General features: G+C 40.4%; 3 pseudogenes; 1 reads left to right on the plus strand and 2 right to left on the minus strand.

The window, feature by feature from the left end:
* Positions 1 to 33,532: 33,532 nt before the first annotated feature.
* On the minus strand, positions 33,533 to 39,182 carry LOC104417473 (annotated as a pseudogene).
* A 3,138-nt stretch (positions 39,183 to 42,320) lies between these two features.
* LOC120287349 lies at positions 42,321 to 43,152 on the plus strand (annotated as a pseudogene).
* A 13,468-nt stretch (positions 43,153 to 56,620) lies between these two features.
* Positions 56,621 to 59,191, minus strand: LOC120287350 (annotated as a pseudogene).
* Between the last annotated feature and the right edge of the window lie 12,898 nt (positions 59,192 to 72,089).

Raw genomic sequence — 72,089 nt, forward strand, 5'->3', positions numbered from 1 at the left:
ACGTGTAAGCAACTTGTAGTCTACTAGCAAAATTACTCACCCACTTATAAAAGCAAACGATTGTTGTAAGTTATGAGAGTATTTTCAATCTGGTAAAAATATATTATTTCGTTCGTATGATACAAATGAACTTCGCTATTCATAAATTCGAAACAATGTTAACAACATATCTGGATTCAGAGGGGTAAAATAGTTATTTTGTTTGTAAGTTAAAACCATCAATCAAGACTATATTATGTAAGTATTCATAATCTATGAGCGAAAGTACAAACCCATTTGTAAAATCCAAAAGAAAAAAAAAGGGTAATCCATTATTTGGTTTAAGGATGAAACAATTGTTATTTTATTGATAACTTACTAACAATTGACTAGACTCACAAGTTATCGGTTAATTTTTATTTACCAGTAATACTTCAAGTTTATTATTGATTCTTCAAATTTAGCATGCATGAAACAAAACACCATCTTCGGCAAACGGGGTTTTAAAAAACGTGTAAGATTTCAAACTACAACCATTTGCATCAGAGGAATAGCTCTCGTTAATTTTTTCATCCTTTCTAGACAGAGTGGCAGTCATATCCGCAAAAGTGACATTAAGAAGAATCAATTTATGTTGTCAAGATCCGAGAAGAGTCGAACTTCTCTTTTAAAAGGAATGCTCTGCACTGTGAATAAGAACACATTCACGTTCTCTTCTTGAGATTTAGAACTCCTAGGGAATAATTTACGTTTTCAAGATCGGAGAAGAGTCGAGCTTTTCTCTTTTTTCTTTTTTTTAAATGAAAACTCTGCACCGTGCTATGTTCACGTTCTCTCCTTGACATTTTAAACTCCTAATTTGTTAAAACTCCCTTTGAAATTTAATACTCCTATGTTCACGTGCATTGTCAACTTAGACAGGCTGTAATGATGCTTTTTATTAAACAATTGTAGCACACTGGCCCACGATTCTCTGCATATTTAGCTAATTCTGGCTACTAAGTTTAATTACCTACAGAGATCTCCATTTGTTAATTTTGGCTTCCAAATTTGTCCATCTCTGGCTGTCTCTGATTTGTTGCTGTGACGTTCAGTTTTTTCTTGAAGAGAAGAAGATCAAGTGAGATCAATGGAGAGGAATGCCAAAAAACAATGCATCCGTCAAAATGATGGAATAGCAATAGGTGCTTCCAGTACTCACACATCAATAGACATTCACAAAATGGCTACTTCATCAGGATATGACTATGAAGTATTCTTAAGCTTTAGAGGAAAAGATACTCGCGCGAGTTTTACCAGCTTCCTTTACACTATTATGATGGATGCAGGAATCCGCGTATATAAGGACGACAAAGAGCTCCGTAAGGGGGAAAAGTTTGGCCCAGAACTTCTCCGAGCAATTAATCAATTGAAGATCTCAATACCTTTATTTTCGAAAGGTTATGCCTCTAGTGTATGGTGTCTCAAGGAGTTAGTCCAGATGGTTGAGTGCCAGAAAACTAGGGGACAAAAGATTTTGCCCATTTTTTGTGATGTGACACCTTCAGAGGTTTAACACCAAACTGGGGATTATAGAGAGGCCTTTCTTTCACATGAAAAGAAGAAGCGATGTGATGAAAAGACTATACGTGAGTGGAAGGCTGCTCTCACTGCAATTCGGGATCTAGACGGATGGGACTTGCAAAGCATGCCCAACAGGTGGCTGCTTTTAGCATTTCATTTGATATGCCTTGTGCCATTAAAACTTGATGCATTTCAATTGGCTTCTTTTCTAGATTTTTGTTAGCCTTGTTGAAATTGAATTTTGTATTAAAATTATACTGCAAAAATCACACTAAGTAATGGCACATTCTCAATTTTGTCCTTTTTCATTCCAAACAGCATTTTTTTAGTTCCGGTCATTTATTAACAATAAATACCGATGCTAATTCATCAACAATGGAATAAATCCTTGAAGAACGTATTTCGAATAGGTCTGTCATTTTCAATTTGGTCTTGTTAGAACAAAGTTTGGTTCAACAGGGTTTTCTAACTCATTCCCTTTTGACCTCCAACAAACACTAGGGACGAAGGTGCAATCGCAAAAACAATTACTGAGAAGGTTTTTAATGAGTTAAGAAAGACTTATTTGGTGGTATCAGACAACTTGGTTAGTGTTGACGACCAAGTAGATAAAGTCATGGAAATGATAGATGCTCAGACAAGCAAAACATGGATTGTCGGAATCACTGGGATGGGTGGTATCAGAAAGACGACTATTGCCAAAATCATCTACAATCAGCTATCAAAAGATTTTAATCACTGTTGCTTTCTTTCTAACGTCCGTGAAACGTCAAAACTCAAGGGCATTCAGTGCTTGCAGCATCAGCTCGTTTCTGACATCCTCAACATGAAATGGTTAGATATAAGAAATATTGATGATGGGATTCAGACCATTAAAGACAGGTTGTCTAATAAAAGAGTCTTCCTCCTTCTCGATGATGTGGAAGAAAAAGGATCATATGAATGCAATTGTAGGAAACCATGATTGGTTTGGTAAAGGGAGCAAAATTATCATTACTACAAGAAGGAAAGATGTTCTCATTCCCCAAGTTGACTGCACTTATGAGGTTAATGGCATGAATGACTATCAATCTCTTCAACTTTTTAGCAAATATGCCTTCAGAAGAGAGTCCCCTTTAGATGAGGATATCTACCAATCCAAGAGGGCGATATGCATTGCTGGAGGTCTTCCGCTAGCTCTTGAAGTCATGGGTTCACTTTTATTTGGCAAAAATAAGAAAATGCAGAATGCCATATTGAAGATGCTAGAAAGTGTTCCTCCTAATGATGTTAAAAAGAAATTGAAAATAAGCTATGATGCATTAGATGAGCGACATAAGGATATATTCCTCGATATAGCTTGTTTTTCATTGGATATGACAAAGACCTTATGGTTCTTTTCTGGGATGAATCTAAATTTCCAGAAGTAACCTTGGAAGTTTTGCAGAACATGTCTTTGATAAAGATTAAAAAGAATAATGAAGTGTGGATGCATGATCAAGTTAGAGATCTCGGAAGAGAAATCGTTCGTCTAGAAAGTAAGATGAAAATAGAGAAGCAGAGGAGGGTGTGAAATCCTATGGTAGCATTGGATTTGCTAAATTCGCTAAGGAGACATGAGGTAAAATCCCCCGTTCAATAAGTCTCCAAGTTATTTATGGACATTTTCTTTTAAAAAACCTGTTAATTTTTGTGTTCTCTAGCACCATTGTGACCTACTCCATCAATATTTTTGTTCTTTCATGATTATAGGAACGATAGTACTCAACCCCTTAAAATAGTGAACTTTGAATAAATGTGTTTCGCATCAACTCTTTTGATTTAAAATTTTTCCATTTGGCAGGGAAAAACAAAAGTTGAAGCTCTTCGTCTCCACTTTGACCATGAGCGGCGGTATTGTTTCACCTATAAGGACTTTGAGAGAATATCAAAACTAAGGTTTCTTCAAGTTGACTGTTCGAGGAGAGACTTTCATGCAGAAGAGAGGCTTCTTTGGCATGAATCGCCATCAAATCTTCTTCCAATCAATGATTTCCAAGAGAATTCAGATCTCCTTCCACACTTACGATGGCTTTCTCGGCCTAATATTCCCCCAACTTTTAAAATTACAAATTTCTCCATGGAGAACGTGGTTATTCTTGATCTGTCTCATAGTAACATTACACATGATTGGCAAGGATGGAGCCACATGAAGGTATGCTTTATGCTAGACAACACTTATTATTTCGTCTTATTAATTTCTAAGTAATCTTTGCATGATTTTTCTATTCACAGGTGATGAACAATTTGAAGGTTATGAATTTGACCAATTGCCTTTCCTTGGATAGAACCCCGACCTTCCTACACATTCAAAATTAGAACGTTTGATCCTACGAAACTGTTACGAATTAGTTGAAATTACCAAGTCAATTTGTCAATTAAAAAGCTTGGTTTTCTTAGATGTAAGCCATTGTGAGAATCTTCGGAGGTTGTCAGACGAGATGGGTAGAGATCTTAAAAGTCTCAAATACCTATATATGATCAACTGCAATTCATTGGAGAGGCTTCCGGATACAATCGGAAATTTGGAATCGCTCATAGAATTGGATATATTTTATACGGGGATCAAAGAACTACCTAATTCCATCAAAATTTGAAATTGCTAAAGAAGTTGAATATACCTAAAGTAGGGATCAATGAACTACCTAATTCCATTGGAAATTTAAAATCGCTGATTGAGTTGGATATATTTGAAAGTGAGATCAAAGAACTCCCTAATTCCATCGGAAGTTTGAAATCGTTGATTAAGTTGGATATATCTAGTACAGTGATCAAAGAACTACCTTCCATCGGAAATTTAGAATCGTTGATTGAGTTGAATATATCTAGAAGTGAGATCAAAGAACTCCCTGATTCCATCGGAAGTTTGGAATCGCTGATCAAGTTGGATATATCTAGTACGGTGATCAAAGAACTACCTGTTTCCATCGGAAATTTAAAATTGCTGATTAAGTTGGATATATCTGAAACAGGGATCAAAGAACTACCTCAATCCATTGGACAGTTGAAAAATTTGAAAGTAGTGAAGATGAATTATTGTCCCATAAGCTCTTTACCAAAAAAAAAAAAAATTATTGTCCCATAAGCAAAATACCCGATGCCTTTTGGATGATTGAGAAGCTCGAAGTATTTGAAGCCAAAGGTATGTTTCATTTCCATGGGGAAATTGGCAATCACATCTACAAAAATCGATCCTTGAGGATCTTGAGATTGACGAATGGTAGAATATACGGAGTACCGAGGCTTCCTGAAAGTCTTATCATTCTAGATTTGTCTAAATTGTACATGGATACGTTTCCAAATCTCTCAAACCTGACTAATTTAAAAGAATTAGAGCTGTGGTTTGTGTGTGACATCCCAAATTTTCAACCCTGTCTTCTACTGAATTAATCGGGCATTTCATTGACGCGTCTATAGGGTTATTCTCAGAGCCGATCACTCTCGAGATAACTAGACTAGCCGGGGAAATTATTAAGGAATTTTAAGGCAATAGACTTGAGAACTCGATCGGAATCGGCTTCTTGACCGTGTCTATCTTTAGAGGCCATTGCGGCGCGGATAAAATCGATTAGAGATCGTAGATAGGTCGGTTCGACCGAGATGTGTGGCTAATCGTGGGTGACACCACTAAATTAGAAAATTCTCGTTGACCTAAGCACTAGACCGATTTCTTATTGTTTTGGTACCTCGTGTCCGTAATTGAATCCTCGAGATTTTCACGACAATCAAGAGTCGCCATTGAGTCGAGTGGGTTTATAGTGGCTCGAAGAAAATCGACCACGGGTCATTTGCCTTAAAAGTTAAGAAAACTACCCAATAGTCTAGGTCACGCTAAAAACGCACCGAATGAAAATTAACCGCCAATTCGAGTCCGATTTCAAAATTGAAGTTTTGGCCATGTCACAATAAATTTTAGAGCATCGACTTAGTCTCGGAAGATTTTTCGACAACCGATACTTTTTGGGAAAAAGTCGTCAGCTTGTTTTAGTGCGTAAAATGCCGAAGGTGGTTTTCGATTGTGAAATTGAGAAGCGTGAATGATTATTGGATGAGGAGAATTGTCAATTGAGGCATTGAAGTGCCAATTGATTTTTTTGTAGAGGTCAAATGAATTTAAATCGAGCAAGTTCAATGTCCAATTGAGGAGGGCTTGTGCCAAATTTCGTGTACCCCACTAAGCCCACAACCTTTGACCACTTGGCCTTCTGTAAGAGGGTGTTTTGATGGCATCAAGTAAGATTCTTACATGGCAAGATTGATTTTGGAAGATATTTTGTGAAATATCCAACCAAGTGGAGCCCAACTCTCACTCATCTCTATCCATCTCTTTCCCCTCACCCCCTCAACCGATCGGACTCTCCCTCCCCTTTTCATTTTCGTGCGACATTTCCAACAGCCGCTGAAGAAGACCGAGCAAACCCCTGCAGCTCATACAAGATTTTCCTCCATCCGTATCTTCTGTCCAGCCAGCTGAGTCAAAGACCCGAGCAGTCTTCTCCGCAAGCATCGACACCAGCTGCATCTCCATTTGCCGCGCGTCCTTCACCCCTCAGCTCCACGATCGTCTGCTCCACTATCCATCTTCACGCTGCCTCTCACGCCAGCTCACGGTCAACACCAGCAACAAGCGGAGACCGCGTGCAGCTTCCACCGAATGAGATCTCCCCGCCAGCAGCTGCTCGAAAATTCCCCAGCTCGTTCCAGCGAGATCCCCATGCCTGGTCAACGGGAGAGTCCAGCAAAATCGACTTGTTGACCGCTTGAAGACCACCTCCACGCGTCCAGTAGCTGCGGAAGTTCATTCCACCGAAGCCCTGTTGATTTAAACCACCTCACGTGCACACGATCCAGTCAAAGGTGCCCTCTCCTCCACCGTTTGTTGACCGAAGTCTCCACGACCAGCAGTCCCACGAAGAATTCTCTACTTCGGCTTGTCTTCAACGGAGCAACTGAAGACCAAAGCCAGCAGACGCCGCGCAACCCCCTTGCTTCTCTCGGCCAGCACATCTCTCACGTCTGCTCAGTCTTCAGCCGTGCGGACTCCTTCAGCTTGCCCATCTCCACGAATCAGGACGCCGAAGCTGCTTCTTCTGCCTGTTCGTTGGCCCAGCGAAGCCTACGGAGTCTTGATTTGAAGCCAAGAAGACCGAAGATAGGCCCACGTCTTTCTCTCGCCAGGCCCAGCTCAGCAGCACATGTGATCTTCAGTCCAACAAACTAGCTGAAGACAAGCCCTGCAGCAAGCCCAGCCCGTGAGCTTCAGTCCTTTGGGCCACCGAATTCAGCACAAGACCAGCAAGCCCAGTTCAGCTAGCGCAGTTAGTTCAGTCCAGAAATTCAGCAGGTCCAGCCCATTCCAGTGCAAGAACAAATCTCAATTGGACTGAGATTTGTTGGGCCTAAGCTTAAGGCCCGGTCCAAGTCCGCCGGTGTCGTCGAAAGTCCGATTTCGGCCGCCGTCGCGTCGCCATTGCGGTGATTCGATCCCCGCTTTTGATCAAGTGAGTTTTACTCACTAATGCTTTATTAGTTTGCTAATTATGCCTTAGGGTTGGTTAGATTTAATTATATGCACTTAGGTGGTTAGATTAGGTTAGAACAATTAATTGAGTGACTTAATGATGCATGTTAGGTGGTTAGACCTAGCTATTAGCAAGTAGAAGTGTTTGGTTATTTATTGAATGCATCTCGGGATTTTTCCCGACCCGTTTCGGGCTCCAATAAGGCAATATGGGCCTAAATTGGATTTTCAATGTTTATTTATTTATTTTCGAAATTTATTTATTTAATTAATTATTTTTCCGGAAATTCAACCGGGATGGCCGGTGACCAGAATTTCGTGCCGATTGTCGTGGTGCAATCCGTTTATTTAATTGAGCTTCAATTTTTATGGAATTGATTTAAATTGTGAAATTTGAGGAATTGTCCCAATTGTTTGTTATTGAGTATTTGATTGGTAATGGCCGAGCATGAGTATATAGCGCCAAGACGTTGATGGGCTATATAGTAGGGAGAATGGTGAGACCAATCAGGTACGATATTATTGGACATACGTGGTTCGGTGATTGGAAGTATTACTAGCGAAAACGGCACCTTAAAGAACGCACGTAAATGACTTATAGACAAACGTGGTTCGGTGGTTATGGGAATATCATTTGGTGAAAAACGGCGCCTTAAAGAACGCACGATGTTGTCTATAGCCGATGTCACCTTGGCGAAAACGGCGCCCTTGAAAGGACACGTGGTTCGGTGATCAAGGTTATCACTGGTGAAAACGACGCCTTAAAGAACGCATGGTGTCGGTGATCGGTATGTCATTGGCGAAAACGACGCCCGAGAAACACATGTAATTTGGTGAATGAGTACACCACCGGGAAATCGTGGTATGAGTGGGAATGACCTAGAAAGGGTCTGACTGACATGTAATCGACTAAGTCGATTGATCAATGCTTGATCGGATGTCGTGAATTGTTTGAATATCTGTGTTTAACCTTGAATTGCAGGTTGGAACTGAGGCTAAGGTAAGTCCTCTGACTCGTGTTGTGCTTAGGCAACCGTATGGTGTATTAGTTTACTAATCGAGTCGTAGGGGGTAGGACTCGCTGAGACGTGGTCTCATTGGTTATTGAATAACCATTTCAGGACCCTGAGGGGAAGCTAAGGAAGAGGAACCTGAAGGGGAGAAAGACTTTTGAAAAAGAAGAAGATCCAGAGAGATTATAACCCGGATGTGGACTGAGATCCCATCCCTTTTGTAAACCTTGTCTTAGCATAGATAGGTCTGAGACAAGTATGTTGTGAATAGTATTGTAAATATACTATAAGTTGTGCTATTAATGAAAGTGTGGTTATGAATTTCAATATGAAAAATATGGCCTACTTTCCTATCCCATTGTTTTATTGTCTGGGGATTTATAACTACTTCCGCATGTGCTTAAATAAAAGAAAGGGTCGGCGATACATAGTCCTGGGATATCGCATTCTAAAATCGACCAAGTAGAAGGATGTGCGCGCGTCCGAGGATCGGGGCGTGACATTGTGCGACCTGATTCTGATGGAGATTCTAAGGGAGAACCTGATGGGCCTATGGAGGAAGATTCGGTGCCACCGTGGATTGGGAGTTTGCATGGAGAATCTGATGGAGAATCTGATGGGCTTGTGGAAAAAGATCTGCCACGGTGGATTGGGAATTTAAGCAAACTAGGGTCTCTAGACCTGTGGTCTCCATACGTGACCACCTTACCAGTAGATATTAGAAGTCTCCTTCCCCAACTCAAGTGACTTAGACTCTGGTGCCCTAATTTGCGTTACCTCCTAAGCCTTCCCTCCACTTTATCAGAATTGGATTTGCAATCTGAATGCATGACCACCTTACCCACGGATATGAGTAGTTTCCTTCCTCGACTCCGGTTACTTTTGCTCGCGTGCCCTAATCTGCATTGCCTCTCGAGCCTTCCCTCCAGTTTATGTAGCTTATATTTGTACAAGTGCAAGTCAGGTTTTTCCATGGAGGATCTATCAAATTTGAAGACACTATGAACTCTTTACATCGATGGATGTGCAATCTCAGAGATTCGAGGCCTTGATCATTTGGAGAACCTACAACAATTGCGCCTTACAATATCTGATTGTGGTAATCTGGTCGAGATTCAAGGTGAACTTCCGCCATCTTTATATATATTGGAGATTTAGGAATGTGGATCTTTAGAGAAGTTGCTTGCTCTGTTGAGCTTAAAGGGACTACGGAAGGTTGAAATACAGCATTGCGGGAAATTTAATGTGGAGGAAATTTCTTCACTTTGCTCGAAGAAGGGGGTCGAATTTGTTGGAGATGAGACGAATTAGAGGGATAAGATGACGAATCTGGATGCGAATTCGGATATGGATCTGAGGGAGAAGACCGACAGATAAGTGCATGTCGCTCTTGAAATCTTCTTAATCCTTGACCTCAAATCATTCTCTTGTGCGCGAACTTCAAACGAATTGAGGTAAGTCCTTTCTTCTGGCAACCAATATTTTCCTTTTTCCGCAATCGATCTCTTTCACGGATATGAACAGAGAAGCCTCACATGCATTTTGTAATGACCTTTTCGCGAGCTAACATCTGTAAATCTGGTGAAGGCGTTGAAATTATGGTACCTCCATTTTGGTTTGGTTTCTCCTTGGTTTTATGTTTCCTAGCTGGAGTTATGCATCTCAATTGCATTGTTTTTATTTGATACGTAACAAATTATTAGAGATCCTTGTCAATTTGTTGTTTCGTATATATCGAAGTTGATAACCTCACTTTGCATTTGAGATGACTTCGTTATGTTGTAAGCGATTAGATGGAATGTGTGCTGGCAGGTCATATATTGTAAACAATTAGATGGAATGTGTGCTGGAATGTCATATAAGTATGATTCTCATCCTGTAAATTTACAGTATAAACAACTCGTTGTTGCGACTGTGAATTAGACAAACCCTCTGTACTGATATGCTTATGTTTAGTTTATTTTCCTGGAAAGGTATGCTTCTTACTGGGATTTGCAAATGCTAGGGAGAAGTTATAAAATAAAGAAAGATGAATTTCACTTGGGTAGCGGCATCAATAGTTGGTGTAGCAGAACTTCCATCTGTGACAGGAGAGGAGAACTATTTAGTTTCTCTAAGGTATCATAGATCATCTTGTAGTTAAGGCTAAATTTCAGTAATTTCAATGCTTACTGCCTAGGACATATGATAAGTCTCACTAGGGTCTGAAATCATGTAAATGGACTTTCGTGTGATCTCCATTATTGGCTATATTTTCTAGAAATGGTTATGCTTTGGTGATCATCTATAATAGAAGCCCTTCCGTTCACCTCAAGTTATACTAGAGGATATTTTCAGGTTTCAAGATTGACAAGAGGTGCTGAGGGAGACATCCCAGACGACTGCCTTTTTGCCAGTTTACATTGGGCAAATGTACAAATGAAGAACGAATGAAGTAAAATGAAGAAGACATTCAAAGTGAAGTTTTACATCCACTTTCTAATTACTTTTTTGTGGGTTGAGCCTGGAAATCTGAAGAAGGTATCAAAGTTATGGTACCTCCGTACAACCAGAAAGTTCTTACTTATGTACAGATGTATGTTTTCTTTTCCTAGTTTAGTTTGGCTTTTTTAGCTAAATTCTCTTTGGATAGTTTCTTAGATATTCTCGTTGATTTGCTGCTTCACAAACTTTGAAGTTGATACCTTCTGCTTTGCATTGGAGTTAACTTTGCTATACTGTAAACAATTAGATGGAATGTGTGTTGGAAGGTCATAGCACTATGGTTCTCATCCTAGAATTTTACAGCATAATCAACCCATTGTTGCAATTGTGAAGATGACAGACTTTGTATTGATATGCTTATGTTCAATTTATTTTCCACGAAAGGGTGTGGTTCTTAGTGGGATTTGCAAATGTTATGGAGAAGTTATAAAATGAAGAAAGAGGAATTTCACTTGACTAGTGGCATCAATAGTTGGAGCAGCAAAGCTTCCATTTGTGATGGGAGAGGAGAACTGTCTGGCTTCTCTAAGGTATTATAAATCATCTTATAGTTGACGCTAAATTTCGGTACTATCAATGCATAGGACATGTGATAAGTCTCGCTTGGGATCTGAAATCTTGTAAATCGACTTGTGTGATCTCCATAATTGCCTCCATTTTCTTGAAATCGTTATGCCTAGTTGGTTATATGTAATAGAAGCCCTTCCATTCAACTCAAGTTATACTAGATGACTCTTTCGGGATTAAGATTGACAAAAGTGCTAAGGGAGACATCTCAAATAACCAGCTTTTTGCTGGTTTCTAAGGTTGCTGAGGGACCTAAAAGTTTAAGAAACTTACAAAAATCTTTCTGTGCAGGCAGTGGCTAATTGGGCAGCTGTATAGATGGAGACCGAAGAAGGTTAGATGATGGATGAAATTTGATGTTGACTGTGTTCCCTCTCACAATCTTGGGGTGGTAAACCCTGTATTCATTTTTTTTGTGGGGGGGGTGGTAAAAGGACTATATAGGCAAATTTGATTGTGTTTTTTTCCCCTTTATTGTGTGCCCACTTAAAATGCTTATTATATTTCATCTGAATGTGTGTCCTCTTGATTGTTATGCAATAGAACTTGCTTATCAGTACCAAATCTTCTTTTACGAGGAAACACTGGAAGGGCTTGTTTGGACTTGGAGAAACATTGTGTGTGCTTAGTGTGGTGTTTGAGGTAGTCTTAGTTGCTCCTACCAAAACCATTTCATGGACATCTCGATTTGAAAATGGTGTTCAGTGCAGTCTTAGTCATGAGTATGATAGGCACTCACAACACAAAAAACATGAATTGCTGGTACTCATGTAATGAGCTGTGTTGGAGAGATGACTCTCGCCGAACTTATCCACAATCAGCTTTCACATGGTTTTGAGCATTCTTGCTTTTTTTTTTAACATCCGTGAAACCTCAGAGCTAAAGGGTATTCAATTCTTGTAGAATAACTCATCTCCAATGTCCTCAACAGGAAATTGACAAAAATAAGTAATGTTGATGAAGGGATCAAGACAATTAAAGATAGGCTTTTTAGTAAAAGAGTTCTCATCCTTTTTATGATGTTGACCAGAAGAATTAATTGAATGCACTCATGGGACATCAGTGATATTCGAGCATTACTGATTCTTCAATGCTGAATATCAAGCACTAAAGGATCTCGAAATTCTCAGTGCTTTTTGTTTGTCATTGAATATCAGTGCTTTTTGTTGATCGAAGGCACTGCCATCCTTAATGTGAGTTGATCGGGTTGAAATACTTTGCAGAAAGGGACATGTGCGATCCCTCTTATCTGGTCCAAATGATGCAATGTCTGGCATCACTTAGAAGATTCAACCATTTCTTGAAAAATTTAGAAGGCATACTCAGCAGAGGAGTTCATTTTCCAATAAGAAGTGCATGTTGTATTTGAAAGGTCTTGCATCCACAACCAAGTCTATTGTCAAGGAAGATTTGAAACTTAAACAAATTTCTTATTGCCCTTTGTCATCTCACCAGATATTGATTGTTGTCTTTCTTGGGATCGTTATCTGTTATACATAAATTACAATCACACTTCGGCAAGTTGACTTGAAAGCTATTGTGCTTGTACATATAGTTATCACTAGCTGTTTTTGCAACCGCTTCCTATCTTTAAGATGGATTGCTGTAAACTGCTCATGAAAAGGGACCATGGTTTCTTTTGATCTATTTCATAAGTTTGATTTGGTTTAAATATATTACTTTGTGACGGTTTTGGTTGGCTAATTGAGTTACCAGTAAAAGACAAGTCAAATTGATGCTAGTGTTACTCCATTCGAGTGCATTGTAGTGTTACTACATTCAAGTGCATTACTTTTGTCAATTTACACTTTAGTCTTTTATGTGAGATCCTTGGAGCTTGCTGGTTTGTATTTTAAATTTGAACCTTATAACCCTGCCTTGTAAAACTTTGTTATTCCTTAAACAATGAAGGATCTAATCAAACGTGTAGGTTTTAATCCGTGACAAAAGCTCTCCATTCACTTTCTAGTTACCTAGGAATGGAGTAAATGACAAGAGAGTCCTATATGACGGCCTGAGCTCTTCCCTCTCGGTAATAAGTAAGAAAAACTTAACTGGGTCTTTCTATAAAGGAAAGCTACCCCTAGCACTATAACAAGTAGATTTGACGACCATATATCTTTCCTAACATTTTGGTTTAAACTTCGGCTTCTATTGTAATGTACAAACTCCAACTTATCAGAGTGTCAAGGACTTGACTGGTCTCTTGCACGATGTGCTTTGAATGGCCACAATTGGCAATTTATGCTTTGAAATGATGAAAAAATTTCATTTTGCCAGTTTCCATTAATGTGAATTCCGGCATATTAGAAACAGAAGGTAAGAGCTTATAGCTTGCATTCTAAAGGCTGATCAGATCATTCTTACATGGCTAAGCCAAGATGATATAAATTGTTTACCTCCTAAAAGTTGAAATTTAGTATAGGTTGCCAATTAAAATGACGCAAACTTCAGACGAGAGCATCATTTGTTTCCAAGATGGCTTGGTTTAACTGTTAATCTGCATAATTTCCTGCCAGGGAAATAGTTGAAGTACTTGGTTACGCCAAGAAATCTTTATGGGCCGATGAGCCAGTAGTAGAAGGTAAGGTCACCGATTGAAAAGTGTTCTCCCTAAAAATCTTTGTTTCACCTTATTAAACCGGTTGATCACCAAACCATGCAAGTCTTACAGTTCCAAAAGTCACACATTTGACTATTTTGCGAAGTTCAACACAAGTTCAACCCCCAAAAAAGGATTGCTCAGCTCAGCATCCTGATTAGGTTTTATCGAGTATGGCAAATTAGATTAACAGGTAAACTTGCAAGCGCATTCATTTAATAGGTATCATAGAGTTGTATTTACAAGGATGATACTATCAGCTATATGCTATTTACATTCCAAGTGAATTTCAGTAGAGATCTGTGCATCTTGTGATGGACATGAAAACAGATTGATGGAATGCATTACATGTACAAACTTCATCTAGAGCTACCTAGTGATCTTCAAGAAATTGGGTACTGACTTAGGAGCAATTTACTTTAATTGACTCTAGGCATCGGAGTCTTAACGCAACCTCAATGCGGAAGCAGAAGCAATCCTGGAAAGCGTAAGGTTTCCTTTGTCTTCGCTTCCATATTCCTTCAATCGTGGGTCCATGATGATTTTGCACAATCCCCATGTCTCCGCCATTAATTCCACACCATAGTAGACTAAATGGTCGGCAAGGATGTTACCAGTTACCAATATGAAGAAACACACTTTGATAAGTCGTCTGTAAATATTTCCGGTAATAAAGGATTGGCATTCTCTTGAACAAGCTGGTCTGTCACGACTTATTGCACCTAGCATGATAAGTCCACAAAATAATTGCTTGTAACAGGTAGCTACAACTGAGACCACCTCCTTACCTGCCGCACAATGGATCTTCTCTAGAGCCATCACAAACTTTCTCGACCTGCTAAAACAGACTCCCAAATCCAATATCAGACAGCCATACCTACAAAAAAAAAAAAGGATTCCAATTACATGTGAACACTGGCATAGAAAAGAGCAAGATTATCTCACATCAATATGTTTATCTGTGGCTGTCATTGACCTAGCTGCCAATAATATAGACATTAGTAGACATACATAATTTAAATAAGTAATACCTTATAATTGCAGAGAGCTTAAGGCTAGGTCATCAGCCATCATATAGAGAGAGAGAGAGAGAGAGAGAGAGAGAGAGAGAGTAATACATATTATCACACATTGTTGGAAAAGAAGACTTCTCTTGTTAAATAGGTTGAAATAAATGCAAAGCAAACATCAAATGCAGTCGGCGACAATTCCCCAAAATTTATCTGATATTCAATGGGAACCGAGAATAGTACAGAGGCAAATGAGGCACAATATCCTGTCCAACGGTTATATGTTATTGTATTTGGCATGCTGTAGTAAGACACAAACATTGCATTGCCAATACGAGATCATCCAAATGTCAAGTAAATCAAGTGAGTGTTGGTCTGGAAAAAACAGCTTCAGCACACACAATTAGACAGCCAAATAACTTGAATGTTAATACTTTCGTGAGGGGAAAAACTACTATGCATCAATAACCGTATATTGCATTTCACATATGGAGGTGAACGATAGAACAGCCCTTATCTCCATGAGGGTTGGGAGTCTAGCATTACTTTGTCTAGACCCCATCCATAATTTTCCCAAAACCAAATCCCACAGCCACAACAAAACCAACCCCACCCTCACCCCCCAAGAAAAGGCGTTCATAATATGGAATAGCGGGATTGAGGGTAAATTTACAGCCAAGGCGCATTTAAATGCTCCTACAAGAAGCACTTGGATGCTGGTGGGGTCAGTCACATCTCGCTAATGACATAAACAAAACATTCCAGGTTCATGGTGAAATTGCCCCTTGAACCCCAAAAGTTACGGTCATTAATAGCAAAGGAGAAATTAAATCTTAAAAAGGGCCACAACGCACGGAAAGGGCCACGATGTAAACAAAAAACTCCAGGTTCAAGGTGAAGTTGCCCCCTGAACCCCAAACTTACTGTGATTAATAGCGAAGGAGAAAATAAATCTTAAAAAGGGCCACGACATATGCAAAGGGCCACAACGCATGGGCATGATGGCTCAGAACAATGTTCAGCAAGAAATTAGCAAACAAAAATGACATTTTAAATCATCCAAGTGTTCAAACAACATGTTACAATTGCTACTAATACTTTGAGAAAAGGTTTAGTCTAAAGTTCATGCAACCTATGATCCTATCGTAGGTCATGTGAATGTTTGTATAATCTGAAGACAAAGTTTGATCCTAAAAAATCACAACTTGTCATGGAGAAGAGAATTAATGGGACATGACTTGGGGTTAAAACCATTTATGGTACCAGTTCTGCAACGGGTGCCTAGAAAACTCAGGACCACTCTGTCCAATAAAGCTGAGACAAAAAGCATGTTGAGAAATATTGTGAGTAATAAGGGTAAAATAGTAACTTAGTTATGAGTAGGGTTAAGCACATATGAGCATATATATATTTGTAACCCTTTTTATTTTTGATAATTAGAAAAATAATTATCTCTTCACAAAGCATAATTTAGACATTTTAGAATTGGCTCTGGCCTATAACATATCTGGTCCCGTAGTCCGACTGAAAAGGAGCTGCTTCTTTTGGTTAGAGACAGACAGACAAAAACAGCGCACAAAACACAGATTTAGGATCAACATATTCTAGTTTAAAATGCATTGGCACTTCTAGATTACATGACATAGAATTTGAGTTTCAAGTGCTTACAAAAGTTATATGTCGAAATTATCAATAGTCCCATTAAGTTTCCAGCATATAAACTTTGTAGTGATTAGTTGGAAGTCTTTATCCACTATATTTAGGTATTCCACTAACTTGAAGCCCCATGGCTTAACATATAAAACTTAATTCACACAACTAAATATATCGACCATAGGTGGTTCAGGTAAAGGGTTATTTGCAACCCATTCTGCTTGTGTTGTGTCTATTGGTTGATTTGCCAAAAAAGAAGAAAAAGAGAAAAAAACAAGATGCATACCAATTGTAAATATAAATATTAAGCCATAGGAAGTTCAAGATATCCAGAGTCTAGACTCTTCAAGGTAGAGTTGGCAGAAATTGCCAGGTAATTCTTAATAGACCAAAACTGAATAAATGGTAGAACATAATAGAGGAGAAGCAATATCCGAACCATAACAATTTTTTAACTGTCTTAACACAAGATCAAGTCCCCAAAAGGATGCCATAGCCCCTCCCATAGAATGCCCTGTCACCATGACGTTGATGTCTCCATATAGATCCTTGTCTCTTTTAATAGCATCCATAACACCAGCTTGCATTGTCATATTGTGATAAGCATAATAAATTCATGATGAACCTAAGCAAAGACAATAGTATAATAATAAAGAACAAGTTGCAAAAGGCTTATCATCTCTAGAACTCAGCATGGCACCAGACATGCTGGGGTAGTTTATGTCGAGCTGTTTCTAGCAGAGATCTTCAACCCAATGCTATATGCTATATAAATGAATAGAAGAAATCACTAACTAAAAAGCTCAAACAACTTTTCTGAGAACAAAATGAGTGAAGTATGTGATCCCCTCAAGACTCCGTCTAAAATTACAAGCACATAACTTTTGTGCTTTAGTGGAAATGATTCATTGTTTTCCCTTCTTATGGATAGCAGACCCATGTGTTATGTGTATGTGTTCAATGTAGGCTACTCTTCTCAGCTTAAATTTTCAGCAAATGCTTCGCATGTCAAATGTGAGAGGAAGAATTGCTAAAGTTAAGATGCACACCTTTATTCTTGAGTACCTTTGAAAGCTATAACTGCAGCTGTCACGCCCTGATCCTCAGGCACGCGCACATCCCTTACTTTTGGTTGATTTTAAAATGCGATATCCCAGGATTATGTATCGCCGACCCTTTCATTTATATATGCACATACGGAAGCAGTTATAAATCTCCAAACAATAAAACAATAGGATATAAAAACAGGCCATATTTTTCATACTGAAAATTTATAACCACACATTTTTACACGCATCTCATAGTATTCTACAATACTATATATACGTAAGTCTGATCTAACATCTATTCATGTGCAGACCAGGTTTGACAAGACAGGACGAGATCTCAGTCCTCATCCGGGTCGTACTCGGGGTCATCCTCGAGGTCCTCCTCTGCGTACTCCTCCTCGGGTTCCTCAACAAGGATCTCCTCGTCAGATTCCTCCTTCTTAGGCTCCTCATCCGGGTCCTGAAATGGTTATTCAATAACCATTGAGACAACGTCTCAACAAGTTCTACCCCCTAAGACTCAATTAGTAAACTAATACACCTTAGGGCTGCCTATGCACAACATGAGTCAAAGGACTTACCTTGGCCTCAGATTCCACCTGCATATTAGCACAGATCAAATAGGCACCAAAGCAATCACATCACAGATCGAAGCATCGATCAAATCGACCTAGTCGATTACACGCCAATAAGACCACTCACGGTCATTCCCATTCAATCAATCAAGTCACAACATCAAAACAAGGCAATGATCAATCGACCTAGTCGATTACGTATCAACAATACCATTTCCAGTCATCTCAACTATTCCAATTAAATTCTCAATTATAAATCATGGTCCTTAGGACACAACTTATTTATAGGTGATAATCACGCCCCACCAAGCAACTTTCTTAGATTTAGTGGCTTTACGGCCCCACTCGACCAATCAAGATTCAATGGCTTTACGGTCCCACTCGACCCTTTCAAGATTCAATGGCTTTACGGTCCCACTCGACCAATCAAGATTCAATGGCTTTACGGTCCCACTCGACCCTTTCAAGATTCAATAGCTTTACGGTCCCACTCGACCAATCAAGATTCAATGGCTTTACGGTCCCACTCGACCCTTTCAAAATTCAATGGCTTTACGGTCCCACTCGACCAATCAAGATTCAATGGCTTTACGGTCCCACTCGACCCTTTCAAGATTCAATGGCTTTACGGTCCCACTCGACCCTTTCAAGATTCAATGGCTTTACGGTCCCACTCGACCCTTTCCCACGACTAACGATATTGCACTTCGTAATTAAGTTCCTCAACCAAATAATCAAAATCAACCCAATAGGAATATATCCTAAAATTTCATAATTAAATCAATTTGGCACGATTTGAAGCTCAATTAAATAAACAGACGGCACCACGACGATCAGCATGAAATTCCGGTCACCGGCCATCCCGGTTGAATTTCCGGAAAAATAATTATTTAATTAATTAATTTCGAAAATTAAATAAATAAATACAATAAATTCAATTTAACATAATATAAAGCTCAATTAAATAAACGGACTGCACCACGATCATCAACATAAAACCCCGGTCACTAACCATCCTAGTTGAATTTCCGAAAAATAAATACTTAAATAATTAATTTCGAAAATTAATATTTAATTCCTAAAAATTCCATTTACGCTCGAATTGCCTAATTAACACTCGATAAGGGTCGGGAAAAACCCCACGATGCATCCAATAAATACTATAGGTGTGACATCCCGAAATTCGACCGTTTCGATAAAGTGAAATTGGCATTTCGTCGACGTGTCTATGGCTCTTTTTCTCAGGAGTCGATCATTCACGAGTTAACTAACCTATTGGGTAAAGCCGTTAAGGGATGTATCAGCTGTAAAATCCCTAAAAGCTACCTAATTGGTTGGATTGAGCTAAAATCACGTCTGATCGATTTTTAACCACGAAATTGAACTCGATTTCGGGAATCGAATTTTAAGCGCGTCATAATTTTTATTTTTAGGATCCTCTCATTGTCCGTCAAATTGTTGACGAGTCCGAAATTTCAATAAAGAAATTGTCGGAAGAAAATTGAAGATCCGAAAGGAATTAAAAGGGAAAGAGAAAAGAAAAAGAAAATAAGAATAATGGTGTTATTTTTATTTTACTTTTTCTCTCTCCCCTCTGTTTTCTTCTCTCTTTTCCTTTATTCTTCTCTCTCTTCTCTCCTCCCCTCCCCCTTCGTGCGAGCACCCCCACCGAATGCCCCCTTGCCAATTTTAAATTGGCTTCTCTCTCTCTTTTTCACCTTTGACTAGTCAAAAGTCTATCTCCTCCCTTCTTCTTATCTTTTTCCTTTCTTTTTCTCTCTCCTCTCTCTTCTCTCCTTTTTCCCCCACGTGACCGAAGCCCCCTCTTTCTTTCTCTTGTTCGTGAAAAACCAGCAAGCGGAGGAAGAAGGACAGTAGCTCGCCGAAGCCATCGCCGCCGCACCGGAGCTCGACCACCGCCCGCACCGCACGCCCGCGCACGCGGCGCGCTCCGCCGCCTCCCACCCGTGCCCGCCGTCCTCGCCGTGCGCCGTCCAGCCCCGTTTGGCCTCTGCTCAGCCCTGTTCGCCTCTGTTCAGCCCCCGTCCGGCCAGCTCCGGCCACCGCCCAACACCGCCCGACCTTCCCGTCGTCCCCCTTGCTCTCCGCCAGTCTCCCCTCGCCGCCCTAGCCGCCGGACGAGCTTCGTCCAGCCAAGAACAGTGGCTGGAAAAATGGGTTTCCAGCCCTGTTCAAGGCCGTTTTGGGCCATTTCCGGGCCCCGAACCCGAGCCGTGCTTTGGGAAGAATCGTCCCTCGCGTCGCCCCCGTCGGATTGATCCGATTTGCGTGCGATTTGGTGAGTAATCTCACTAATCCAGGATTAGTTAGCTAATTATGCTTAAGGTTGGTTTAGTTTTAATTAATTATGTTTAGGTTGTTAGATTAGAATAAATTAGCAATTATTAGTCAATTGTGATGTGATTTAGATAAATTGATTGCGCAATTAACAAGTAGACGTGGTCTACTATTTATTGGAAGTATCTCGGAAATTTTCCGACCCCTAATCGGGCTTCAATTTGGCGATTCGGGCCTAAGTGGGATTTTTGACATTTAAATATTATTTTTCGAAATTAAATTAATTATTTATTTATTTTCCGAAAATTCAACTGGGATGGCCCGTGATCGGAAATTTATGCTGGTAATCATGGTGTAGTCCGTTTATTTAATCGGGTTTTATTTTGAGCTAAATTGAATTGTTAATATTTATTAATTAATTTTCGAAATTAATTAATTAATTAATTATTTTTCGGAAATTAAGATTTTGATGGCCGACGAGCGAAATCTCGTGCTGATTGTCGTGGCGCAGTCCGTTTATTTATTTGAGCTCCACGTTGCATGGAATTAAATAAATTGTGATATTTTAGAGATTTACTCTAAATTGATTGGAATTGATTGAGATTGAATTATGGATTGGTAAATGGCGTGGTTAAATTCTGCAATTGAGTGTTAAATTATGCAAATTGAGTGCTGATTGGATTTTGGTATTTAATTCCAAAATTTATGGATTTTGATATTTATTCGTAAAATCCGGGTGTCGGGTTTTAACACCGAAAATGGATTTTAAGTACTATATCAAATAGTGGGGGTTTGAAAAAGATAAGTATCAGTCTTCCGGTTCGACTGACCGTGTACCCACACATGACTATTTTCGGGATGTTTTTAATATGAAGAAAATAGGCCAGGACCACTATTTTAATGGAGGCATTTGAGTGCAATGCACAGTATCCTGGGCCGAGATTGATTGGTCGTGTGTTGGTTAAGAGAAACCATCCTGGGCTGTTAAGCCGGATGTTACCCATTCATTGGGACTCAAGTCGCAGTAGATTCTGGACCTACGCCCCTTCGGGGAAGCCGTCTAATTGAGAGACGTTGCCGTGCTCACGGGGGAGACGACGCCTGGCAATGCTAGAAGACCGCCAATAGAGTTGGCCGTACCCTTGAGGGGTGTAATTAACAATTGGAACGCATGATGGTTGAGTTTGATGCGCCGGATTATGAGACAAAATTGTGTGACATGGTATGGGACGTGTCATAACGATTTGGCCCTATAATCTGGACCCTTGTGATTTATTGAGTTGAGTGATGCGTTTCAATTGCTGGATGTATCGATTCTATACATAAGGTATGTGAATTGTACTTACTTGCAGGTGGAATCTGAGGCCAAGGTAAGTCCTATACCCTGTGCGTGTTTAGGCAGCCTATAGTATAATGGTTTACTAATCGGGCTTAGTGGGGTAGAACTCGCCGAGACGTAGTCTCATCCCGGTTTGGGGGAAAACATTTCGGGACTCCGTTGAGGAGCCGAGGAGGAGGAGTCTCGAGAAGGAGAACTCGAAGGCGAACTTGAGGAAAATGATTTTTGGAAGAAGAAGATAATTCCGAAGGGGGTCTTGAGTACGACCCGGATGGATTGAGATTCCATCTTCTTTTGTGAACTTTCAATTGATGTGAATAGAGTTTAGAGTAAAAAATTGTGAAGTGCTTTGATTTGTGTTTTGTATAAAAGTTTGGTTATAAGTTTCAATATGAGAAATATGGCCCCGCTTTTCTATCCCATTGTTTTATTGTCTCATTTTAACTTCTTCCGCGTGCTTAAATAATGAAAGGGTCGGCGATACATAGTCCTGGGATATCGCATTATAAAATCGACCAAGAGTAGAAGGATGTGTGCGTGCCCGAGGATCGGGGCGTGACAATAGGCAATCCTCTATCTAAGTACACTAGCCAAACAACTAATATGCAATGCAATTAACTAATAATCACTAATCAATTCAAATCTAACCACCTAATTACACTTAATTAACATTAATCAATCTTTAAGTGTAATTATCAAACTAAGAAGGCATTAGTGAGCAAAACTCACTCAAAACGACGACATCGACACGAGGATCAACTTTCCTCAAAGCGGGCCAAGCATCCGGGCTCGGGAAGACGGCCAAAACAGGCCAAATAGGTGCTGCCATGCCCATTTTTTGCCCTCTATGTTCGCTGCTGGTTGGGGTGGTTCCGGCGTTGGTTGAGGCGGCCAAGGGCGGCGGAGTGCAAGGCGGAGCTCCGGCGAGGCCGACGGTGGCCGGAGGTGGTCGGAGGGAGCTCCGGCGGGTCTCTATCGTCCCTCATGACCACCGAATGCCAGGGGCGGCCGGGCGGTTTGTGGACGGCACTCAACCGGACAGGGCGACGGCGCGGCTGGGCGGCCATGGAGCTGCGACGACGCACGGCGTGAGGCGGCGACGACGGCCTTGGCTCTGATTCCGGCTACTAGTTGTGACAACAAGCTGCTCTCTTTGTTTCTGCCCTTGCTGGTTCGAACGGCCGAGAGGGAGAGGAGGAGAGAGAAGGGCGGAGGGCGTTTGAGCGGCAAGAGGGAGAAGGACGGCGGCGGTACTCCGACACGACGGCGACGGCAGTTTTGTCTTGCAGCTCCTTCAAGCGGCGCTGGTTGCTGCTTCTGTTCTCTCATTCGCAAGGTTAGAGGGAGAGAGAGGGTGTCGAGCGGATGAGGGAGTACCGAGAGAGAGAGATAGAGATAAGAGAGAGGGTGTGTTGAAAAGTTAAAAAGTGAAAGTGGGGGAGGGAAGTGAAAAACAGCAAGGCATTCGGTGGAGGGGAATTCGCACGAGGGAAAAGAGAGAGAGAGAGTCGGCCAAGTGGGGTAGGAGGGAAAAGAAAAAGAAATAAAAGGAAAATGGGGGTTTAGCCAAAAATGGAAAAAGAAAAGGGAAATAGGAATAAATTCAAAAGAAAGAATTTTCTCAAATAGAAAATTCTTGATCCAATTTCTTTTGAATAAGCTCATTTAATCCCAAAGGAAATTCCAAACTAGAGTTCTTGATTCCCCTCTTGCATTTCTGCATCAAATTTCCCTCTTGAATTTCTCTCAAAAGACTTTCATAAAATCAATTGATGTCTCACTCATCAAATTGATTACTTTCCTCATCCAAGAATCCATTTTCCTTCTCAATTTCACAGCTAGAATTAATCCATGGGTTCAACTAAACAAAAATGGCCAATTTATCTAATAGAAATCAGAACCCAAAAATCTGGATGTCACAACTCTTCCTCTCTTATAAAAATTTCGTTTAAACACTTACCAATCCTTATACAAAAGGTGGGGGTGTTATCGTCTCATCGAGTCTCACTTTTCCACACTGATCCTTCAGTCTCGTGGTGTTGTCCGACCACTTTGACCAAGAAGGCCATCTTAGTACATAAAATCTGTTCTTTCTTAACCAACAACTGAACTAAGCTTCTCACGCATGACACTCTGTCGTCCACATCCGATCTCTTTTTCTCGACTCCCAAATGAACCTTCGAAGTTCAACGATTCAAATTTTCTAACGGTTCTGCACGGTCTTTACTCTGACATTGATCTGACAACTGCAATCACTCATTACTGAGCTGACTCTGGCCTGTGATCTTTCTTTACTTCGCTTTCTTTTCACCACTGAAAATTTGTACCATTTGCTATGCATTGCGTAAGAAATAACCCTCTAACAACTCTGCCAAACTTGTAACCTCTGATCTAGATTCAAAATATAATTCATCATCGGCACTCCATGCCGATGAATTATCCGATACACACACTTCGGTATACCCACTCAAAACAAGATTCACTCGTATTGTACTGAAGCAAATCGGTTTTATCTATCGGTCAACCACTATCCTCAAATGGAATCAATACTCCCCCAACTCTTTAGTAAGCTTGCCACAATGTTCCATTGTGATATATTTTTATTCCCATTGGGGACTCTCAAGTGATGGTAAAATTCCTCTCGGTTTGCATTATCAAATTCTCACTTACTGATACATCCAATACTTATAATCTGCTCGGCGATATCTATCTTCATAACGGTCTACCAATCTAGCTGACGCCGATTCTGATCTACTTGCACCGTCTAGTCAAAAACTGCAATACTATAGTGAATTTTTGACAAGATCTTTTTCTTGAGTGCTACACACTGTCAAGTGTACTCAATCACTCATGGAATCTGAACGTTCAATCCTTAAAGATCATAAAGTTAGATTCTTTCTTACCAGTATCTTCTTATAAGATCTTCTGAACATCTTTGTCTGACAATTTGGTACCAATTCTCACTTGAATATATGGTTCAATTTTTTAGGACGGCTATAAAATTCAAAAGGTAGCCTACCTCAAATTTGAAAACCAAATTTCAAATCATTTTCAAGTAAAGTCTATACTTTAGCCAGTCTATGCACAATTGAAGACTCTCGGCTCAACACATCAATGACTCATTTCGTTCCTCCAATGATGATACTAGATAACATCATTATAGTCCTACCAAAATTCTGATTCACGACAGTATTTCATATTCAACTTGATGGGTCCCAACTAGTGGGTTGTGTATGCAACAATCTTCTCATGTTGTATCAATACGTACCCAGTTCTTTAAGCTCTGGAAACTATCCTCGTACTTGTCTATGCAGATGAACTTCTCTTCTTTCTTAAGAGGTCAACCTCACGATGATACTGATGCTGAAAATTCTTTCACGAACCTTATGTAGTAATCTGTCCAATCCCCACAGCTTATGATCTTTGACATTGATGCCGGTCTCGGTCCATTAACAACTGATTCAATCTTAGCTAGGTCCATGAAGACTCCTTTACCTGTAATCGCATGACCATTCTTAGGGGCTCTCGTGATCCTCATCACTTAATGAACACCCTAGAACGTCGCTACACCACACAATCACCATTGATCTAGATATTCTTCGAATACTCGGTTTGTCAAATCTATGACAGCGGCTGAAGCGTTCATCAAATCGAATGGCTTTACATTATTCTCTCAAGGGCTAAATCAAGAGTGAAACGTTGTCTTCAGTATAACCTCCTTTCTGATTCTTAACTGATGATAACCTGTCCTCAAGTCGATCCTTGAAGACATCAACACTTTTTATAACAAGTCACCCAATTGAGTTGACAATGGTTGATGCATGATTGCAATGAACCATCTTCCTTTCTCTCTCCACAAAACTGATGTTCCCTAAAGTGATGCATTGATATGCATGAATTCCTCATTCATCAATCTTCACATACGTACCTTCGACTCTATCAATTCAAACAACAATAATTGGTAAGAAGCCTTCGGGAGTGGCTCTATGTTGGTGTTAGCTTGATCGTAATTTCTATCTCTTTCTCTGGCAACGGTCTGACCATCCTTCTGGCAACACTTTCAGGAATTCTTGGACTACTGAAGAGTCCTCAATTTTCAATTCTTCAATCTGTCTTATTTCTGACAATCGTCAAGTAACCTAGGCAACCTCCGTCTAACAAATAGACTGCCTCCAGTGACAAGATTAAAGAAGTCGAGGACCCTTCTCGACTCTCAATAAAACTCGACACTTTCATGTGCTCCTGGACTAAGTTGAATTGCTCCATGACTATGATTTATTACCACAAGATGCTCCATGAGCCCATTCTACTCATGTAGCGTCAAAGTTACACTTCAGCAACTAGTCAAGCATGACTATTACTAGTGATTCCCCTTCCTTTCACTTATTTCAATAAACTGAAGTTCCCCAAATTTCATCAAAACTCTGCTACGATACTCTGATAGAATTTTCCCCAAAACATTCTTCCTCTGACTAGTGCCAGGTTGGTTCCATTTCCGTTCTTCTCACCATACCCGGACACTAAATTCATCCATGTTTCCTTCCACAATTTCGACACCTATCTGGTGAGTCTTCTACCTCCTGCCAAGTGCCAACATGCACTATTCCTTGTAACGGGGACCTATCCCACAAATTCCATGGTGCGTTCTATGGCGCACTTCTCTTGTCCTATCCTATCGACGGTGACAGCAGTAACTATTATCGAGATTCCATCTACTAATACGGACAACCCTTAAATCACTGTCCATGTTGGCGACGTTTAACACAAACTCTTGTCCTTAGAACACACGAGACTGATCCATACCATCTTCCATGGAACAACATGTTCCATTTGTCTGAATGTTGACCTGACTATTCCACTCTTCCTATTGAGTGGAATAGAATACTCTTCTCTCAACATCAGTCTTTACCCTGACTGAATTCCAAATCTGCTTACACTGAATCTTGACTCAGATGCAACGGCTTGCTCCCAGATCACGTCTTCTTACTAGACTTCGGCAGGTGCGGCAATAACTTTGACTTGATCCCGAACTTATTGGCTCGACAAGTTCTCAAAGAACACTTGCGCCAGAACAATCTTGTTGGACCTAAGATCGCTCGGTGCTACTACACTCTTAGTACCAACCCATGGTGGTACTTTTATACTCGCACTGGCCTAAGCCGGTGCTTTGCCATAACCACCTCGGGCACCGATCCATGTCGGCGTTCTACCTTGAGTCACAGAGGTTACAGTCCTCTTATTAGGAGTTCTCGGCTCCTGGTCACTCATGGCTCAGCTTTAACTACTAGAGCCTCTTTCCAATTCCACACCGAATTAGAAATATAGTGACCCAAATAACAAGCAATTTTAGCATTCGGCTATCACAGACATGCGCTGGTCATGAATTTAAAGGCCTTTCCTATTACTATCCCATAGGTCATCGCACCTTATCACTCCAATACCTAACCATTGCTCTGATACCACAAAAGGGGGATGTCACGCCTCGATTCTCGGGCATGCGCACATCCCTTACTTTTGGTTGATTTTAAAATGCGGTATCCCAGGATTATGTATCGCCGACCCTTTCATTTATATATGCACATACGGAAGCAGTTATAAATTCCCATACAATAAAACAATGGGATAGAAAAGTAGGCCATATTTTTCATACTAAAAATTTACAACCACACATTTTTACATGCATCTCATAGTATTCTACAATACTATATATACGTAAGTCTGATCTAACATCTATTCACGTGCAGACCAGGACTGACAAGACAGGACGAGATCTCAGTCCTCATCCGGGTCGTCCTCGGGGTCCTCCTCCACGTACTCCTCTTCGGGTTCCTCAACTGGGATCTCCTCGTCAAATTCCTCCTTCTTAGGCTCCTCATCCAGGTCCTGAAATAGTTATTCAATAACCACTGAGACAACGTCTCAGCAAGTTCTACTCCCTAAGACCCGATTAGTAAACTAATACACCTTAGGGCTGTCTATGCACAACATGAGTCAGATGACTTACCTTGGCCTCAGATTCCACCTGCATATTAGCACAGATCAAATAGGCACCCAAGCAATCACATCACAGATCAAAGCATCGATCAAATCGACCTAGTCGATTACACGCCAACAAGACCACTCACGGTCATTCCCATTCAATCAATCAAGTCACAACATCAAAACAAGGCAATGATCAATCGATCTAGTCGATTACGTATCAACAAGACCATTTCCGGTCATCTCAACTATTCCAACTAAATTCCCAATTATAAATCATGGTCCTTAGGACACAACTTATTTATAGGTGATAATCACGCCCACCAAGCAACTTTCTTAGATTTAGTGGCTTTACGGCCCCACTTGGCACTTTCGATATTCAATGGCTTTACGGTCCCACTCGACCCTTTCAAGATTCAATGGCTTTACGGTCCCACTCGACCAATCAAGATTCTATGGCTTTACGGTCCCACTCGACCCTTTCAAGATTCAATAGCTTTACAGTCCCACTTGACCAAATCAAGATTCAATGGCTTTATGGTCCCACTCGACCAATCAAGATTCAATGGCTTTACGGTCCCACTCGACCAATCAAGATTCAATGGCTTTACGGTCCCACTGGACCAATCAAGATTCAATGGCTTTACGGTCCCACTTGACCCTTTCAAGATTCAATGGCTTTACAGTCCCACTCGACCCTTTCTCACGACTAACGATATTGCACTTCGTAATTAAGTTCCTCAACCAAATAATCAAAATCAACCCAATAGGAATATATCCTAAAATTTCATAATTAAATCAATTTGGCACGATTTGAAGCTCAATTAAATAAACAGACGGCACCACGACGATCAGCATGAAATTCCGGTCACCGGCCATCTCGGTTGAATTTCCGGAAAAATAATTATTTAATTAATTAATTTCGAAAATTAAATAAAAATACAATAAATTCAATTTAACATAATATAAAGCTCAATTAAATAAACGGACTGCACCACGATCATCGGCATAAAATCCCGGTCACTAGCCATCCCGGTTGAATTTCCGGAAAATAAATACTAAAATAATTAATTTCGAAAATTAATATTTAATTCCTAAAAATTCCATTTACGTCCGAATTGCCTAATTAACACCCGATAAGGGTCGGGAAAAACCCCACGATGCATCCAATAAATACTATAGGCAATTCTCTATCTAAGTACACTAGCCAAACAACTAATATGCAATGCATATAACTAATAATCACTAATCAATTCAAATCTAACCATATAATTACACTTAATTAACACTAATCAACCTTTAAGTGTAATTAGCAAACTAAGAAGGCATTAGGGAGCAAAACTCACTCAAAACGACGGCATCGACGCAAGGATCAACTTTCCTCAAAGCGGGCCAAGCATCTAGGCTCGGGAAGACGGCCAAAACGGGCCAAATAGGTGCTGCCATACCCATTTTCTGCCCTCTCTATTTGCTACTGGTTGGGGTGGTTCCGGCGTTGGTTGAGGCGGCCAAGGGCAGCGAAGGGCAAGGTGGAGCTCCGGCGAGGCCGACGGTGGCCGGAGGTGGTCGGAGGGAGCTCCAGCGGGTCTCTACCGTCCCTCATGACCACTGAACAGCAGTTGGCCAGGCGGTTCGTGGACGGCAGCTCAACTGGACGGGGGCAGATGGCACGGCTAGGCGGCCGTGGAGCTGCGACAGCGCACAGCGTGAGGCGGCGACGACAGCCTTGGCTCTGATTCCGGCTGCTAGTTGTGACAACAAGCTGCTCTCTTTGTTTCTTCCCTTGCTGGTTCGAACGGCCGAGAGGGAGAGGAGGAGAGAGAAGGGCGGAGGGCGTTCGAGCGGCAAGAGGGAGAAGGACAGTGGCGGTACTCCGGCACGACGGCGACGGACGGCAGCTTTCGTCTTGCAACTCCTTCATGTGGCGCCTGGTTGCTTTTTCGTTTCTCTTGTTCGCAAGGTGAGAGGGAGAGAGAGGGTGTCGAGTGGATGAGGGAGTACCGAGAGAGAGAGAGATAGAGATAAGAGAGAGGGTGTGCTGAAAAGTCAAAAAGTGAAAGTGGGGGAGGGAAGTGAAAACAGCAAGGCATTCGATGGAGGGAATTCGCACGAGGGAAAAGAGAGAGAGAGAGAGAGAGAGAGAGTCGGCCAAGTGGGGTAGGGGGAAAAGAAAAAGGAAATAAAACGAAAATGGGGTTTAGCCAAAAATGGAAAAAGAAAAGGAAAATGGGAATAAATTCAAAAGAAAGAATTTTCTCAAATAGAAAATTCTTGATCCAATTTCTTTTGAATAAGCTCATTTAATCCCAAAGGAAATTCGAAACTAGAGTTCTTGATTCCCCTCTTGCATTTCTGCATCAAATTTCCCTCTTGAATTTCTCTCAAAAGACTTTCATAAAATCAATTGATGTCTCACTCATCAAATTGATTACTTTCCTCATCCAAGAATCCCTTTTCCTTCTCAATTTCACAACCATAATTAATCCATGGCTTCAACTAAACAAAAATGGCCAATTTATCTAATAGAAGTTAGAACCCAAAAATATGGATGTCACAGCAGCATTAAGGTCCAGACCTCTCCAATATATGCCTACAGGTAATATATATTGATTAGAAATAGAGACAAACAATTAGATGCAATTTGAACACAGAGGCATCAGAAGCGTTGCCAATTGGTAGGCCACTACAACACGAATTATATACCTATAAGCAGGCTAGACGTCAACATGACTTCGAACACCTTCTTTCAGATAAAAGGGCATCAAGAACCACTTAGAAGCTAAAAAAAGAAGGCAGCATATGCCCACAAAATCTCATCACAAGAATTGGCCATTTAGTACTGTACCGGGGTCCTATTCTTTAAGTTTACGCAACCTTAGCAACAATGTCATATTAAAATGTATCAAATTACCTTGGTCTTTCCATATCAACTAGGACATGTCCAACTAAAAAGTTCTGTCGAATCTCATATGTAGACCTACAAAATAAAAATGTTTGCATCTAGTTACAATGTTATTGTATTGAAATGGTGAAACCCGGAGGGTAATAACAACAACAAGCTCTAGGTAAATGAGAAAGTCATTATAAAGTACACTTACAGTAGATGCATACTCCACCACCATCGTCGCAAGAGTGGGATTGTAAACAGCTTTATGAGCCTTGGAGCTCACTCTAAGTGCTGCATTTACCAGTTAAAAAAATTTCAGATTGCAAATGTAGTCACAAGCTCATTCAATTGCAAGCAACGAAGCAAGTATCCTATGTCTCTAGCAAGCTATTTCGACAGTCAAGTGAGAGGAACACTTCAAGGAAACATCAACTCAAAATAATATTACAGTATATTCCTACCATCCTTGTTCGTGAACTTAAAGAACTATATATTCAATGCGATGCGATGAAAGGGGAATAAGTAAACAACACAAGGCTCCCCTTTTCCATAAAGCTACTCCACTGAAACCTACAAGCTATAGTCCATTATTTGACTGGAGAGAAGCCGAATAGCTGATAGTCAATCACTGTGAGACGCCCAACAAATTTTATCCCCAAAGTAGAAATAGCAGGATGAAATTTGTATCGAACAAATATAAATAAATTCAATCAATCTGACCATATTCCGGCGGTAGCATTGATCCAAACTCGGTAATCCAAGAGCTTAACAAAACCAACCATTATACAACACAACACAGTCAGTCATATGCTTTGAAAACATCAAAATCTACACCCAGGGATCATTCAGCAATAGTTTGCCCCCATTCAATTAGGCACTACAGTTGCACAACACGATCTATGACTTCCTCCAACCCTAAAATGCCTAATCAACCAAATTCACAATAAAACTCTCACTTCCCCAATCTCAAAGCCGGTGTACTCAACACTAGAGCCTGTCTATTCGTACCTCATCACGATCAAAACTACCAATCCGAATTGAGCCAGAGGATCACAGCAAAAACAGATTTCATGAACACCAATTGCAATTGACCTCTCGCCCCCACTTGTGGTGATCAAGCATGTCACTCTCCAACCACAATCCGTTCTGCTCCACATTCTAGAAGAGAAACGGATCGAACAACGTCATTGAGAAAACTACGGCGCGATCACGCAGCGAGTAGAGAGATCAACCGCGATTTGTCCGTATTGCTCCAATTTCGATCTCGCAAGTTCGTGGATTTCATGGCGATCGAAAGCTACCACGGCTTGGGGAAAAGGAAGGAGAGGAAGATGAACTTACGAAGTTTCCTATTTTACCCTCATCATCTTCCTCTCGTCGGCTGTCATATTCGGTGATTTCGTTGTTTGCGTGAGGGCACTGAAGTAAATTCAGCTAATATTTCAAATTTGGGGTTCTATCTCTCTCCTTTGGAGCTTCCCTTTGATGTTTCCACATTAGCTTAGTTTTTTTCTTTTTCTTTTTTTGGTCGTCTCTCGAGCTTAGTTCTTCAATTAGTTAGGTTCGAACTAGGATTCTGAAATTCGAAAAAAAAAAAAAAAACCAGAATTCTCAAAAACGCATCAAAATTAAGGTTAATATCCTTTATCTGTTTAATTTATATTTTTTGAGGTATATGAAAAATGCACCCTCCATTATGGTGGAAAGTTTTTTGAGTTATATTTTTGAATTCAAACTCAAATCGATCTAATAATTTAGATCATTCAAACTTCAAAAGAATGTAACCAAACTTTAGTGACTCATGAATTGAGTTTAATTGCAAATTATAATTTGCCATTAGGTATGAATTCTTGAATGCTCTCTAAATACTTATGTTGACTTGGATGCAATTTTTTTTTTTTTTCCTTTTTAGTTAAATGCACTTATAGTATTTTGAGTCAAGTCAATTTGTCTAAAATTGACAAACAATTTATAATGTGAATGCACTTAGAACTTATAACCTTGTGAAACTTATAGCCTTCTTGAAAATTGTGGCATTATCTTGTTAGGAATGCAAATTGTTGAAGAGGAAAAAATAAAAATTAAGGGGTTAATACCCTAAAAATACCAAACTACTACATCTGTGACAAATTTATTTCAAACTAATTTTTGACCACCAAAAACCCTAAACTAGTATACATTTGACAAATTTACCCCAACCGGTATACTTATGATAAATTTACCATATGTTAGTCCTATTAAATTTTACTGTAAAATCATTAAATTAAATACAACAAATTTAGCCCAAACTAATTTTTTGACCACTGAAAACCCTAAACTAGTACACATTTGACAACTTTACCCTAAACTGGTACACTTGTGACAAATTTACTCTCTGTTAGTTTCCGTTAAATTTTACAGTCAAATTATTAAATTAAATACCATGTGACAGGCTAACTAGTATACCAATTTGGGATTTTATTCTCCATTTGTCACAGTTTATAATTTTTGTGATTTTATTGTGATATTAATCCAATTTAACATGGAGTATATTTGTTACAAATGTATCAATTTGGGATTTTTGGTGGTAGATTAAATTAATTTGGGGTAAATTTGTCATAAATATACCAGTTTATGATTTTTTTATGGTTAATCGGGATAAATTTGTCACGAGTGTACTAGTTTGGGATTTTTCATGATCAAAAATTAGTTTAGGGTAAATTTTCCACACGTATACCAGTTTGGGGTTTTTTAGGTATTAACCCAAAATAAATAAATAAAATAAAATAAAAAAAGAGACAAGCGAAACGGTTATTTGTGCCAAGAAGTGTTTTGTGACAATGTGCCTATAGCAGAAGGTAGTGTCACAGACTGTGCGTATCAACTATAAATACCTTAGCTCAGCGTCCACACATTCTTATTAGGTTTTATCAAGTCTAATGAAAAAGCCACGGGCCCAAGATTAGACTAACGGTCAAACTTGTGATCACATTCATTCAATAGAAATCATAGAATTGTATTTACAGGGATAACACATTTAACTTTGTGCTGTTTACACTCAAGAGTGAATTTGAGTAGAGCTCTTATGCATCTGGTGATGGATATGGACAACAGATCGATGGAATGCATTTCGTGACCGTCATCACAGAGGCCCCCGATGATCTTTAAGAAACCAGGTGCTGACCCAAGAGCATTTTAAAAGTTGCTCTTGGCATCGGAGTCTGAAGGCAGCCTCAATGTAGAAGCAGAAGGATTCCTAAAAAGCATAAGATTTCCTTTGACATCTTCACCTCTGTATTCCTTCAATCATGCGTCCATGACGATTTTGCACGATCCCATGTCTTAGCCATTAATCCCACGCCATAGTAGACTAAATGGTCCGCAATGCCATTACCAATTATCGATCTGCAGAGGTGCACTCTCATCAGTTGTCCACGTGTTCCTGGTAACAAAGGACTGACATTCTCTAGAAATAGCTAGTCTGTCAGGACTTATTGCGTATATAGCATAACAAATCCACAGACTAATTGCTTGAACAAGTAGCCACGAATGAAACTACCTCATTACCTGCTACATGATGAATCTTCTCCAGAGCTATCACAAACTTTCTCAACTTGATAAACCAGACTACCAAATCCTATATAATACGGCCATACCTGCAAAGAGGGAACATTCCAATTACATGTGAACACTGACATAGAAATGATTATGAGTACTCACCAGAGAAGCAGGTGGAATCAAATCATTTTCACATTATCTCGCATCAATATGTTTATCAGTAGTTGTCATTGAGCTAGTCGCCAATAATTATAACAATTAGTAGACATACAATAAATAAAATGCATATAATTGCACAGAGCTTAAACTCAGTTAAGAGTAGGTTATCAACCATCAGGAAAGAGAGAGAGAAGGTATATAGCAAATATTATTACGCGTCTTAAGCTTTGGAATCAGTATGAAAAAAACCTCATGATGGCTCTTGCAGGAATAAGAGTTACTCAAATTTTTCTGAAAAATCGTGAGCACTACGAACTACCCTGCTTTGCTAAGAAGATGAAAAACAAAAGAGTTATTTTTTATATGCTGAAAAAAGAGAGTACATACATTGTCGGAATAAGTGAGACTTGGTAAGATAGGTTGGAAGATAAGCAAAGCAAACGTCCAAGTCAGTCAGCGACAATTCTCCATAATTTAGATGATATTCCATCAAGATCAAAGCCTAACCTCTTTAGGGAAGTGACGGTAAGTCTTCTGTGGGAACCGAGAATAGTACGAAGGCAAATGAGGCACAGCATCATGTCCATTAGTAATATGTATTGTATTTGGCACACGGTCACTGTAGTAAGATGCAAACATTGCATTGCCAATACAAGGTTGCCCAAATGTTAAAACGTGAACATTCCGTGCTTCATGATTGACCTGGAAATGAAGTGTCCCCAGTTATATAAGTAGATTAGGCGAATACTGGTCTGGAAAAAAAACAGCTTCAGCACACATAATTAGACAGCCAAATAACTTGAATGGCCCTATCAAGACGGACGGGCGAAAAAAAAGAAAAAAACAATGTGCATCAAAAGCCATATGTCACATTTCGCATACATTGGTGAACAATAAAACAGCCCTTTCTCTCCATGAGGTTTGAAGGTCTAGCATTACTCTGTCAAGTTCCCATCCACAATTTTCCCAACACCAAACCCCACACCCATAATAAAACCAACCCCACCCTCAGCTTCAAGAAAAGATGTTAACAATATGGAATAGTAGGATTGGGGTGAATTCACAATCGAGGCGCATTTACATGCTGCCACAAGAGGCAATTGGTTGTTGGTGGCATGAGTCACATCTTGCTAATGGCATAAAAAAACAAAAAATCCAGGTCCATAGTGAAAATGCCCCTTGAACTCCAAAACTTACTGTCAATAACAAAGGAGAAACTAAAAAAAAAAGAAAAGGGGGCCACAATGCATGGGTATGATGTCATAATCGGCTAAGAACAGTTTTCAGCAAGAAACCAGAAAACAAAAGTAAAATTTTAAAATCATTTATGTTAAGACATGATGTTATGCTTGCTACTAGTACTTTGAGAAAAAGTATAGGCTAAACTTTACGCAACCTATGGTCCTATCATAGGCCACAGGAATGTTTGACTCTCAAAAAATGACCACTTGTCATGGAGAGAGAACGATGGGATGTGACTTTGGGGTGGGTACCGTTTCTGGTACCAGTTCCACAATAAGTGCCTAGAAAAGTACACTACACCACTCTGTTAAACAAAGCTAAGACCAAAAGCACAATTTTAAACATCTTAGAACTGGCTCTGGCCTACAACGTATCTGGCCCAGTAGTCCGACTGAAGAGGAGCTGCTTCATTTGATTAGGGAGAAACAGACAGCAACAGCACGCAAAACACAAATTTAGGATCGATATGTAATATATTTTAAAATGCAATAGCACTTTAAGATTACATGACATAAAATTTGAGCTTCAAGTGCCTAAAAAAGTTATATGTCCAGACCATAAACATATCAACAATCCCTTAAAGTTTCCAGCAAGTGAACTTTGTAATGAATAGTTGGATGTCTTTACCCACTACATTTAAGTATTCAACCAACTCAAAGCTCCAAAGCTTAACATGTACGACTCAATTCACATAACTAGATACTTCGGCTAAGAACAGCTTTCAGCAAGAAACCAGAAAACAAAAGTAAATTTTTAAAATCATTTGTGTTAGGACAAGATGTTATGCTTACTACTAGTACTTCAAGAAAAAGTATAGTCTAAAGTTTATGCAACCTATGATCCTGTCATAGGCCACATGAATGTTTGACTTTCAAAAAATAACCACTTGTCATGGAGAGAGAACAATGAGACACGACTTTGGGGTGGGTACCATTTTTGGTACTAGTTCCGCAGCAGGTGCCTAGAAAAGTACACTGGACCACTCTATTTAACAAAGTTGAGACAAAAAGCATAATCTAGACATCTTAGAATTGGCTCCAGCCTACAACATATCTGGCCCAGTAGTCCGACTAAAGAGGAGCTGCTTCATTTGATTAGGGAGAGACAAACAGCAATAGCACACAAAACACAAATTTAGGATCGATATGTAATCTATTTTAAAATGCAATAGCACTTTAAGATTACATGACATAAAATTTGAGCTTCAAGTGCCTAAAAAAGTTATATGTCCAAACCATAAACATATCAACAATCCCATAAAGTTTCCAGCAAGTGAACTTTGTAATGAATAGTCGGATGTCTTTACCCACTACATTTAAGTATTCAACCAACTCGAAGCTCCAAAGCTTAACATGTACGACTCAATTCACATAACTAGATACTTTGATAATTGGTGATTCACATAAGGTCTGTGTGCACCCCATTTTGCTAGTGTTTTGTCTATCGGTTTATCTAACAAAAACATAAGAAAACAAGATGCTATGTATGACCAATTGTAAATACAAATATGAGAGCCATAGAAAGTTCAAGATCCACGTAAAGAGTCTAGACACTTCAAGGTAGAGTTGACAGAGAATTCCAGATAACTCCTAACAGACCAAAACTGAACAGTTGGAAGAACACAATAGAAAAGAAACCAATAAAATTCACAAGTCCCAGGCATAACAGTTTTTCAATTTATCTTACCACAAGATCGAGTCCGCAAAGGATGCCATAGCCCCTCCCATAGAATGCCCTGTCACCATGACAGTGATGTCTACATGTAAATCCTTGGCTCTTATAACAGCATCCAAAATACCAGGTCTAATTGTTGTATTGTTATAAGCAAAATAAAATCCATGATGAACCTAAGCAACAATCAATAGAGTAAGACTGCAACTCAATCCAAATCAGAAGTATCCACAGGTTGCAAGAGGCTTGTCATCTCTACAACTCACCATGGCACCAGGCATGCTGGGGTAATTTATGTCAAGTTGTTTCAAATAGAGATCTTCAACCTAATTTTGTATGCTATAGACATAAATAAAAGTATGCACTAACTGAAAAGCTCAAATAATAAAGAAACGTGACGGAATTTTTCACAGAACAAAATTAGTGAAGTATGTGAGGATCGAACGAATCCATTGACACAAATTGTTCATGGGAGAAAATTGGGTTATTTGGGCCTTGGAGGATTAACAGGGCATCTCCTCATGACTCCATCTGAAATTACAAGAAAGTAACTTCCGTGTCTTGGTGGAAATGATTCACCCGTTTTCTATTCATGTGGATAGCAGTCCCATATGCCTTGTGTACGCATTCACTGAGGCTGCTCTTCTTAGCTTAAATTTTCATCAAATCCTTTGCATGTCAATTGTAAGAGGAGGAATTGCAAAAGTTAACATGCATACCTATGTTCTTGGATACCTCTGAAAGCCATAACCATAGCATTAAGGTCCTTGGCCACCCCCAACATATGCTTTTATATATAAAATAGTTTAGAAATGGAGACAAACCATTAGATGCAATTCAAACATAGAGGCATCACAAGCATCCAAATTGATAGGCCACTGTAAAACGATTTATATACCTGTGAGCAGTGCTAAACATCAACTATCAGTTCCATGACTTCGAACCCCTGCTTTCACATCAAAAAGGCATTTAACCAGTTCAAAAGCTCATAAGACGAGGGAGCATATGCCCACAAACTCTCATCTTAAGAATTGTGTATTTAATACTAAAGATCCATTCTTCACGCAAACTTAGCAATAATTCTATATTAAAAAGTAGTCAAATTGCCTTGGTCTTTCCATCACATCCAGGACATGTCCAACTAGAAAGTTCTGTCAAATCTGACATGTAAACCTGCAATAAAAAGCTTTGCATTAAATTACAATTTTATCGTATTGAAATGGTGAAACCTGATGAGTAACAACAACAAGCTCTAGGTAAGTGCGAAAATCTTTATATAGAGCACTTACAACAGATGCATACTCCACCAGTATCGTGGCAAGAATGTGATTGTAAACAGCTTTATGAGCCCTGGACCTCACTTTAGGTTCTGCATTTACCAGTAGATAAAATTTCAGATTGAAATGTGGTCATAAGCTTATTCAATCACAAGCAAGGAATCAAGTTTCTTATGCCTCTAGCAAGCTGTTTTGACAAATCAAGTAAGGGGAACACTTTTAAGGAAACACCAACTCAAACAATATTCAGTATATATTTTTGCAGTACGTGAACCGAAAGAACTATATACATAATGTAGTGCGAAGAAGGGGAATGAGTGAACAACATAGGGCTCCACTTTCCCATAAAGCTACTCCACGAAAACCTATAGGCAACAGTCCAACAGTCCATTACTCAACAAAACCTACCATATACAACAGAACGCTCGTCAGTTATATACTCCGAAAACATTCAAATTGTACACCAAAGGGATCATTCAGTTATGTTTTGCCCCATTAAATTAGACACTACAGCTCCACAACACGGTCTACGATTTCCCCCAACCCTGAAATGCCTACTCCGCCAAATTCACAATACAAATCTCACTGTCCAAGCTCAAAACCGACGCACTTAGCTATGGTTGTCTACTTGCACCTTCTCACAATCAAAACTCCCAATGGAATTGATTCGGAGGATAAGAGCAGCAACTGATCAGGTGAGCGCAAACTGCAATTACCTCTTGCCCCACTCGCAGTAGTCAAGCATGTCAGAACAACCATTGCCCTCAACCACCCCTTGTTCCCGCTCCATACTCTTTGCGATCTTTCCTGATTTACCCTCGGGATCTTTTTTTGTTCGCAGGCATATTCGGTGTGCCATCCGGTGATTCTAGCGTTTGCGTGAGGGTACTAAAGGAAGTTTCGCTGAAAATCGGGACGTCGAGAAAGACAGCACGGTGATTTCTTCGGTTGTATTTTAGCCCCGGTAAAATGAGACGTGCTTCTCGGTTTAAATATTCTGCTTTTGAACAAATTTGGGGGTTCTCTCTCTCTCTCTCTCTCTCTCTCTCTCTCTCTCTCTCTCCTTTGGAGCTCCCCTTTGACGTCTCCACGTGAGCACTTTCACTCTAAGCTTGGTTCCATCTAGAATTCCAAAAAGGGTTAATACCCTGAAAAATCAAAAACTGGTACACCTGTGACAAATTTACTCAAAACCTATTTTTTTTACCACCAAAAACCCCAAACCGGTATACATTTGACAAATTTACCCTAAAATGGTACACTTGTGACAAATTTACCCTCCGTTAGTTTTTATTAAATTTTACTATCAAATTATTAAGTTAAATGACACGTGACAATTGACTGGGTATATCAATTTGGAATTTTACGCTCCGTTTGTCACGCTTTACAATTTTCGTCATTTTTTTGTGGTATTATTTCAATTTAGTGGAGGGTATATTTGTCACAAATTTACCAGTTTGGGGTTTTTTGCTGTTGAATAGATTAGTTTGAGGTAAATTTGTCATAAATGTACCAGTTTAGACTTTCTGATGGTCAGTCGGGGTAAACTTGTCACAAGTGTACCAGTTTGAGGTTTTTTATGGTAAAAAAATAGTTTGTGGTAAATTTATCACGGGTGTACCGGTTTGGGGTTTTTCGGGGTATTAACCCTTCCAAAAATACACTAAATTTAATGTTAATATTCGTGGAAGTATATGAAAATGCATGTACTACTTCGGTCAGATATTTTCGAATTCAATATCAAATTGATCTAATAATTCGAGTTATTCAAATTTGAAAAGAATGTACTTAAACTTCAATGACTAGGGAGGGAGTTTGACCGTGAATTATGGAACCCACTTCTCTTGATTTTAAGGCAACTTGCTATACGTAACAATTCTTGAATACTCTTGGCATGCTTGTGTTAAAGATGCAATAATTTATACTTTTTAAGATAAATTTGTGTGTAAAATTTTGAGCTGAGTCGTTTTGTCTAAAATATACGAACTTATAACGGAATACAATTAGAATTGATTACTGCCTTAAAAGTCATGGCCTTGTCATCTCACATTATTGCTCGATTGAATGTATGAGTCGTGGAATCACGGGATCAAATATTTTACATGTAAAATAATATGAAATAAAATAAAATGTCCATCAACCTTGAGAACAAAAGAAAAATGACTTTTTGTTAGCTATTTGCGATGTAGAAAGAGGTTGTAACCTCAATAAAAAGTCACAAAATATACATTATAAGAACACAAAGAGCGTGAATTATTTTATTTATTTATTTATTTATTTATTTTGCATTTAGTTCACACTAGTGATATGAATAAGAACATTAATAATGGTATGGGCCATATTTGGTGGCTCTCGCATATTTATATTGGTAGTGGAACAGTTACAAAACTAGAGAGAAATTAGTACACAAAACAACTGGTAGAAGTTAAAGAAAAAATCGAGATTTGAGAAAAATTATTGTGAAGATTAAAACAATCAAATTTGTAGGGACCAATCTTCAAATCCTTTCCTTTGTATAAAGTATAGATAAATCAATTGATCATCTAACTTAGGTCAAACTTTAATGAGCATAAAACAAATTTACACACCATTCTTTTTTCTTTTCTTTTTTTATCATGTACCTTACTCATTCACTTTTAAAAGGAAAATTTTGAACATGAAAAAATTGCAACCCCCCAAGCATGGTACCTCAATAATAAAGGGGCTCAACAGTCTTTCACGAGTTCACAAATTGGAGTTGTATGGTGAGCAAACTTTCGACCAATTGATATTTTTAGCATTTGCTAATTCATTTGAAATGACTTTTAGACTTCTAACATGTTGATAGAATTTATAACAATAAATTCTTACATTTACATATAAATTGACTAATTATGGTTCAAAATAAACGCATCCAAACAGACATAAAGGGGCTGCATGGTAATGTTCTTTTTTTTTTGTTTATGAACAGAAATTTTGTTTTTTTGTTCCCGGGAACAAAAAAATCAAAAACTGTTTTTTTGTTCTCGGAACAAAATTGAAAAAAAAAGTTACTTTTCTGTTCCAGAAACACTTCTTGAAGGGCCGAAAAGAACAAAACGAAACACTTCCGTTCGTCCCTGCGCAATGACGCTCCCCTTTCCGTTTGTCCCCTGCGCAGCGACACTCTACCTTTTCCGGCGTCTCTCACAGGTTCACCACTGTCGAGCAATCCGGCACCTCCCACTCAGCTGACTCTCTGGCGCCGACAGCTACTGCTCCTTCACCGGCTGAAGCTTCTGATTCGAGGTAAGTTTCTGCGCTCACCAGCTGTTGCTCCTCCTTCACCGTTTGACAAGGGCTTTGACGAGAACCACCCCTCGCAGATCTGGGCAATGGCTCCTCAAGCCTCGAGCGTGACGGTTTGCTTGAGCCAGCGCTTGCCCATATCTGCGAGACGCTCGCTCAAGCGAGCCTTCGCGCTCGAGCCCCGAGCGAGCGTTGCTCGCCCAGATCTGTTGCTCTGCTCACGACGCTCGCTTGAGTGAGCATCGCGAGCAGCAGTGTTTTGCTCGCTTGAGCGAGCATCGCTGCTCTGCTCGCTCTTGCCCATGTCGCGGCCTTACCCTGTTCGTCTCCTCACCGAAAATGGGCTGACGTTGTCCCCTCTCTCTCTTTCTTGGATGCAGGAAGAACAAGAGGATCTCGAAGGGGAAGAAGGGTGGGAAGAAGAAGGCGTGAGTGCTCAATTCCGCCTCGACTTTGTGGAAATCGATTCCTGTTTTAGGGTGCTGGTTCTGCTGTGGTTTGATCTTTTTTCTTGTCTGGTCTGGCGGGTGCAGGGTCGATCCGTTCGTGAAGGAGGACTGGTACGATATCAAGGCGCCCTCCGTGTATTTTAAGAATATAAGATAGTGACAGCGGAACCGTTCCTTCGGTTGCAGCAGTGTGTCCCGGGACCACCACTCGCTGGGCCATTTCAGGTCGCTCTCCTGGAGCGTCTCAAGATCATGGTCCGCCGCCAGGCAGATTCAGGCGATCGGGAACAACTTGTATGCCTCGAGGGGGAACGAGATCATGGCCACCAATGGCCTCGCTGTGCCGGTATTCATGATGAACTCGGTGCTCCTCTTCATGACGTGGGCCCTCGTGGCGGTGATCTCGTGCCAGGACCACGGGCTGCAGGTGCATTTCTCCATCCGAGGCAGTTTGCCTGGGTCGCGCCGATCCTGTCGCTCCACGAGAGGATCGTGGAGGAATCGAAGAAGAGGGAGAGGAGGAACGCGTGCGGATTGTTGCGGGAGATCCATCAAATTGAGAGGGGCGCGAGGATAATGAGCGAATTGGTGGATTCGGCCCAATTCCCGCTGCCGGTCGAGAAGGAAGAGGAGGTGAGGTAGAGAGTAGAGGACATGGCGGAGGTGTTTGAGGCTGTGAAGGATGGCTTGGATCCATTGGAGAAGCAAGTGCGAGAGGTCTTCCATCGGATCGTGCGGAGCCGCACCGAGGGGCTCGATTACATCGGGAGGGTGAACCGTTCTGAGTAGAGGGAGCGGTCTCGACGGTCGGACTTTTGTAAAGAAATATATATGAATGTAGCATAGGGGAAGAACCTTACTGGGTTTTGTGCTTCTTTTACTGTTTTGTTCATGATCTAATAATCTCTTGGAGGAAGGTATATGGCATGTCTTACCTGTGTTTTGGGTAAATTTTGGTGTTTGAGCATTTGTATAATTAGGCCGTTCTTGTTCTATGCTCTTTCTTTTTGCTCTTTGTCAGTACATTGCACTGCAAATACTGGATTGAACTCTGTTGGAACATGCACCATCTGTTTTGCTTCTCATCAGGCTTCTCAATCCAGTTTTGGTCTGGGTATAGTTGTGACAGTGGAATCTGAAGTCCCAGATGATGACTGTCTTCTGTCTTTCTGGATCATCCAACATTGATGCAGAAAGTTCTGATTGTATAAAAACATAAGAGACTGGAAAGCACAGTAGCTTTTTATATTTTTTTTATGGCAATACCAGATTGTTCTGCCAACATTTGACCTTGACCACATGTTTCTTCCATGTTAAGGAACAGAGCCATTCAGGTTCCATGCTCCTCGATTATTTTTAATTGGCTATGTGCCGTTGCAATGTTTTATGGTCAAATTGCATTGATCTTGGATTGGCGGTGGTATGTGACTTCCATAACGAAACTTCGACAGCTCAGGGAATTGTTGTGCCAGGGTCTCGAGGGTGCGGTCGGTCAAGGTTACAGCTTCTGGGGCTGGGATTTGACTTTGACCTGAGGAGGAGAAGGACAAATGTTCCTACATTTGACTTTTGACTGGTTCTTTTGTATCTCAACTCTTAACTCTGAAGAGGTGTTTGTCTATGGAACGTCATGGTATTGGCAGAACGTCCGTGAGGAGGATCGCGTGGCTGGCAGCGGCCGAAGCCAAGCCAATAAAGAAAGAAACACATGGTCTGTAATCTTGCATAATATTTTATGCGTGTTTGTTTTCACTCATCATGAATCAAATTAAATTGATGAGCATTTCATAAGAATGAGAATTCAATACCAAGTTTACATTTTTTTTTTTAAAAAGCGCATGAGAAAAATTTGGAAAATAAATTTTTACTATTACCAAACGTGTTTAGCGTTTTATTCTATTCCAGAACGTAAATTAATCAGAGTTTCTTTTTTCTATTCCAGAACAAAATTATGTGCGCTACCAAACGCGCTTCTATTCTTTTTTTTATTCTAGAAACATAAATTTTATACAAGCATTCTGCAACGCTGTTGTTCAAAACTGTTGCTCTAAATAGAAATAGTTTTTATTTCTTCGTTCTCTAACAATTTTGAACAAAACGTTACCAAACACGCTCAAAGTTACTATGATAACACCAACTATGGATAGTGACTCAGGCGGCGAGGCCAAGTGAGACCATCCCAAATCCTGAAGCTTGCGTGTGAGTCGACGCTGGCTTCGATTCCCGCGGCGGGGAACGAAAATATTCCCCCACACTAGCTGGCGGGAAAATTTTTGCACCACTCACATAAAACAAAAATAAATTAAAAAAAAAAGCCACTCCATAAAAAAATTATAATAAAAGCGAAAAACTATTCACGACAAAAATACGAAAAGCGCAAACCCTCTCTCTCCCAGAACAAGCAGTGACAACCTCGACCGATCGATCCATCGAACTCCGCCGATTGCCGTGGCGAGACCCTAAAAGCAGCAGGCGTCTTCCGACGATGCCCCGTCCGACGGGTCTGAGGAGGAGGAGGAGGAGTAGCCGCAGCTCAGCGGAGCCGATCAACGAGAAGGAGCTCGAGGCCGTCGCCCGCGCTGCCAGGGGACGACACCGCGGCAGCAGCTGCCGACACCGACTGGAATGGCGAGGCAGAGGAGGAGGAGGAGGACGAGGTTCGATGTTCGCCTGCGCCATTCCATACTGGATGTGTCGGGATTTCAGTGCGGTGAGAGGCCTCTCCGGTGTCTTGCGCCGGCATGATCAACCTCCCACCCAATCCGCCATGGCCACCGGATCTTCCGGAAGCTCAGGAGGTCGAGCACCTCCGCAAAAGCCCAACACTCAACCCTCTTAAAATTGAATCAGGTTCGAGAGATCTGGAAGTTTGCCTTCATGCGCAATCGTGACAATCGGGGAGATCGTTGGAGATTAGCTCCTGTAGATGTCATTTAGTTTTTTCACTGAGCGCTTTTAACTGACCAAATAGATTTTACCGATTTGTCACCCAAGTTTCTAAATTCTTGTAGGATAAAATCTCCTAAATTTGCATGTGCAGAGAAATTAGGGGTCCCTTTCAAGCAACGGCAGCCGATTGGACTTAGAACTTTGAATTTCTTTGCTATCTGTGAAACACGAAACATGTGAATTATTGGTGTGTTCGATCTGATAAAACCAGAGGCTAATAAATGTCAAGTAGCATAGTAACTCACCTTCGTATGGCTCTACCCCTTTCAGTCAATGTAATTCCACTCTTAGATAGATTGAGAACAATTAAATTGACTCAAGGAAAATTCACTATATCGAGCCTTTGGGGGAAATTAATCATTCTGAGGAACTCTAGTGCAATTGTTGAAGGAGAATTGGGGTGCATGAAAACCATTATGTTCCGTAAATAGTTTCCAGGCACGTAAATAAATTTTTCTATTTCTATTTCTGAAGAGTTTTTAAGCAAAAATAACCGTTTGATAATGACAAAAAATTTCTACTCTAAAATAGAAATTCGTTTGATAACGACACAAAATTTCTTATTTTCGAACAACGGTGGACTCGGCGAATGGCGGTGACGGACGGCGGCTTCGATGACCGATGCGCGGTGGCCGGCGACCGTGATCTCGACTGTGGCGGCGGTCGGTGACCGGGCGATCGCGGCCGGCGCCGGCGGGCCGGCGACCGACGATCCCGACCGGCGGCCGACGGCCGCGGACCGGCGATTGGCAATCCCGGCCGTGTAATCGGCAATCCCGACCGGCGATCGGCGGCCGGCGACCGGTGGATCGACAATCCCGACGGCGGCGGCGCCGGCGATCGATGGACGATGGTCAACGGCAACGAATGAAAGACCTTGACAAACAATGAGGAAAATTTTTATTTCTCATTTCTGTTTAAATGAGAAGTAGAAAGTTTTTACTTCGATTTCTATTCCAAACCTATTTCGGAATATAAATCTATTCCGTAAATAGAAAAACTAATAAGTTTATCAAATCGGATTTTTATTCCGAAAGTGCGCCCTAATAAAAAATTGTTTCTGGAATAGAAATTTTGGTTTGTCAACGGCAACGAATGAAAGACCGGTTGACAAACAATGAGAAATTTTTATTTCTCATTTCTTTCAAATAGAGAAGTAGAAAGTTTTTACTTCGATTTATTCCAAACCTATTTCGGAATATAAATCTATTCCGAAATATAAAAACGGAATAAGTTTATCAAACGGTTTCATTCCAAAACAGTTTGGAATAAAAAATTGTTTCGAATAGAAATTCTGGTTTGTCATGCACCCCTGGACAACCCTGGAAAACATTGGTTGGAAGAAAGTTTGATGAGAAATCTTCTCCAAAAAACCTCGCTTGCATATGGACGTCTTTCTTCCTAGAGAAATGAGTCCATGTTAACAAGAGAAAGCAAAGGTCCATATGTCTTTGGTGACTTTCATCGACCAAACGCAATATGATGAAATAATATAGAGGCTTTTGTGTTTATCGTATTGGATAATTGGGTTCAATGAAATGTTTTCAATAAGCAAGTGAAGATAAAGTCAAAATAAGATTAAAAGGAGGATATTTGATATAGGTTAATCTAGTAACTAGACTGGTAATTAAATTGGCATAATCGAATTTATTTATCTGAATTATTGTAGGTAAAGTGGAGAAAATGGATGCATCGGTGCTTGTCATGTAACTATTGCATTCGTGCATGGGTTTGCTATACCAACTTGGTCTAGTGAGGTGTGATCTATTTACTTGAAATTATCTTTGAAAAAGTGATTTCAAAGAGAGAAGTTGCATACTTGAGATCCGAAAGGAATCAAATCCTTACTGAATTTCGAGTTGGATTCTTAAATGGGCATAATTGAATTGGGATAAGAAGATCGTACGGGAGATGGTTCAAAATCTAATAAAAAAATAGTGCCAACCTATCATTAAGCACCGAGAGTCATGAATTCATGAACTTTTACCTTATTTCCAAGAAACATATTTCAATGAATTTTTCCATTCTCCAACTACTTTGACTTTATGCTAACGTGGTGCTCCTAGAGCATGGTAGTATTTCTCACAGGACTTTCATGAGAAAATTAATTCTTCTAGCATGACCTAAAATGGGTTATCGAGCCAGAATCAAAACTCTACATTCCTTAATGACGCTAAGTTAATTTGTAAAGCTTAGTCAAATTGTTAGGGTAAAGTTTGAGTTCACCTTTAAAAGGGCTTGTTCGAAAACACAAAAACATTCTCTATTACTTTTATTTCTGATTTTTCCTTCACAATTAGAAAATAAAATAAAAATATTGCTCATACTCTATATTTTCTATTGGTATTTCTCTCGATATTATGGTACTTTTAAGTTGTGAAAATTGCAAGATTTTTAAGGGTGTGTTTGGTTGGGAGAATTACCAAAAAGTCCTAAACCTATTGCAATTGTGCTAATTCAGTCCTAAACTTTTTATTTTGACCGATTTAGTCCTAAATCTTTTATAATTGTGTCAATTCAGTCCATCCGGCCAAAATTAACCGGCCGGCGCTAACGTGACACCAACCATCCAGTGAACGCTGACGTGGCAATTTTTAATATTTTTTTTTCAAATTTTTAAATATTTTTTTGAATTTTTTTAATTCTTTTTAAATGATTTTCTTAATTTCTTTTATTCTTTCCCCTTTGTCTTCTTCCTTGTTTTGTCTTTTTCCCTGCACCTTCTTCTTCAACCTTGCGCCATCTTTTCCCCGAATCTCTATTCCTTCTGCAACTTAATCGAACCAGAATTTTTGGTGACAAATCAACCTCTATATGCGTAGTATCCAGCATACACATCGCCACCGAACCAACACCAACCGGCGGTCACCTGCTCCAATCGACGGTCACCAACTCCGGACGCTTACTCTGGCAATCACAACAATCAACGGAAAATCTTTACACGAGATTAATTTCTTCCATGCTTGGCTTTCTAGCAAGCATATAATCACCAGTGAACTACAAATCACAGAGACAAACTGACTAGGTGGCCTTGAACCACATGGCACGCCGGCGGGGAAGATTTCCGGCGGAGAGGAGGATTTACGGCCGAGGATTGAACCCGAGAGAACGTTCTTCGGGGCGGCCGCACCGAGAGTGCTGAGAGATGGGAAGAAGGATGGAGATGGTCGAGGTGGCTTGGTCGAGTCTATCTGAGGAGAAGGAGCGGCGCTCCCAGAAAAAGAAAAGCCCCCGCTCTCTTTCTTTCCTTTCGCCTCTCCCCTTCTCCCTCTGAAATCTCTCTTCCTCAAAGCGTTCCTCTCTCTCGCCCTTGCGATATGGTTTCAGCCAAGAAAGAAAAGATGCCCCACCCGTCTCTGTGTGAGGAGAGCTTCCAAAGAACCCCAGAACGTTTTGATGCAGCCTTCTGCGATTCCCCAAAAAACCAGTGAGCCCCCTTTGCTTTCCCTCAGTGAGAGCTCCCAGTATTTCCTTCAAACTTTCCCTCTTCTGTGAAAGTTCCAGGCGGTGCAAGCAAGAAGAATGTTCTACTCTCACCAGCTTCTCACCCCCAAAGGTCTCCTCGGCCGAAATCATCATCCTCTCGTTTGTCTCGGTTTCTCTCAAGAAGCAACCTCTCTCTCTCTCCAATGGCTGGCCGGGGAAGGAGAAGATGGAAAAAAAAAAAGAATTAAAAAATTCGAAAAAATAAAAAAATTATATTTAAAAAATGCCACGTCAGCGTTCGTTGGATGGCCGGCATCCACGTCAACGCCGGCGGGCCAATTTTGGCCGGATGGACTGAATTGGCACAACTATAAAATGTTTATGACTAAATTGGCAAAAAAAAAAAGTTTAGGACTGAATCTGCACAATTACAATAGGTTTAGGACTTTTTTGGTAATTCTCCCGTGTTTGGTTGGACTTTTGGGAAAAGCTATTAGGAAAATGCAAAGAACTTTGGATTAAAGAGGCTTTTCATAATGCAAATAGTGTTTGGAAAAACTATATTTACAAAGGACTTTTTGTGATAAAAAAAATTATCAAAAGAAAAATAAAGAAAATTGGCCGACAAGGGCAGCGGCTGCCGGCGATCGAAATTTGTTGCCGGTGGCCGACATCTGCAACCCCAAAGACAACTGGGGAGGACTACCTGAGGTCAAGCCACCCCCGAAGACCACCGACAAAGGCCGCCCGAGATCGGGCGACCTCTGCAACCCCGCCGCAACCTAGATCTGGGCGGCAAGGTTGTGGGAGGATCTCGCCGCCCTCGGATTTGGGTCGCGGCGAGGTCGCACAACGTTGCCGCAACCTCTGGCGACCCTGTTGCGACCCAGATCTGGGGCGGCAAGGTCATGGGAGGACCTCGCTACCCTAGATCCGGGTCACGAGGTCACGCGACCTCGCCACCCCGAACTGGGGCAACAAGGTCGCACGACCCGGATCGAGGGCGACAAGGTCCTCCCACGACCTTGCTTCCCTAGATCTAGGTTGCGGCGAGGCGGTGACCCAGACCTCGCCGTGACCCAAATGGCACAGCGGTCACGCCACCCCCAATGAACGGTCGCGCCTCCCCCCGACGACGGTCGTCTAGGCAACGGTCGCCGCCAGGCAACTACTTGCCCTTCGTCGGCTACTACTCACAGAGAAGAAGAATAAGATGATGAATAGTGAGGACAAAACCGGAAAAACGAAAAACCAATGAGGATAATTTGGAAATATTTTTATTTTTTTATTTTACTCCCTCAACTCAGCATGCCGAGAAGGTTGAAAGTCCAAGGCAACCCCCAACCTACCTTGGGCTTTTAGCCTTCACAAGACTGGCATTCTTCAAATGGGGGTTCAAATTTTTTTTTTCAAACACCCCTACATTGGCCCAAGGATCTTTAGGGGCTCAAAGTGACTTCTTAAGGCCACTCCCAAACGCAGCCTAAGTAGAAGAATCCAAATATATACTTCATCCTAAGATTTGTTGGATCAAATTAAGTCAAAGGATAAAACAGTTGGGTGGCCTTACATTTAGTTCCTTTGGCACTAGCTAACTAAGGCCAACTCACACAGCCCCTTCTTTGTTTTCTTCTTTTTGGAGCAAAATACCTCAGAACTTCATAGCACGGATTAGTATGCCTCACTTTGAATTCAACAACACATTAATTCATGAGATTAGCACGATACCTTTCAATATGTATCTAGTGGAAATGAGTTCCTACATCATTGAAAGTGTATGATTTGCTTACGAGAGATGCTAAAAAAAACCCTCTGTTTGGATTGCCATAGACTTGAGGGACACATCTTCTTGTCGTGCCATTTCACCCCTCCAAAACGAAGAAAAGAAGAGGACTGAGGATGCTATCTCACATTTTGAATCGTCTCTCCACGTTCCTTGGCCCGACACGTGGCATGTTGGGATTCCAAGTCGTGTTGTTCCATGGAGGATCTATCAAATTTGAAGACATTATCATATATTAACATCGGTGAATGTGCAATCTCAGAGATTCAAGGCCTTGATTGTTTGGAAAACCTAGGAGAATTGTGGCTTTCGAAACTTCAACAGGTGGAGATATTACCTGATCTAAGTATGGAATTGTGGTAATTTGGTCGAGATTCAAGGCGAACTCCCACCATCTTTGGATTCATTGCGGATTTGTGACTGTGAATCTTAAGTTGCCTAATCTATCAAGCTTGAAGGGACTGCGAAGAGTTACAATAAAGCGTTGCTCGAAATTAAATGCAGAGGCAATTTCTTTGCTTTGCTCGGAGAAGGGGGTCAAATTTGAGGGAGATGACAGCAAATCTAGACGCAAATTTGGATATGGATCTCTTAAAAGATTCTTGAACCCCTACCGCAAACATTCTCCTGTGTGCAAAATTCAAACGAATAGAGGTAAGTCATTTCATCCGACGACCGATGTTTTCCCTTTTCTATAATCGATCTCTTTCACAGATATAAAGAGAGAAGCCTCACATGCACTTTTTAAAATTAGCTTTCCACGAGTTGACATCTGTAAGTCTGATAAGGCATTGAAATTAAGGCAGCTCCATCGTTTGGTTTTTCAGCTATATGCTCGAGGGATGGTTTCTCCTTGGTTTTATTACGTTTCTGAGCTGGAGGTATGCATCTCGATTGCATTGTTTTCATTATTTTAGAGATCCTTGTTGATTGCTGTTCCACATATATCGAAGTTGATAACCTCACTTTGCATTTGAGATGACTTCGTTATGCTGTAAACAATTAGATGTAATGTGTGCTAAAATGTCATATAAGTATGGTTCTCAACCTGTAAATTTGCAGTATAACCAACATAAGTAGACAGCCAAATAACTCGAAAATTAATACACAATGGCCCTTTCAAGACGGGAAAAAACACTTTGCGTCAATAACCACGTATTACATTTTACATACAAAGGCGAACAATAGAGTAGCCCTTTCTCTCCATAGGGGTTGAAGGTCTAGCATTAACTCCATCAAGATCCCATCCATATTTTCCCATCACCAAACCCCACACACAACAAAACCAAACCCACGTTCAGCACCAAAAAAAGGTGTTAATAATATGGAATAGTGAGATTGGGTGTGAATCTACAACGGAGGCGCAATTAATTGCTTCCACAAGAAGCACTTGAATGTTGGAGGGGTGAGTCACATCCTGCTAATAACATAAACATTCCAGGTTCGTAGTGAAAATGCCCCTTGAACTACAAAACTTACTGTCATAAACAGCAAAGGAGAAACTAAATCTTAAAAAGGATCACAACGCATGGGCGTGACGTCACAATTGGCTTGAAACAATTTTCAGCAAGAAACCAGAGAAAAAAAAAGGTACAATTTTAAATCATTTAAAAGTGTTACTACAAGATGCTATACTTGCTACTAATACTATGGGAAAAGGTATAGTCTAAAGTTCATGCAACCTAGATCATATCATAGGCCACACAATCGTTTGTATAATCAGACTCCCAAGATAAAGTTTAACTCTAAAAAATCACCACTTGCCATGGAGATGAGAATCAATGGGATATGAATTTGGCTTGAGTTCCATTTCTGGGACCAGTTGTAAGACAGGTGCCTAGATCACTCTGTCCAACAAAGCTGAGAGAAAAGCCATAATTTAGACATCTTAGAATTGGCTCCGGCTACAACATATCTGGCTCTGCAGTCCAACTGAAAAGGAGCTGCTTCTTTTGATTAGAGAGAGACAGAGACAAAAACAGCACACAAAACGCATATTTAGGATCAATATATAATCTATCTTCAAATGTATTAGCACTTCAATATTACATGACATAAAATATTCAAGTGCTTTAAAAGGTTATATGTCCAGACCATAAGCATATCAACAATCCCATAAACTTTCCAGCAAGTAAACTTTGTAATGATTAATTGGAAGTGGCTTTAACCACTATATTTAGGTATTCAACCAACTTCAAGCTCCATAGCTTCACAGGTAAGACTCAATTCACACAACTAGATACTTCAACAATTAGTGGTTTGAGTAAAGGGCTGTTTGCGCCCCATGCTGCTTGTGTTTTGTCTGTGGGTTGATTTACAAAAACGAAAGAAAGCAAGATGCTGTCTATAACAAATTGAAAAATTAAATATGAGAGCAATGGAAAGTTCAAGATCCACATAAAGAGCCTAGACTCTTCAACACAGATTTGGCAGAGAATTCCAAATGACTCTTAACAGATTATAAACTGGATACTTGGAATAACACGATAGGAAAAAAATAAAATAAAAATAAAATTCACTAGTCCTGACTACAACAGTTTTTTTACTATCTTACCACAAGATTAAGTCCGCAAAAGCATGCCACAGCCCCTCTCAAAGAATGCCCTATCAAGGGGTGTCAATGGTTCGGTTCAGTTTTCTTGAAAAACCGAATTGAACCAAACCATTAAGGTGCACGCTTGAACTGAACTGAACCTCGAACCCAACCGGTTCGGTTCAGATCAGTTTCCGTTTTCTTCTATTTTTTCAATAAACTCTAATATTAAAAATCAAGCGTGACAAAACTCAAGAGGCAAAAACCCAAACATGTCAGATGCACCTCCAATGAGCATAACTATATAAACAGCCAATCCATAAAGCAGATCTTAAGCATCAAGAGCTCTAGTATCAGCCTTCATTCCATTCAAGATTTCATGACTCCGCCCCAACCATATTCAGATTCCAATAAAAAAATAACAAAACTTGGGTCAAACTTTTGAAGGGAAAAGACCAGCACTCCCTAGCCCCAATAAATTGGCATTGCCAATTTTATCACCATATTAAACAGACCCATAAATCTTCCGTTTCCGTTTTCCAGGTGAGCTACTCAACCCACCAAAACAAACGCACAAAACTCCCAACCGAAACCACGAAAAAAAGAAGAAGAACTTGGACCACAATCGCCAACAGAAACCCATGATATGTCCTTCATCAAGCACTATTTCGTCCGTCAGAAAAGAAAAAAGAAAAGAGAACCTAGAGAGATGGAGCTTGGAAGCGGTCGGGGGTTGCAGAGGGGAGAAGCTCGAGGACGAGTGGGTTAAAATAGAGAGAGAGAGGGGACCAAAGTCGTTGGTTGAGCTTCACTTTGGGGAGCGAATCATCAATGCACGGAGTGAGCGAGAGATGTGTTGGAGAAGGTTGCGATTTTATTGTAGATTCTGATTTTATTTGATTCAATAGAAGATATTCAGAGATAAAGTAGGAAATTGTAATCGTGTATATCCTTTCCCTGATTTCTTTTTTTGTATTATATAGATGTATACATGTACAAGGAAATACAATTAGACAGAATTACAATTTCCCCTAGGTTTCTGTCATGGTATCAGAGCCTTTCGTTCTGACCTCGCTTCCGCAAACACCATGAATTGCCTTCGGTAGTCCCTTTTCAATTGTTGTTGCAGATTTCTTTCTGCAAAACAAATTGACACACCGGTTAGGAATTCATTAGTTCAAACAGCAAGAAATCAAGCACCAGCGAAAAAATCAAAAAAGGAACCTACCTACAATGGAGAACTTACCACAAAATCAAGCCCCAGAGCAGACTGATCTATCGCAAGATGAACACGCTCATAATCAGCACCCACTGATTCCAACTACAGTCCAACAATCCGGTCCAACTCAGTGGCCACCAGTGCAATGGATTCCTGTTCAAAATCCATGGGTCGTTGGACAAAATCAGCAATGGACGCAACACAGCCAATCAGGAGAGAATTCCAGCACCGGATTCCAACCCAATGGATCCGGATGGCACCAACCCGAAACAAGCTCGGCGGGTCAAGGGCGAAATCCCTACCCGGGACTGCAACCCGGTCTCTACCCGTGGGCGATTCCAGCTACCGGCTCCCGTTTAGAACCCGGAGATCCGCTGTACACTTCGACGGCCGACGGCCCGGAACTCCGTCTTATTTCCTTGCAACTCACCGGTCCCGACAACTACAATGCATGGGCTCGGGATTTCCGGCGAGCTCTTGTGACCAAAGAGAAGGACGGTCTTATTGATGGTAACGTCCCCCTTCCGACCGACGACCGAATGCGACGAGTTTGGCGCAAGTGCAACCAACTCGCTCGCACTTGGATCGGGAACTGCATAGCCCCCGATGTCGCCGCCGGCTTGCCACCAACTGAAGACCCGAAGAAGATGTGGGAGGACATACGCGAAATGTATGGGAAGTTGGATCGGGCGAAACTCTTCTCGCTCACTGAAGCAATGACCGAGTTGAAGCAAGGGAACCTCTCGGTTACCGCTTGCTTCAACCGGCTCTCGGCTCTGTGGAATGAGCTCGAGTCGGCCGAGGAGGAGCTCGAGGGGCCCGAAACCACACTTGCACAGTATAGAAAAATCAGAGAAAGAGAGAAAGTTACCCGGTTCCTCTTGATCTTGAACGAAAGCTTTTCGTCCTTCCGATCCCAGATCCTAGCGATGGATCCCGTTCCCTCTCTCGGTCGGATCTACCAACTAGTAGTTCAAGAAGAGAATCAAAGGCTTGCGACAGCAGAATACGTGAAGATGGGGGAGGCCGTGACACTCGCGGTTCCGGCGGGGCCATCACAGCGAGCAGCTGCCGCCTGGTCCAGGCCTCCGCTGCGAACGTCGAAGACCCTCGGACAGCCTGCTGGGGTGAGAGAGGCACGAACAGGGAGAAATGGCAGCTGGGAGGAAGAAGAAACAAACCCTAAAATGGACGGTGGAGATTACAAAGGGGGATCCGACGGCTCATATTACAAGTATGGATCTAATGGTGGAGATTTGGCGATCCGTGCAGCTGAATCGAACGCTCCTCATTCAGCCACATCAGCCCTCAATTTTAAACAATCCTATGCTCCACGAAGTGCCACATCATCAAGGGGAATTGGGCAAAATTCCAAAATTAAAAGTAAATACTGTGATTATTGTAAAAGGCCACATCACACTATAGATGCTTGTTGGAAATTACATGGAAAACCGACTGATAAGAAGAAAAAAGAAATGGATTATTTTGCCTATCAAGTTATGACTCAGGGTAATGAGAAGGCAAATTAGCCAATTTCTAATGATCAATACCAGAACATCATAAGGGCATTGCATCAATTGAAATACTGCGAGATTCTTAGGTACTTCCATTTCCCAAAATAGTAATATTTTGGTTGATGCATGGATAATCGATTCAGACGCCAGTGACCACATAATATGTAATGAGGATTTATTTTCCTACAATCGAAAAATCCACCCTTTTGTGTCTGTTAGACTTTCTAATGGCACCACTACTCATGTTTCCAAAATTGGAAGTGTCCATCTTAGTGAGCACATTATTCTTAAGAATGTCTTATACATTCCTATTTTTGAATTCAATCTTATATCAATGTCCAAAGTCTGTGAAGACAACCATTATCATGTTGAATTCAATTCCGAAAATTGTTCATTTCAAGATCGTTCGACTGGCAAAATGATGGGCTTGGGTAGTGTTGCACAAGGGCTTTATTTTTGGATCAGCTTTCCATTTGATTTTTCATTGCTACATAAAAGCATTTCTTGTAATGTAGCAACTAGCAATAAAAATTTCCTTTACCATCAACGCTCGGGTCATAGTGCTCGTTTCCCTTATCCAAATTGCTCGATTTGTCCCTTAGCAAAACAATCTCGATCTCCATTTCCTACAAGCACGTCTCGAGCCACTAGTGCTTTCTCTTTAATTCACGTTGACATATGGGGCCCCTATCATACCCCTCATCGTGATAGCTCTCGATTCTTCCTGACTATTGTTGATGACTTCACTCGTGCCACATGGGTCTTTCTTATGCAATCCAAGAGCCAAACATTCTCAAATATTGTGAATTTTCTTTCCTTGATTAAAAATCAGTTTGATGCTTCTATTCAAAAAATGCACACAAACAATGGACGAGAATTTTTCACCACGGAATGTAGCTCTTTCTTTGCCTCCCATGGAATACTTCATGAAACTTCATGCACATACACTCCTCAACAAAATGGCGTCGTAGAGCGTAAACATCGTCATCTTTTAGAAGTAGCCCAGGCCCTTAAATAATAATTGCTTGAACAAGTAGCTACGACTGAAACTAGCTCCTTACTTGCTGCATGATGGATAGTCTCCAGATGTATCCCAATCTTTCTCAAACTGATAAACCAGACTGCCAAAATCCTATATTATACAGCCATACCTACAACAAAGGGAAGATTACAGTTACGTGTGAACACTGTTATGAGTATGATTAGTCACTAGAGAGGCAGGTGGAATCAAATCATTTTCACATTATCTCACATCAAGATGTTTAACCATGGCTATCCTTGAGCTAGTCACCAATAGTTACAAGCATTAGTGTACATACATAATTTAAGAGTGCATAATTGTACAGAGATTAAGACTAGGTAATCTCACACGCGCATGCATGCGCACACAGAGACACACAGACAGAGAATACACAGCTAACATTGTACGTGTTTTAAAACTTTGGAATCAGTATGAAAGACTCATGACAGCTTTTGCAGGAACAAGAGTTATTCAAATATTTTTGAAAGGTCATGAGTCCTACAAAATACGCTGCTTTGTTAAGAAGATAAACAAACAAGACAATTATAATTTATACGCTTGATACAATGTCGGAATGTATGAGACTTCACTGGCTATATAGGTCAATAGAAATGCAAAGCAAACGTCAAATTCAGTCAGCGACAATTCCCCATAATTTATTTGATATTCCATCAAAATCAAAGCTATACCTATCTAGGGAAGTGATGGTATGTCTCCTGTGGGAACCGAGAATAGTACAGCGGCAAATGAGGCACAACAAGAAGTCCAGTAGTAATTAGTAATGTTATTGGCACACGGTCACTGTAGCAGGACAAAAACACTGCATTGCCAATACGAGGTTGTCCAAATGTTAAAACCTGAACATTCCATGCTCCATGATTGACCTGGAAATGAAGAGTTTCAGTTATATAAGTAAACCAAGCAAATGCTGGTCTGGAAAAAACAGCTTCAGCACACATAATTAGACAGTCAAATTACTTGAAAATTAATACACAATGGCCCTTTCAAGACAAGGAAAAAAACACTTTTCGTCAACAACCATGTATTACATTTTACATACAAAGGTGAACGATAGAGTAGCCCTTTCTCTCCATGGGGGTTGAAGGTCTAGCATTAACTCCATCAAGATCCCATCCATAATTTTCCCAACACCAAACCGCACACAACAAAACCAAACCCACCCTCGGCACCAAAAAAAAAGGTGCTAATAATATGGAATAGTGAGATTGGGCGTGAATTTACAATGGAGGCACAATTCATTGCTTCCACAAGAAGCACTTGGATGTTGGTGGGGTGAGTCACATCCTGCTAATAACATAAACATTTCAGGTTCGTGATGAAAATGCCCCTTGAACTACAAAACTTACCGTCATAAACAGCAAAGGAGAAACTAAATCTTAAAAAGGACCAGGATGCATGGCCATGATGTCACAATTGGCTGGAAACAATTTTAAGCAAAAAACCACAAAAAAAAGAAAAGAAAAGGAAAGTAAAATTTTAAATCATTTAAAAGTGTTACTACAAGATGCTATACTTGCTACTAATACTATGAGAAAAGGTATAGTCTAAAGTTCATGCAACCTAGATCATATCATAGGCCACACGAACATTTGTATAATTAGACTCCAAGCTAAAGTTTAACTCTAAAAAATCACCACTTGTCATTGAGATGAGAATCAATGGGACATGAATTTGGATTGGGTACCATTTCTGGGACCAGTTATGCGACAGGTGCCTAGAAAAGTACCCTGGACCACTCTGTCCAATAAAGCTGAGAGAAAAGGCATAATTTAGACATCTTAGAATTGGCTCCAGCCTACAACATATCTGGTTTTGTAGTCCAACTGAAAAGGAGCTGCTTCTTTTGATTAGAGAGAGACTTAGACAGAAACAGTACACAAAACACAAATTTAGGATCGATATTTAATCTATCTTAAAATGCATTAGCACTTCAAGATTACATGACATAAAACTTGAGCTTCAAGTGCTTTAAAAAGTTATATGTCCAGACCATAAACATATCAACAATTCCATAAGCAAGTAAACTTTGTAATGATTAATTGGAAGTGTCTTTAACCACTATATCTAGGTATTCAACCAACTCGAAGCTCCATAGCTTAACAGGTAAGACTCAATTCACACAACTAGATACTTCACCAATTGGTGGTTCAAGTAAAGGGCTGTTTGCGCCCCATTCTGCTTGTGTTGTCTATGGGTTGATTTACCAAAGACGAAAGAAAACAAGATACTGTCTATAACAAATTGAAAAAGCAAATACGAGAGCAATGGAAAGTTCAAGACCCACATAAAGAGCCTAGACTCTTGAACACAGATTTGGCAGAGAATTCCAGATGACTCTTGGCAGATTATAAACTGGATACTTGGAATAACACGATAGTAAAAAAATAAAATAAAATAAAATTCACAAGTCCCAACTATAACAGTTTTTGACTATCTTACCACAAGATCAAGTCTGCAAAAGGATGCCACAGCCCCTCCCATAGAATGCCCTGTCACGGGTGTCAATGGTTCGGTTCGGTTTTCTTGAAAACCAAACCGAACAATTAGGTGCACGCTCGAGCATAATTGTATAAACAGCCAATCCATAGAGCAAATCTTAAGCATCAAGAGCTCTAGTATCAGCCTTTATTCCATCCAAGATTTCATGACTCCGCCCCAACCATATTCAGATTCCAATAAAAAAATAACAAAACGGGGGTCAAACTTTTGAAGGAAAAGACCAGCACTACCCAGCCCCAACAAACTGGCATTGCCAATTTCATCACCACCCACCAAAACAAACGCACAGAACTCCCAATCGAAACCACGGAAGGAAAAAAGAAGTTGGACCACAATCGCCAACGGAAACCCATGACAGGTCCTTCATCAAGCACTCTTTCGTCCGTTAGAAAAAGAAAAGAGAAGAAGAAGAGACAACCTAGAGAGATGGAGATTGGAAGCGGTTGGGGGTTACAGAGGGAGAAGCTCGAGGATGAGTGGGTTAAAATAGAGAGGGAGAAGGGACCAAACTCGTCGGTTGAGCTTCACTTTGGGGAGCGAATCATCAACGCACAGAGGGAGCGAGAGATGCGAATGTGTGTTTTCCTCTTTTTGGTTTCTTGGAGCGACGAATCTGTATTGAGCGCCCAAGGCCAAGAGTTCGCTTTGAGGGGAGAAAAGGAGAGAGAGAGATTCGAAGGAAACGAAAGATTAAGAGCATTTTTTACTTTTTAGGGCTTCGAGAGTGATTTTTATTTGGACGGTTGAATTCGGTTCACCGAACCAAATCAATAAAATCCGAACCGATGAAAAAGGAAATCTGATATTTCTTATTATTCAAACCAAAAACTAAATACATAAAATTTTGGTTCGATTCATATTTCGATTTGATTTTTCTGTTCTGACACACCTAATCACCATGACGTTGATGTATATAAATTCTTGGCTCTTATAACAGCATCCAAAATACCAGGTTGAATTGTCGTATCATGATAAGCATAATAAAATCCACAATGAACCTAAACAAAGCTTAATTAAGACTGCAACTCAATCCAAATAAGAAGTATTCATAGCTTAAAAGAGACTAATTACCTTTGGAACTCACTATGGCACTAGGCATGCCGGGGTAGTTTATGTCGAGCTATTTCCAGCAGAGATCTTCAACCCAATTCTATACGGTGTGGAAATAAATAGAAGTAATCACTAACCAAAAAGCTCAAACAACTTTTCCAAGAACAAATTTAGTGAAGTATGTGATCTCCTCATGACTCCACCTAAAATTACAAGCACATAACTTTCATGTCTCCGTGGAAATGATTCGCTATTTTCCTTCTTATGGACAGCAGACCTATGTGCTTTGTGTATGTTTTCACAGTAGGCTACTCTTCTTAGCTTAAATTTTCAGCAAATCCTTTGCATGTCAAATGTGAGAGGAAGAATTGCTAAAGTTAACATGCATACCTATGTTCTTGAGTACGTTTGAAAGCTGTAAACACAGCTTTAAGATCCTGACCCCCATAATATATGCCTACTGGCAATATATATTGATTAGAAATAAAGACAAAAAATTAGATGAAATTCAAACATAGAGGCATCACAAGCATCGCAAATTGGTAGCCATTGCAACGCAAATGTCAAATATTAGCTCAATGACCTTGAACACCTGATTTCAGATCCAAAGGTATAAATAACAAGTCAGAAGCTAATAAGAGAAGGCAACATATGCCCACAAAATCCCATTTGAAGAATTGGCCATTTAGTACTGAGGACCTATTCTGTAAGCAACTTTAGCAACAGTGTCATATTAAACCGTAAGTCTCCTCTTTCCCATAAAGTTACTCCACTGAAACCTACAAGCTATGGTCCATTACTTGACTGGAAAAAAGCTAAACATCTTATAGTCAACTACTCGAGATACTCAACGGATCTTATCCCCCAAGTAGAAATAGCAGTTGAAATTCTTGTGTCGAACAAATAGAAGGAAATTCGATTGAATTGACCCTATTCCAAAGGGTAGCATCGATCCAAACTCGGTAATCCAAGACCTTAACAAAATCAACCAAATACAACACAACGCTATCACCATACGCTTTAAAAACATCCAAATCTACACCTAACGGATCATTCAGCTATAGTTTGCCCCCATTCGATCAGCACTATAGCTCCACCACACGGTCAACGATTCCCCCAACCCCGAAATGCCTAATTAGCCAAATTCACTACACATATCTCACTTCCCCAGGCTCAAAACTGACGTACTCAATACTAGAGTTTGTCCACACGAACCTTTTCATGATCCAGACTCTCAATCCGAATCAAGTCAAGGATCGCAACCATAACTGATTACATGAACACGAATTGCAATGAAGCATTTTCAGACCAACCATCACCCTCAACCAGGACCTGTCCCGCTCCTCATTATTCTGCACGAGGGACAGATCGAACAGCGTCGTCAAGGGAAAAAAATGACATCGCACAACAAAAGAAATTTCAATCTCCGTACCTTTCCATATACGCACAACGATCACACTCGATCAAATGGCGCGATCGCCCGGCGAGATGGAGAGGTCGATTGCGGTCTTTGGTCTCGTAAGTTTGTAGACTCTACAGTGATTTTCGCGACGGATAGCAATCGAAAGCTTTGGCGACTTGGGGGAAGGAAGGAGGGGGACGATGGATTTGCTGATTTTCCTAATTTGCCCTCGAGCACTTGCTCTGTCGGTGGGCATATTCGGTGTCACGTTCAATGATTTTGTCGTTTCTGTGAGGGCAATGAAGGAAGTTTAGCTAAAATGAGACGCGCTCCTGGACAAGTTTGCGTTCTCCCTCTCTCCTCCTTTAGCGGTTCCTTTGATGTCTTTCGAATGGGCACTTCGACTCGGCATGGTTCAACTAAGTCGATGTTACTTATCCATTCATGGATATTGGTGGAGGTATATAAAAATGCAATTACTCTATTACGATCGCAAGCTTCTTGAGTTAAATATTTTCAATTCCAAGCACTGATCAATCTCAAACTAGAGTTGTGCAAAACTTTTCTTTGAATTCAAAAAGAATATGATTCAACATATGTGGCGAGCGAGCTGAGCTTAATTATGGATTATGGAACCCCTCTCTCTCAAGCTGAAGGAGAGTTTGAGAATGCAACTTGCCATGACGTATCAATTCTTGAATATTCATTGAAGCTTCTATGGAAGTGGATTCAATAGTTTATACTTTTTTATAGATCAAATGTAAATACAATAGTTTGAGTGGACTCGTACACTTACCGATGGATCGAGTGGTTATGACTCAAATAAGATATTTTGTTACGGATATAACACTTTATGTAATAACAAAAATGGATAAATCGTATTGATCATCTCACATCTTTTTTTTTTTATAAGGAAAAAAGAAAATCGCAACCCATTGTGACTCAGGCAGGGAGGCCGAGTCGGATCACCCCCAATCCTCGTGCAGCTCAACGAGTGTTGTTTCTGCTGAGGTTGACCACTCGTACTAGCGCAAAACGATTGACTCACTCGAGGTTGCCCGATGTGTGGTGACGGTTGCTACCATCGTTGTTTTTGCTGTTCTGTTCCAAGATCTCTTCCAGATAGAGGTGGCAAAATGGGTCACTTGTTTTTAACAAAACGTAGTTAAATGAGTTAAACAATTAAGGAGTATGATAGGTGGGTCATAAATGGGTCTTAAGTGGACCTTAAATGGGTTTGATTTAAAACCCATTTTCACCCAAAATCTCTTTTCTCTCTTTAACTTTATTTTCTTTTTTTTATTTTTTTTTTTTAAACCGAAATTATAATTATTTTTTATTATAATTTTATTTTCTTTTTTCTTTTTCTCTCTTCTTTTTTTTCTTTTCTTCTTCCTCCTATCGCCGGCACGGCGATGGCCACCACCACCGGCCCGGGCGAGCCTCGAGCTTGCGGTGTCGGGCGAGCTCGAGCTTGTCGGATCTAGCGAGGTGGAGGCCTCGCCGATTTGGCGAGACTCGAACTCGCCGGCGTCGGGCGAGGGGCGAGCTCAAGCCGGCTCGACGCCGTGTGAGCCTCGAGCTTGCCAAATCTAGTGAGGCGGAGGCCTCACCGACGTCCGGCGAGGGGCGAGCTCGAGCTTGCCCGACGCCGGCGAACCTGAGCTCACCAGACCGCGAGGCGGAGGCCTCGCCGACGTCCGGCGATGCTTGAGCCTCATCAATCTAGCGAGACTCGAGCTCATCAGATTAGGTAAGCTCGAGCTCGCCGGATCTGGCAAGCCGAGCGAGCTTGAGGCTCGCCTATGGCCGGTTGCCAGCCGTCGTCGCGGCGGGTGGCCAAAGAAGAAGAAGAACAAAAAAAATTTTAAAAAAAATTATATTTAAAAATAAAAATAATTAAAATTGATTTTTAAAATAATATTTTTAAAATTATAAAATTTGTCCATTAAATTTGTGTTGTATAAAACTATTTTAGCAATACCATTTTTTAAATATATATATAAGAAATAAGCTTTATTAAGTTTAGTTAAATGGGTCGGATATGAGTCGGGTATGGGTCAAAAATTTTGCATTGCAATAAATGGGTCATAAACGAGTTAAATGGGTCAATTTGGGTTAGATCATTTATGAATCGACCCAAACCCGACCCAACCCACCCGTTTAACAGGTCTACTTCCAGAAGAGTGAAAGCAGCAAGTAATATCACCGGAGACGGCAATCCAAATAATGATACTACCATAAAACCATGGAGCAGCGTGAATGGAGAAATGATTTTGAATAGAATGACAAAACAAGGATAAGATGTCCCTCAAAAGTGTTCTTACTAGTAGATGAATCTAACACTGGATAACTCGGTTAGTACCTCCTCTAAGAGGACTTCAAACGAACAGAAAGTATTGTAAGAACAACTGGTGTGAACCCCCGACTAATTGGCAAAGGGGTGCATGATTTTTAGGAAGTTATGTCGACTAACTTGCTAGACGTTGACGTTGTTTGATTCTCATGCTGGTTTTAACGGACAAACATCAACAGTTCCTATTTTAGAGGGAAAATACATCTACAAGCCACCAAGATGGAAGGGAAAGTCTGACATGGATTTCTGCCTACAAAGGGATTGCTGCATGACCTCAATAAAGCATATGCTTGAATGTCAAGGATTGAAGAGTCTACAAATTCTCTATGCTTCACATGGACTCCTACCTTCATTGAGTATTCTGTAGTCGCAGAATTTCCAGGCCTTGAGAGTTTGGAAAGTCTTAAAACTTTGGAGCTGAACAAACTCAACCAACTAGGCAAATCGGATTATCTGAGTGGCTTGAAGAAACTAATGGCTTTTCATCGTGGTAATCCGGTTGACCGAATTTGTTGGAAAATTTGTGGATCTCCACTGGCAACTCAGTCCTGAAGTTTCCTAATGTATCAACGTTAAAGAAATTAAAACGGATAGGCATACTTCTCCGTAGGTGACTTGTAAATTCAGCACATTATGGAGTTGCTTGATCGAACCTGGCGAGTTTCTGCAAGAGAGAGAACAATGGATACCTGCTCTGTTGAGTACTTTTTTCTGATAAGAAGTGCCTCCTATTCCGTTACAGATATGAATTACTCAAGAGGTTTATGCGAAGTATGCAAATTTTCCCTTCATGTGCACTTCGCATGTTGACTTCTTATATGGTTTTTAATTCTATATACCCTCATTCAGATCTTATTTGTTTTAATTTGGTTTGGTTTAGATGTTTCAGTGGCTTTGAATTGCTACTTAACATACCCAGTGAGGTCGAGTCAATTTGTATAACTTCTAAGTGCATCATCATGTCACTATATAATATGGTGATTTATCAGAAGAATCCTTATAATTGTTGCTTCATATTACTAAATCTGAAGCTGTTCGATGCCCATGCTTCACGCAAGAAAACGTTAACTTCATCACACTGTATAGGATAAATATTTGTTTTATAAAGTGTAAAATATATTAGCACTGAGGGCATCACCTCTACGACGATAATCTACTCAAAAATGCAATGTAACGAAGATAAATACTCTACATCGATTAACGCATTTCCAGTTTGTTTTTCAGGTAGAGCATCGCTCTTAAGTTGGATTCACATGAGTTGAAGAGAAGGTGTAACAATTTTTAATTAAATTAAAAAAATGTTCCGGTTGCAAATGGACTTGTTTTGACATATCCAATGTTGAGGTAAACCTGGAATAATAATGACCCAAATCATTTAATTTCCAATGATCAAAAGTGTGGCAAAAAAATTTCCAAATTAAAAAATTTACCATGCAATTGTCACACACTGACGGCAAGTTCTTATCCTTTCAACTCTTTTTTTTTTTTAAAAAAAAGATACATAATCCCAAGCACTAATCAAGAGAGTGAGAAGCCACACCTCTGGAAACATTATCTGAAATAGAGAACTTTCGTACTTGAGATTGGGGGAGTCAATATTCTTTTTAATTGTCATAGTCATTGGAGAGGCTACACTCAACTTTTGCCGATCATTGTTGAGGCATCCAAGTTCAATTGTGAATTTGGAAATACTAATTGAGTTGGATTCCAAATGGGATCTAATAGGTCACGTCAAGTTCGTGAGCTTATTCACCGCACTTTTCAGTGGCTCGAAGTTTTAATACAACACTCACGAATAATATTTGTCATCTACGCTAACACAAGACTATGCTTATACATTAGTTTTGTGTGCTCTATCGTAATAGTATTTTGTATAATAATCATCAGAAAGCATGAATTTTAAGCGTGAGGAGCAATTTATTGACACTAACAAGCGGTTAAGTGCGAAGGATAGTTCACCCCGAAATGAAAGTGATATTTTCTTAATTTGATTGATCACTAAGGGAGCGCTTCAACGAAGAACAAGCCCAATAATTCCACTGGGCTTTATGCTTTGAAGTCAACTCGTGTCTTACCCAATCAGCCCATTAAACAAGACTAGTCGTTTATTTTTTATGTTTTCTTATTGTAAGGTCAAATTGAGAGACAAAATGTGACATCCCGATTTTCCAATTCTATTTTCAATAAATTGAGACGGGCATTTCGTTGGCACGCATATAGTTCTTTTCCTTGAGTTGGCCACTCGTGTGAAAACTAGTCTATCGAGTGAAGCCGTTAAGAGTTTCTAATGCATCAGACTCAAGAATTTGACCAGGAAGCGATCTTTCGACCGAGCTAATCTGCAAGGGTCATTACGGCACAATTAAAAATCGATTAGAGATCGGAGAAAGGTCGACTCGACAGAGGCATGTGATCAGGTGTGGGTGATTCCACCAGATTGTACAATTCTTGTCGATCGGCACTGGACCTACTTTTCTGTCGATTGGGTACCCTGTGTTCGTATTTGAAACCTTGAGATTACCCCGACAACCGAAAGTCGCCAATGTTTCAAAGATGTACATTGTGGCTTGAGATGATCAACCACAGGTCAAATGCATGAAAATTTCTAAAGGCTACCCGGTAGGTTGGGTCGCGCTAGTATCGTGCCAAAGTGAAATTAACCATGGAATTGAGATCGAATTCAGAAATTGGAAGTGTGGTGTGTCACAAATCGTTTTAGGATCATTAACTCATCTTCGGAAGATTTTTCGTGCAAACTGAGTTTTTTCAGCAATTAAATCAGGGAATGGCTAAAATTGGCTCGAGAAATTAGTAGGCCCGCCTTTGGTCGCGCTTTTAGGACCTAAGTTGGTTCTATGGACAAGTGAATATGTGAATTGAAGTGTGGTGACATTGGATTAATTTTTATGGATTTCAATTTGATTCAATGGGAAGAGAATTAAGTGGAATTGAAGAATTTGATGTACAAGAATTGAACCCGTGAAAATGAAAGTGCAACCATTGGAGAAGTTGTGGAGGATTTGAGTGAGTGGAAGATGACATGGGATGATGTCATGATGGTTGAGGCCAAGGGTTGAGATCTTGACAAGTGGACGGTGGGGATCGGCTCTTGGAAAGATGACCCATCAACATCATCTTCTTCCTTGGGACTTTGGAGGAGAGAGAAGGGGGAGCTTCGACCGGAAGCCAGCCGAGCCCGACGCCGCCCTCTTCGCCCGATCGCTCACTCGTCGCCGAGCCGCTCGCCGCCATCGCCGCCGCTTGCCTTCCGTCTCCCTCTCTTCCCCGCCGTTCGACCGTCTATCCTCCTTCTTTGGTGTGCCTTGAAGGCTTGAGACCCAAAGAACAAACCCGAGCAGCCATGGCCGTCGCACGTCACTAGCCGGAGCTCCTCGCCGTCACGGTCGCGCCGCTCGCGCGCGCCCGCAGCCACTCACCGTTCCGCCTCCGCCCGAGTCTCCAGCCGCGTCATCCCTGCTTCTCCGTTCATTTTGGTCGCTGTTAGGAGTCGTTGGAGCTCCCTCCGACCGCCGTGCACTGCCGCCTCAACCCGCCTGAGCTGCTGCCACCCATCCCCGCCGGTTTCGCGCCCGAACCGCCGCCGAGCCACCTCCGTTCGACCTCAAACAGCAGTTGCAGAAAATGGGTATGGCAGCGGACGTTTGGCCCATTTTGGCCGCCTTCCCGAGCCCGGATGCTCGGCCCGCCTTGAGGAAAGTCGATCCTTGCGTCGTCCCCGTCGTTTTGGTCCGCTCGGCTTGCTAATCCAGTGAGTTTAACTCACTAAATCTCGATTAGAGGGTTAATTATGCTTTAGGTGTGCTAAGCTTAAGTTATTAAGCTTAGGTGGTTAGTTTAGTTTATTTAATTGTGAATTATATTAAGAAGTTGGTTTAACTTAAAGTATGTTTAATTAAGGTTAAATTGATGTTTATATTAGTGTAATGGTGATTTGACATAAATGAATTACTTTTGGGATTAAATAAATATTTCGAAATTGTTTAATAATTTAATAATATTTTATTATTCGAAATTATTAAAATATTATTATTTAATTATTTTCGGAATAAATTTAATTATTTATTAAATTCCGAAAATTTTCTCAAGACCCTAAATTCTCGGAATTTCGTGCGGCCGCAAATTGTGTAGTCAGATTTTGAAATTGATGGTTGGATATTATAAATTGAGTGTGGATCGTGAAAATATGGATATTATTATTTAATTAATTTTCGGAATAAATTTAATTATTTAATAAATTCTGAAAATTATTTTGGAACCTTATTTTCTTAGAATTTCGTGCCGATCATTCTTTGTGCATTTAGAATTAGAATTTGATGAATGGATGTGGCAAATTGAGTGTTGATTGTGATAAGTAGGGATTTTATTTATAAAAAACCCAAGTATCGAGTTTGGCATTGAAATTGGATTTTGAATGGTTAATATCATAATTGGATTATGTGAGTGAAATGTAAAGTATCCAGGATCGGTATCAAATTGTCGTGTGCTGGTTGAAAGGTTCGAGTCACGAGTGGCTAGGCCAACTTAACCTTTACTCATTTAGAAATGCCGTCAACAGAGTGACGTGGCTCGAGTCGCAGTAGAGGCTAGGCCAACTGGACCCATGCTCCTTCGGGAATGCCGTTGACGTGATGACGAAGCCGCGCTCCATGGGGGGGAGGCGATCCCTGGCTATGTGCTAGTAGATAGCCGAACTGCGAGTAGTCTATGCCCTTGTGTGGTAGTGAATAATAATTGGAATGCGTGCTAAGTGCTATTGTGATTTATATGAAAGTTTTGGCGTTCCAATTGTTTGAATTATTATTACTACCTGAGATTGTGTGATACAAATTATGCTAACCTGTAGGAAGGAATTGAGGCGAGGTAAGTTCTCTGTGTGATGTGGCTAGGCCACCCTTGGGCATATTTTCTTTCTAATAGGGGTTTAGGGGGTTGAACTTGCTGAGACATTGTCTCATCCCAGTTTGGGGATTACAATTTCAGGTCCCTGGTGGACGGAGCGGCTAGATAGCTTTGGTTGGCCTTGAGGAGTTGCAGAGGTGAAGTCATAAGGATTGGAGAACGCGTCCTGCTAGTTGGCTTTAGGATAATTCCCCTTTTGTCGAGCTAGTCTATTTTGTAGACAGTCCAGTGTTGTATTTAAACCCTTTGTGTTTGTAAATGAGTGTTTGGTATTGTGATTGATTGCCTGCCTTTCTATCCCAAATTAAATGTTGTTAGGGGATTTGTTTCGCTTCTGCATGCGTAATAGAATGAATAGGTCGACGACATATCCTGAGATATCGCATATTTGATCGATCGCAGTGGGATGTGCGCGCGCTCGGGATTCAGAGCGTGACACAAAATCATAAGACAACTTACACAATCAATTTTCTTGAATATGATGAACGAAAAGATAAATTAGATACCAAAATATAAATAATTACAACCAGAAAATATTATCACTTACTAAAAAGAAATTGCTAATGTAATTATATAAATCTATTAAATTCAAAAGATGAAAAAAAAAATTAGAATGCTTGCTCGAGGTTGCAAATCTGAATCTTTTTATTTGCTTCCTCCAATACTTGCAAAACAAATTTAAAATTCTATTTGGATTTTGAACCTTCGTGAACGATTTGGATAGCATAATTCAATAAGTGATCATACCATTTGTTTAGATTATCAAAATTGACACCGTTAGATATGGAGTTCGAAAGGTATAAACGCTTGGAAATCCTTTCTCCATCGAGACAATATGTAATTGCTCAGTATGTCATTTACTCCAATGTGATGAAGAATTGCATAGTGTATGTCATCAACACAAATACGATTGGGACTAGAAGTGTACTTATTTCATTTTAAATCCACACTTTCCCAACTTATATTCACAAATATGTGTCAAAGCTTATTTTTAAGCAATTTTAAAGTTGCTTGAAAACAAGTTGATACTATTGTAGTTTTAATTTAGATTTATACCTTCCCAAGTAAATTTTATTTGATAATTATGAATTTCTGTTATTACTAAAAAAGAAAATTTGAAGAGGAGTCAAAGACATCAGCGCAGGATACTCCAGCTATAAGTTCAGTTAATTTTGGGAGTACAACTAAGCACATACTCACGTCATCTAATGCCCCAGCCCCCGCCCCAGCCCCAGCCCCAGCCCCGATCAAAGGTTTCCTCATGGATTTTTTTTTTTTTTTTTGTCCCATAGCTAAATGTCACTCCATCATTTTACGGAAGATGGTCGGCTAAGCATTTTCCTATTTTTATTATTGAGTTACTTAACAAGTGCCCTGGGTCAATCTTCAACAAAATCCATAAGAAAAAGATTCCGCAATATCTCACATGCAAGCCGATCCTTACATACGAAGCACATAATCTGGACGTCAACTGGAGGCCGGAACAAAGGCATTTAAGCAGAGGTGGCGGGATAGAAAAAAATGAGGAAGCACCAGGATTTAAAATCCTAACATGCATCATGACACCGTATTTTATCACCCATTTTTGTCCAAAAGCTTACACTGAAAACAAGCAAGTTCATAATATATATATATATATATATATATATATATATATATATATATATATTGCATATTGATCTTTATAGACACTGTTTAATACCGAAAAAAATCATACATCGGAGATATGTCTGGCTTAAAGATCATAAATTGGTCATCTCTCATGTATATGAAATCCAAATGCCTTATTGTTTTTGTGAATGAATTTGCAGGCTGCCCAGGCAATCTGCAAGCTTGGAGAAGAATTGGGTGAATCCCTGTCTCCTTGTCACCAAGATTTGCACATGTCTCTCATGGAAGAACTTCGAGGTCAATTATGGAAGGTAGGAAATGTCCGGACTTTGTCACAGGAGAGGCGATATGTGTAGCTTGTGTTCTAAAGTACCAACGCGAAGGCATGATACAAGAATAGAAGGAATAAAGGCTGAATTCTATCGCATGCTATACCATTTAAACTTCCTTGCCTTCTCAGACGTTACTGCGTCAATTTCTTCCTATAATATTGTAGGGAAAGGAGGCTCTTTTGTATGCCTTGGGTGCTCTTTCAGAGTCTTGCCATCAAGCCATCTCCAAGGAAGATCCCAACGCTGCAGGTGCTATTCTGGATTTGCTATCCTCGGCACGCACAAAAAAGGTCAAGAAATACCGGGAAGCGGCACTTCTAAGCCTTAATCAGGTAGCTCCAGATTATTGTGTGTTTACCAATGCAATTGTCTTCATTTAGAAAAATGTAGGGCTTTTTCGAGCTCTCACATCAAGAAACTTTTCAGCAGTACACTGTTTGGAAAGTGCTGTTTCAGGTTGTTTTCACTTTCTTAATTCCCAGCTGGAATCTGCCCCTGATCATCCCCCTTCATCTCTAATGAAGATCTTGAACTTTTCATGGTTTTTCAGGTTATAAAAGCATTTGGCAATCATGAGTTCTTCAAAATGGTTTTTCCATTATTGTTTGACATGTGCAGTTCAGCCACTTCTGATGAGTCTGGACAAGCACACTCAGCAAATGATTCTGCTGAATCAGGTTCATCCATATTTATAGCTCGTTACTGTCCAGCTTTCAGGATTTTGAGTTGTTCTGCATTGTAACCTTTGAATTCCATATCATAAATTTCTTTTGTTGTGGAACTGTGCATTTTACATGGCATGGTTAATATGTGCAGACTATGATGGAAAAGAAGATTCTTCTATTCCACTAGAAAAAGTACTGGACTGTGTCACATCTTGTATCCATGTGGCATATATTGATGATATTCTCGAAGAGAAAAATAACTTGAAGCACCTCTGGATTGTCTCCCTCTCACCTGAGTTGTCATGGACTGGTATCTTCATGCCCAAATTTTTCTTAGGTGATTGCTGCATGAAAAGTGTTTCTGTTAACTGTTTCATCAATCAGTCAAACTATTGGATTTTCTATCAATTAAGGGACTCTGCTCAAGGATTCATGACATTCTGCTTGATTCTCAGCTAGCTTCTCAACATGCAAATACAGCATCTTTGTTTCATGGGGTAATTAGCATCCACTTTCTAATAATATTGCTGAGAAACAGGGTAACTAAGGGATGATATCTCTAATTTTGGCTAAGGATAATAGCTTTCCTTTATTATGACGGAAATGTTGCACTTGCTGGCTTTAGAACCAGTTGTCATTCTGTTCTCCA

Source organism: Eucalyptus grandis, chromosome 8, assembly GCF_016545825.1.
Source record: "Eucalyptus grandis isolate ANBG69807.140 chromosome 8, ASM1654582v1, whole genome shotgun sequence".
Lineage (NCBI taxonomy): Eukaryota > Viridiplantae > Streptophyta > Magnoliopsida > Myrtales > Myrtaceae > Eucalyptus > Eucalyptus grandis.